This window comes from Malania oleifera, chromosome 1 (assembly GCF_029873635.1).
Source record: "Malania oleifera isolate guangnan ecotype guangnan chromosome 1, ASM2987363v1, whole genome shotgun sequence".
Classification (NCBI taxonomy): Eukaryota; Viridiplantae; Streptophyta; class Magnoliopsida; order Santalales; family Ximeniaceae; genus Malania; species Malania oleifera.
Genome location: NC_080417.1, coordinates 9,915,962 through 9,988,050, shown reverse-complemented (window position 1 = coordinate 9,988,050; position 72,089 = coordinate 9,915,962). Strand labels below are relative to the sequence as shown.

The 72,089-nt window shown below is 33.2% G+C and overlaps 1 protein-coding gene across 1 annotated transcript; it reads left to right on the top strand.

Annotated features, from left to right (window-relative positions):
* The first annotated feature begins 34,828 nt into the window (after positions 1–34,828).
* Positions 34,829–44,391, top strand: LOC131159891 (probable hexokinase-like 2 protein). Its single transcript, XM_058115108.1, has 9 exons — positions 34,829–35,196; positions 35,316–35,466; positions 35,695–35,874; positions 36,033–36,107; positions 42,557–42,712; positions 42,905–43,003; positions 43,096–43,226; positions 43,695–43,776; positions 43,904–44,391. The coding sequence occupies exons 1-9, from the start codon at positions 34,910–34,912 to the stop codon at positions 44,225–44,227; spliced, it is 1,485 nt and encodes a 494-aa protein (XP_057971091.1). The 5' UTR covers positions 34,829–34,909; the 3' UTR covers positions 44,228–44,391.
* The last annotated feature ends 27,698 nt before the right edge of the window (positions 44,392–72,089 follow it).

Sequence of the window (72,089 nt, the reverse complement as noted above, 5' to 3'; positions counted from 1 at the left end):
AATGCTTGCCCAAGAAAGCTAAAATTCAGATTTTTGGATAAATATGAATGGTAGACCTCAACCCGTTGTTTACGACAAACAAGAATTTTGGTATATACGACCTCAACTCGTTGTTTAGTGCGAAACACAAACCTTGGTATAAGGAAGACGCCACAAACGGTGGTGGAAAGCCGTTTGATAAGTCATTGTTGAACGCCACGAGAAATCCCGATAAGTTTGAAAAGTTCTTCAAAAGAACCAAGAAGAAAATAAAGCCTCAAAGCCTCACATTTTTATTTCCTTTATGAATCTTCTTACAATGGTGAGATATATATAGCTAGTATAGGAGACAAGGACATTAAACACTTAACAATTCCCACACAAACATGGGAGACAAGAATATTAAATACTTAGCAATTCCCATACAAACATGGGAGACAAGGACATTAAATATACCAACTTACTAGACACATTTAATGACTCTCACAACTTACTAAAATCCTATGCAAGCTAAGTTGCCTTGCAATACACCATTAAGTCAAATCCCATATTTGAATTAACACACAATTATTAATAAGGAGATTAAAGCCAATAAGCAAGATTAGCTCTATCACAAACTTGAATTAAGTTTAGTAAGTCTTCATCTTTCTTTGGGCCATGCTTGGAGTGCCCGATTTTTGAATAAGCCCAAATATCTTGAATCAGCCCGTGAAGTATTTCTTTGATTTTCTTGGATCTCGCTTTGATGATAGGCCCAACTGAAACATGTAATGGATCCTTCCATGGTGCTTATTGATTCTCATCATCTCTCATTCTGTTATTCCTTCTCTTTATTTATCTGTCTCATGGTGTACAGTTCCCTTGGTAAGAAAAGAGGACGAATTCCAAAAGTCCTTTTATCACCTCATCACCTTCATCTATTTTCTATACTGATCTTTCTTCTTCCAGTGCTCTCTTTTGTTTCAATTTGTTTCAGTTAATGTATCTTCCTGATCTTAAGTCTTGGATTCGAGTCTTTCACAATGTAATATTTGTTTTTAGACTAGTCTGGTAACTAGTTTTGGTTAATCCAGGTTGTCTAGATTTGAAATCATGGTCTAGAGGTCAAGATAAGAACTAGTCTCTTTACTTATATGTACTTAAATATTAAAGTTTAATTCCATTTGTAGTATTAAAATTATAGCCTTTAGATTTCACTCTTAACATTTAACTAAGGAATACATTTAACTTAGGAATCACTGAGTTTTACTAACTAATCCTTATAATTTGTTGGTACATAAGAATAGGATAAAATATAATGAAATTGGTCTTCATAATTTCATATATTTGTTAGAAAGTTTTTAATTTTATTTTCTTGTCACTTCATTCCATTCTAGTATATCAAATATTACATTAAGGTGCAAGAAAAGTTTCAATTTGCTATTAGAACTTGGGAATTTTGTCTTAGAGAACTTGAGCTTGAACATTATTAGATTACCACTTTACCTAAAAGCTTAAGCTGTTAGGTTATGGACCAATGATGTATATCAAGTTTTAACACTCCCTCACACGTGTAACTTAACAACACGTGAAGAGATAAACAAATGATAAATAATACCACTGAATAAAGGCAGGCGACAAGACTAGAACTCAGGACCTCTTGGTAACCAGCTCTGATATCATGTTAGATTACCACTTTACCTAAAAGCTTAAACTTTTAGGTAAAGTGGAAAATATAAAGAATGACACATGAAGGGGTATGGGATAAGATGAAATATATATATATCTTGTTAGGTAATCGAGGCTTATTGAGCTTCTAATGGTTTAAGGGGGAAAAAAAAACATTTAGGATTTCTTATTTGGAGAGTGTTCAAAAGATCAAATAGTATTGTTAGCCTTGGTGGCTACATATTCATGTTTAATGTATTTTGATGATATTTACCTATTTGTTGTTCCAAATATATTCCATTTTTGCAGATCATGTTTAATTCAGGTACAAGTGACAAATACATGAAGGTACCGGATCAAAGGTAAAGATCGAACTGAGTTGACGTCGAATAAGAAAGATCAAAAGGACACTCACTCGGAAGAACTCAAGCATCCAAAAAAAGCTAATGTAGAATTATACGTAATAGGGAGTGTTTGAGGTAGTCTTTTTTGTAACTCTTGCAATTTTGTATTACGCATGATTTCTGAGCAAAATGCATATGCATACTAGGACACAAGAGTATATAAGATATCACTTAAATGAAAAATAAGTTTTTCATTATTTCATAATTAAGATTTTTAAAAGGCAAAATCATGACTTATATGAAAATATCATATACTCAACTTTGATTAAAATGAGACAAGTGTTAAGTGGTCTTAGCATTGTGAACTTTAATATACTTGGTCTCGGTTAAGTCAAAACTATTTTTATGTACCTAAAGATTCAATTAAATCAAGTATATTTTGATAAGGACAAGTTTTAAATCATATTAGTGTTAGAATCTTTTACAATCTTGGTCCTAGTTGGGTTTAAAATCTCAATTATGCACCTATCAAATTTTCTAAACACCCTTCAATATTTGGAACATAACTTTTGTTAGAAAAGTCCAAAAATGACGATCTTGGTATTTATGGAAAGCTAAGAAAAAAAACCCACAACTATTATATTGATTTTTTTTTTGATTTGTGGTATTTGTCGATGATTCAAGGTAATTCGTCGACAATTTCAGACAGAATGTTAATAGTTGATGAATAAGGGCAATTAGTCGACGAATGGGGGCAAATAGTTGACGATTGCCATCGGGATTCACCCCAACAACCATTAAACGGCTAGTAACCCATTTTGCCTATAAATACAAGTCCAAAGACTTGTTTCACACATTGATTTAGTAGTTTATATATCATTCCCAAGGACACCACATTTTAGTTCATATTTCAAGTGTTCAAACTTCTCTCTTGCTCCTTAACATTGTTGTGAATCATTACTTTGAGAGAGTTGTGTGAGGTTTTGGTTGTATTAATTATCATCTCATTCAAGGAGCATTTGTTTTGTATTTCATCTTCAAGTTGTAAAAGGTTCTTGGTGGACCGTGGTTGAAGGTTCTTGGTGAACCGAAATGCAAGGATTCTTGGTGACTTGGTGAGCGAAAGGGATTTGTTCCCAATTGTAAAGGCTTCTTCGCCAATGAAGGAGTTTCATAGTGGATGGTGGAATCCTTGAGTTGGTATCAAGGCGTAAACGTAGGCTTAGTGCCAAACCACATTAAAATACCGGTGTTAAACTATTCTACTCTACTCTTTATTTTACATTTTGTGCATGATTTACATTTCATATATTGTGGTATAATTGCTTGTATCTTGCCAATAATTTTATTTTGTAAAGAAAGTAAAAAATACGCAAAAGAGTCCTAGGGACAATCCGTGACTAGACCACCGATCTTCAATGGCTCTAGCTTCTCAACATGGAAAAATTGGATGACTCTCTTCATCCAATCACATGATCTTCAAATGTGAAAAGTCATCACAAAGGGAGATTATATCTTCAAAAATAAAGATGGGGAACCAAAAGAAATTGAAGAGATGTCAAGCACGGAAATAAGGTTAGTAGAACTCAATTTTAAAGCAAACATTGTATTTTTTGTACTTTAAATGATATTTAATAAAAAGAAGTTCATGTCATACGATTTTTGTGTTAAAATTATTTATTATGCTATAAATTACCTGAGAAAATTTATAATATTTCTTAACATAATATACTTAGATATATTTAAATAAAAAGTGGGTATGATCAAATCCACATAGTTCAATTTAACTCAGATATATTTAAATAAAAATCTAATATGATCAAATTCACGTACTTTAATTTAACTCATGTATATTTAATAAAAACTAATATAATTAAATTTACATAATTAATTTAACTCAAGTATATTTATAAAAATCTAACATAATCAAGCCTACTTATATTGATATATTTATATATATATATATATATATATATATATAATATTATATTATATTATATTATTTATTTAATAATTAAATTTTTATTTTATTATTATTATTTATTTTATTAATTAATAATAATAATTTTTTACACTAGTCATGTATATATATTTTTGGGGTCATTACAGTTTATGTTATCAGTTTTCTATTTTTATTGTCGATTTCTATCTATAATAAAAAAAAATTGAAAATCATATTTTACGATTTTCAGTCATTTTGGCAATCTGTTATAAAAAATTTTAATATCAAGAAATATTTCTTTTCTATTAAATCATACAGTTTTCTATTTTTATTATCTATTTTTAGCTATTTATAATAAATAAATAAATAAATAAGAAAAATTATATTTTATGATTTTCGGTTATTTTGACAACCTGTTGTTAAAAATTTAAATATCAAGAGATATTTATTTTAAATTAAATCATTCATTTTTATTTTAAAAATAAAATTAAAATAAAATGATTGTGTGAATTTAAATATAGTTAAAATAAAAAATATACATAAATTTAAACAAATAACAATAAAGCCAATTACAAAATGTTTTTACTATTTTTCAAGTGTCATGTCCAATAAAATTTTTATTCTGAAGTAAATTCTAAAAATACAACAATTAAGTAAAATAATTATAATAAATTTTATTTTTATTATAGTATTTCTCAACGTGTATTATTTTTTAATATATTATTTTAATCATATTTTTTATAATATTACTTGATTTAAAGATGAAAATGAGCATTTTTAATTAAATTTTAATTTGTTTTGATATTAAAATAATTAACCAAATACATAGTTGATAAAGTACAACAATTAAGTAAAATAATTATAATAAATTTTACTTTTATTCTAGTATTTATCAACGCATATTATTTTATAATTTGTTATTTTAATCATATTTTTATAATATTATTTGACTTAAAGATGAAAATGAGCACTTTAATTAAATTTTAATTTTTTTTATAATTATTAACCAAATAGATAGCTAGTTTTTGATTTTTAGATTCTATTTCTAGTTTTTTTGTTTTCATTTCTATAATTTTTAACAATGACACTAAACGCCCTTTAGAATTTGTTTTGTTTTCTATTTCTAGATGTTTAGAAGACCATCTTATCTTTCATTTTTCTAGCATTTATATGGAAAAAGTTGGAAATGATTTTAAAATTGTTTTCTAGTTTTCAAGATATGTTAGAAAATTTAAAGAATAAAGTAAATTTTTGGTAATTTATTATAAAACTAAAAAAAAAATGCCTTCTAAAATAGAATAGATCCTTAAAAAAAAAAAACTCAACCACTATAGCATGAAAAAGTTTAATCAACGCTTACGTCCTATGGTTGTTGCATAGGCTAGGTAACTCATTTTTTTAAAAGTCTACCAAGACATAGGAGGCTAGGTTGACATTTATTCAACATATAAAACTCAATATTATACAATTTAGGATAAATCAAACTCGCCCAAACATTAAAAAAAAATAAATGTACACTTTATAATTAGTAACCAAATAGATAGCTGGTTTCTGATTTTTAGATTCAATTTCTGATTTTTTATTTTTATGTCTATAATTTTTTAACAATAATACTAAATAGTCCTTTAAAGTTTATTCAGTTGCGAAAGATAAGCTTGTTTTCCATTTCTAGTTGTTTTAAAATTAAAAAAGACCATCTTATCTTTCATTTTTCTAGCATTTATATAGAAAAAGTTGGAAATAATTTTAAAATTGTTTTCTAGTTTCAAGAAATATTATAAAATTTAAAAAAAAAAAGTAAATTTTGGGTAATTCATTATAAAATCAAAAAATAAAAAATTTATTTTCTAAAATAAAATAGATCCATAAAAAAAAAAAACCAACCACTGTTGCATAAGAAAGTTTAGTCAATACTTATGTCTTATCGCACACGCTAGGTAATTTAGTATTTTAAAAAGTTTGTCAAGGCATAGGATGCTAGATTATTACTGGGTTAAAACTAAATACTGCATCTAACTTGTCTCTGACTCAACATTTATTCAACATATAACACTCAGATTTTTTTATATTCAAAAAATTTTCAATGAGTGTTAACATGTTTGTCAAGCAAGGCTGCTATGCTTAGTAAATCACCCACTCATGTTCAATTAAACAAATTCTACTTTTTATTTTTCTATCGACGAATGATGGATGAGTCTTGTTTTCTAATGTCTGCAAAGATAAATCAATGGAGGGACATGGACAAGCTTGACAAATGGGGACCTTTTAGCAATAAAAAATTTGTCCTCTAATGCAAAAAGCTTTCTGCCACTTGTCACCTTGTGATTGTATCAATGGACCTTTTACCTGTAGGCCTCTCTCTGCAAAAAGAACCCTATGCTAGGAGTCCATAAAAAAGGCTAAGGAGAATTCATCGGTACTTCCATTTGCGTCCCATGCCGAGGAAAGCTAAAAGGGCAGAGACGGAGTGCGGAGTGGGTGATAGGACAATGGGCCAGGCCCACCACAGACTCAACTTGGGGGTTGGGGCTTACAGAATATAAAATTGGGCAAAACTTTTTTAATACAATAAAATGAAAAAATACAAGAAAATAAAAATACTGGGAAAATAAAGTTTGTGCATTGAAATTTTTTATAAAAAAAAATAAAAAAGGGAAAATAAAATTAAACAAAAACGATGGGCCGGCATCTTCGACCTTAACCTGCAAGCACAAAAGGAAATCTTACAATTAGACATGTGGAAATTTTGATTTAAAATATGCGAGTCGATTTGAAATAAATTTAATTAATCAAATTAGGTACTGATTAATGTAATTAGTGTTAAATTGAGTAATTCCTCATACCTATAAATAGTGGGCTTATAAGGGAAGGAGGGGACGCATAGACAGAGGCTAAGACAGTGATTGAGATACAGAGAGTAAGTTGCTCATTGAGAGTTTTGAGAGGGAATTGAAGAAGATAGAGGATTTAGAGGTTTTGAATTGTTGAAGGGGAAAAGAGCACGGGTAAAGAATTCAAGGGGGCTTGGGGAAAGGAAGAAGAAGCTACAAAGTTAGAATTTAGAATCAAAGGTAAGTGCTGGTTAGTTTGATATAAGTTCTATTTCCATATCTGGCAAATCCTAAATTTGAGTTCAGAATTTGATAATTAGAGCTTAAATCGACATTAATATTTTTCCTAGGGATTCGAGTCAAATTGACATGGGTCCAAGTCAACCGATCCAAATGTTAACCTAGATTCGAACACCCAGACTTGAATACCCTTAGATCTGACCTAAAGACTCAGGTCTGATTGACCCGATCCAAGTCAATTAACCTTTAATTCTGACCCAACCCAATTAGCCTACAACCCAATTTTAAAATCAGATCCAAATGGGCTTAGTCCAAACTTAAACCCAATCAGCTTGGAGCCCAACTTTAAAATCCAGTTCATACCCAAACTATTTTATCCAAGTCAATTTTGACCTAGGATAGCCTAGCCCAATTAACCCATTCCCCTTATCTAAGAGCCCAAGTCGACCTGATTTCAATTCAAACCATTTTAGAAGCCATTCCTCAATTAACCAATGACCCAATCCAAAATCCAAGCTCATCAAGCCTAGCCAACCCAATCCCAAGCCACCTAACTAAACCCTAACCCAAGCTCCCTAACCTAACCTAACCATTTAACCCGAGTTAAAAAACCTAAACCTTGCATTTGGCTCACGAGAAAATTACCAAGAAAGTTCAAGAAAACAACCCAAAAAAAATAAAATTGCAAAAAGAAAAGGAACATATAAAAAGACTTATATTTGAAGGCTTTGATCTGAAGGCATAGAGCCCAAAGCTCTCTCCTCATACTTTTCTGTTTCAGTCCATACCTACAAAGATTTAAAAATTATTACTAATAATTTAAAATTAATAAATTTTTTTTATTTCATTCATTAATTCTTATGAACACCTGTAATTACATTTTAGCATACTTAATATTAAACGAGAATTACAAAAAAAATTCATAAATTATTTAAAATTCAAATTCAAATTCAAATACAAAAATTCATTCTAAAAGCTTTTGGATTCTTAATCAAATGAGTGACAATGAACGGGAGCACACCCACATTTGCTGATTAAAAGAAATTAAATAAAAAAAAAAATTGATCTTGAGCTATAAATGCCAATAACAAGGGATTACATAGTTAATATTGTACAACTATATTTTGCATCATCCCTCAAGTACATTTGCTGATCAGCTGATCATTATGTAAAGCCTTTTGTTGGAGAGTTATTTAAAACTGCTCTTGATGTCTAGCTTAGTACAATTAAACTTTTAGGTGAATTAGAGTCTATGATCAAAAGGTCTAGATATCAAAGTTCACCATCCCCTTATTCTTTTAATTAAATTAAAATTACATGAAATGTATATTATGTTTTATCCACTTTTCAAACCCAGATACAACTAAAAAATGCAGACATTTATGATTCTATACAGAAAATGTTATGGGTTAAATTATAAGAAATTTGTTATTTCAAAATGAATATTTGTGAACAATATGCTTGAAATTTCAATTACAGAAGCATGTTAAAGAGTGATTAGAAACCTATAAGGATAGCACACACACGCACACACACACATGCACCACGCACGCACACACGCACACACGGACAAATCCACAGTTTGCAAAAGAAGAAGAAGAAAAAGAACCTGGCTTTGACCCACCGAGTTGGCAAAATAATCTCAGACAAGTGACGGCAGCGAGATGAAGAGTAGCTCAGGTGAGCGGTGGCGGAAACAGCATCGAGAAGCAACGACGGCAATGAGGATGGGCAGAGAGGACGCGCACGAGCCAGAAAGAAGAAAGGAGGGAGGAGGGAAGGAGGCGGGGAGATCAAGGCTGGAGATTGACAAAAAAAGGGAACTTTGGGAAATGAGGGAGGATCAAATGGAAATTAAGGAGGGAGATTGGGGAAATCCGCACAGAGAGGGGAATTTTAATAATTTAGACGATCAGTGACGGTTTTTAAGAGTATTAGTGACGGTTTTAATAACAGAGTATTAGTGATTGTTTTCATAAACCGTCACTAATATTTGACTATTAATGATAAATTTTCTAAACTGTCACTAATAATGTTAAATAAATTATTTATATATTTTTTTAATAAAAAAATTATTTGTGATGGTTTAGAAAATTTGTCACTAATAGTTAGTTATTAGTGATGGTTTAAATTCGTCACTAATAGTATTAAATAAGTTATTTTTATATTTTTTAAATAAAAATAACTATTAGTGACGGTTTAGAAAAATTGTCACTAATAACTAACTATTAGCGACAAATTTTTTAAATCGTCACTAATAATGTCAAATAAATTATTTTATATTTTTTAAATGAAAAAAAACCATTAGTGATGGTTTTCATAAACCGTCACTAATAACTAATTATTAGCGACGACTTTTATAAATTGTCACTAATAGTATTAAATAAATTTTTTTTATAATTTTTAAATAAAAAAACTATTAGTGATGGGTTATGAAAACCATCACTAATAACTGATTATTAGCGACAAATAGGGGTGGCAAATTGGGCGGGTAGGCCAAGTCCGAGCGGGTCACCAACGGGCCGGATCACAAACGAGTCAATGTTAAATGAGTTACACACATGCAACTCTAACCCACCCGTTTAATAAACGGGTGGGTCACAGGTTACCCATTTAAAAAAAATTAATTATTTTAAAATTTTAAAGCAAAAAATTAAATTATCAAAACATATCTCACATCTCACAGTTCTCAGTTCTCAATTCTCAGTTCTCAGTTCTCATCTATCATCTCTCAACTCTCAGCTCGTAGTTCTCAGCTATCGATTGAAGGGAGAGGAGGAGAAGAAGAGGAAGAATGAGCAAATTTTTAAAGCAAAAGAATTAAATTATCAAACACATCTCTCTTCTCTCAATCTCTCATCTCTTATCTCTCAGTTGAAGCCTAAAGGAGGAGGGCAAACCCAAATTTTCATCTCTTCCATTTTCAAATTTCTCAAACCCAAAATCAAGGAACACCGGAGACTTGGGAGTTGGAGACGAAGCCTTGAAAGAAGAAGAAGAAGAAGAAGTAGCAACAGCACAGCGAAGGCTTCTCGTACTCTACCTGCGTCGCGCACGAAGAAGATGAAGCAGCAGCACAAGACAACGTCAAACGAGTGCGAAACCAGTAGGAGCAGGGCCGGCTTTTCACAATATGGGGCCCTAGGCGAATGATTTAATCAAGGACCCTCAATCTTTTGTTTAATTTTTATTTTTATTTAAAATTAATTTTTTTAATTTTTTGAGATGTAAAATCACTAATTAAAGTTTTATATTCAAGATTTTCAAGTATTTCTTTTTCTATTGATAACATAGTCAATCCATTTAATCTTTCTTGTCACATAATTGATCACAAATAATTTTTTATAAGTTTAAGTTTTGAAAAACGTCTTTCTAGAGAAGCTACTCTCACATGTATCATTAATAAAATTCTATAAGTAATAAACACATTTGGAAAACAATCTATCTTTTTTATAAAGTTCAATGTTTCAATGGGTGTACTTGTTTCTTCCAAACTTTGTTTTAAAATTCTCAATTCTGAAAATAAATCATAACCACTAATATTTGAGTGTGTTCCACATTTTAAAATATTCTCAAGTGTCAAACATTTTTGTTTCAAATTATTCTCATCTAATAATTTTAATATTTTTAAATCATATAAAAAACCAAAAATATTCTCATATGTTTGAAATTGTTCAAATCTACTATCAAATGAAATAATAGTTTGATCTATTATGTATAAGAAAAAATTAATCCTAAAAGATTCTTTAGCTGAGTGTGTTGTATCATCATTAGCATTCTTATCAAATTGTTTTTCCTAGTAATTACATGTTTTTTTATGAAATATAGGTTCAATATTCATTTCAAGTGCAATCTCTTTTACTGAAATCATAGAAGATATAAATCCATCCTCCCTATAATTTTTTAGAAAAAGAATAAGACCTTTTAATTGATTAATGGCGACATCAATACGCATATCTTTTGATTGTAAATTTATACTAATACAATTAATAGCAAATAGTATGCCATGCCAAATAATCATTCCTAATAAGAATTCAAAATTTTTCATTTCATAAGTTGCTATACAATAAGATTCACTCTTTGTTTTGGATCATCACTAGTTTTTTCTAATTGAAGTAAAGCATCTCTAATTTAAGAAACTTGAAACCTTATTGCCTTAACACTCTCTATTCGACTTTCTCAACGTGTTTGTAATAATGATTTTACAGTTAAATTTGGTACATATTCGATTAAAATTTTCCTCGTTTCCTAAAAGAAGAAAATAATGTATATATTCGTTGTACTATTCCAAAAAAAGTTATAACTTTAGAACAACAATTAGTCATATCACAAAGTACTAGATTAAGACTATGACAACCACACGAAGTGTAAAATGCTCTAAGATTTATATCTAATAGTCTCTTTTATACACCTTGTTGTTTTCCTTTCATATTAGATCCATTATTATATCATTGCCCTCTTATATTCTCAATACCAAATTCAAATTTTTGTATGACATTTATTAATTCATTAAAAAGTCCTTCTCTTGACGTATCATTTACCTTTAGAAATTATATAAAATGTTATTCTATTTTAATTGGACTTGTAGAAAGATTCAAATATCGTATTATTAAAGATATTTGTTCTTGATGACTTACATCCGGAATGCAATCGAGTATGATTGAATAATATTTTGTTTCATTAATTTGCTTCATAATTTTTTTTAATATTAAGAGTTAACAAATTTATCAATTCATTTTGCATATTATGACCAAGATAATGATTATGAATTTCACCATATTAAAAATGTCGAATATGTTCTTTCATTATTGGATCAAATTATGCTATCATTTCAATTAAACTTAAAAAAATTTCATTATTCTCTTGATAAATTCGTTCATTTTTCCCACGAAATGTCAAATTATTTTTAGCAAGAGTTTTCACAACATAAATAATTCTCAATAAATACTTTTTTTCAATGTTTTTTTTCTTTGTTTATTTGTTCTTCTATATTTTTATCAATTGTTGTATTTTTTAACAATCTTAACTCTAAATCAGCCCATTTACTCATATTGAAAATATGTTGTTCAATAATTTCGTAACTTTTAAGCTTAGTACTAGATTTTTCCAATCTTTACACCCTTCATTAGCTAGTTGTTGGTTATTTAATTTTTGGCCAAATAACTTACAACAAAAACAAAATACACTATCTAAATCTTTAGAATATATAAGCCATTTTCTATCATGTTTCTCTCCATTTGATAATTTTCGAATATAATATATATTTGAAAAATGTCTTGAATTTCCATTTTTTGGAAAAATTAAATCATTATCCCTAATAGGACCTTTTTCAACTAGTAAATTTCATAATTTGGTATCTATATTTTTCCAATATTTTGGATCATAAATATTATCATCATTATTTATTTATTTTTCTTCTATATTGTTAAAATGTCTTTTAAAAGAAATATTATTATTGAACATTTCCTGTATATCAATGTTATCTTTATCACTATTATTATTATTATTATTATTATTATTAGATTCTAATTCCATCTCTGCAATTAAATGCTCGTTTCTTGGAGGATTTTCATCTTGCTCATTTATATTTTACTTAGAACTAAAAATAAATTTATCAAGAGCTCCCTTTTGAGATGACACTAATTCTTTTTTTTTTTTTCTTTTTTTTTCATATCTGGATTCATATTTTCTCGTTGACATAATTAAATTTCAAAATTAACACTAACTATAAATTGACAAATTATGTAAACAAATAAAAATATATTTAATAAATCTATATAAATAATAGATTGAAACAATATAACCTGATTATTATTATTATTGCAAATCGATCAACGAGCGAGACTTTAGAGATATCGGATTCTTACTGGATATAATGTTCTAATCTCAAAGCTTCCAAAATCTAAGAAAAAATAGAAAAAAAAAAATCAGAGTGAAAATAATAGAAAAATAATACACATACATTGAAATCAAAATTAGAGTCGATGAAAATTACAGAGAATCGAAGGCCCGAAGATGATAAACACAAGAGTCGGAGCAAAAATCATAGAGAGACCAAGAGATGAGAGTGTGAAAGATGAAAAAAAAATTTTAGAGAGACTAAGAGAGAGAGATGAGAGTAATAGATAATTAGAAATATAATAAAGTTGTTAGTTGGGAAGTATAAGACTTGAAAAAAAAAAAAGAATTAAATTGTATTTATTTTATATTTTAAAATATAATTTCATTTATTTGTTAGTTGGGAAGTCAATTATGGGAATAGAGCATAATAAATAATGTTAACATTATTTAATTAAAAAATATTTTGGGGCCCAAAAACTATATTATTATATTAAGAAAAAATTTAGGGGCCCTAGGCGGGTGCCTCAACTGCCTAAAGGCAGAGCCGGCCCTGAGTAAGAGGCCTTCATCTTGGAGTCTTCAAGCCTTTGAACCAGCAACAACTTTTTGTCTTTGAGTGTCCGAGCCTTCCGCCTGCAAGAGAGCTCACATTCTGATACGGAAATGGAAGGAGGACTGGAGGAGCAATAGGAGGTCACTGCAGCACAGGACCGAAAGAGAGAGTGAGAGCTTGAGAGGAGAGGGATTAAGGCTTTTTTGTGTAGGTGGACGAGACGACCGTGGGTTTAGGGTTAGTGTGTTCATAACATATATAAAAGATCCAATAAACGGGTCCCCCGTCGGGTGACCCGACCCAAACCCAGTTGACCCGTATATTAAACGAATTGACTTTTCTAAACGCGAACTCGATTTAAACGAATAAGTCACAAGTGACCTAATGGGTCATGACCCGTTTTGCCACCCCTAGTGACGAATAGTGTTAAATAAATTATTTTTATACTTTTTAAATAGAAAAAAAGTATTAGTGATGGTTTAGAAAAATCACCACTAATGAGTGCCTTTTAGTGACACTTTCTAAACCGTCACTAATAGTGTTAAATAATTATTTTTATATTTTTTAAATAAAAAAATTATTAGTGGCGGTTTAGAAAAACCGTCACGAATAAGTGTCTTTTAGTGATGCTTTCTAAACCGTCACTAATAGTGTTAAACAAAGTATTTTTATATTTTTAAATAAAAAAAACTATTAGTGACGGTATAGAAAAATCATCGCTAATAAGAGGTTATTAGTGACAAATTTTCTAAATCGTCACTAATAACTGACTATTAGCAACGAATTTCCTAAATCGTCACTAATAGAATTAAATAAATTAATTTTATATTTTTTAAATAAAAATACTATTAGTGACGATTTTTTTAATTAAACTGTCACTAATATTGTTAAATAAATTATTTTTATTTATTAATACAATACTAGTAGTGACGGTTACTTAACCATCACTAATAAGTGCCTTTTAGTGACGCCATGAATTCATCACTAAAACTCCAAGAAATGTCGCTAATATTTTTTATGGGATAATTTCTGCACGAAAAATGATTTCCCACGATAATTTAAGCGGGAAAACTGATTTTTAGTGACAAAAGTATTAGTGATGGTTTTAAAACCGTCACTAATACCCACTTTTAGTGACGAAATTGAAACCGTCACTAATGCTTTCGTCACTAAAAACTAGTTTTTTTTGTAGTGAGAAAAGAAAAAAAAAAAAGGAGAATTAAAAAAAAGAAAGATTAGAGGAAGAGAGAAAGAGAAAGTGAGAGATAGAGAGAGGATGTGTAGAGAGAAAAAAAAACGAGAGAGAAGAGAGAAAGTAGAGAGACAGAGAGAGAAAGAGATTCGTGTGAGAGAAACGGAGAGAGAGAGAGAGAGAGAGAGAGAGAGAGAGAGAGAGAGAGAAGAGAAGCGGAGAAAAGAAGGAAAGAAAAGAGAGAGAAAAAATGGGGTGTTTATATATATATATATATACAAGTGAAAAACGTGTCACCGTACGAACAGTGACACGTGAAAAGCTCAAGATCACATATTTGGGGAGCGACGTGCATGGTGTAATCTTGGACATCTAATCTATATTTTCTCTAGACGACCAAATTGCTACCATGTCAGTAATTTGTGTCAAATTCCATAAATGAACTACGTTAATCTGCCACATGAGGGGAGATGTCCCTATTGCAGGAAATTTTAAAAATATATAAAAATAAATAAATAAAAAATAGGGTCACGTGTCACCATTATTGGCTGACATGTGGCCGACCATTCCTTTCCAATCGAGTCAAACCGATTTGACCAACTTAGTTGTTGATCTAATTCAAATCGATTGAACCAGTCTGATTCGTTTGAACTACTGGTTCATTTTATTTGATTTAAAAATTAATTTTTTAATTTTAAAAAAATTAGAAAAATAAAAAATTAGAAAAAAAATTTAAAAATAAAAAAAAAAGTAAACAAAAAGTATTTGAGTTATTTTGACTTGGATAAAAAAATGAAAAATACAAATATAAAAAATGAAGCGAAAAACCTTTAAAAAATCCTAGACAGCAGCAAAAAAATGTTAAAACATTTTTCTAAAAATTCTAAAAACATTGAAAAAAAAATGGGAATGTTTAAGGACTCTTTTTTTTATCAAATTTGATGAATTTGTTTAACTATTTTATATATATATATATATATATATATATATATTGTGTGGATGCACTTCAATGATTAAACAAAGAAAAAAAAAGTATTTCAGACCTTATCTATATCAGTTTTGGGGGGGAGGGGGGGTATCTAATAAGATCCCCTCCTTTGGAGATCTTATTAGACATTCCTAAATCCTATCTCATTTTACATTTTCTTTGAAAATTTTAATATTTATTTTTAAAAAAATTTACATTTTTATTCTACTGTTTTAATATATATTTATTTTTTCAAAGAGTTAATTAAAGAACAAGATTCAATTTAGGATAATTCATAATTAATTAGGTATCATTTGTAGAATAAGTGTGTAAGGAGTGCTAGTACCTTCCCCTCGCATAACTGAACTCTCAATTTCAACTCTAGTAAATACAGACCAAGACTACTGGTTCATTGGCCTTAGGATTAGTCTAGAGACCAATTATTGAGTAGTAATTAGGTGAACTAACCGCACCTAAGATAATTACAAGTTTGTGGCGACTCCATCAAACTTTCAATATTATTATTTCTCCTCATTCTGGACCCTTCAAAGAAACAATATGGTTATAGGAAAAGTTATGGCTGCATGAAAGATTTCTTAACTGAGGAAAGATCTGTCAGAAGTTGAATTGAATGCTCAGTAGATAGGATATATCTTAGGAACCAGCACAAGAAAGAAATGTATCTGCAAGTCAAGGAGGACAATTTGATTATGAAACTGCATAAGGTACATCAAGAGTTAGGTTGACTTTGGCATTTTCATTATGTGACAAGGTTTTTTTAAGATTTTGGCAGAGTGGTTGTTTTAGGTTGCATTGTATAGACATTCATGCATTTCATGCATAGTCATGCATACATAGGCATTGTACATGGGTCCTTACTCACATTCCAATTGCTTGCAAAATTAATGTGTTAGAGTGGCAAAGCTGGAAATATAACAAAATATTAGGGTTCCACCACTCAGCAAAGCAAGGCAATATCCCTACGTCCTTATAACACTAGATGGAAGGTTAGAATCATGGGCGAGCATTTGGAAAATCGTATTAGGGTACTTGAGCAAAGTCACAAGAGGATCAGTCAGAATGTTAGTGAGATTAAGGATCAAATGAATAAGTTGATGGAGATGCTTACAACTATGAATGAGGGAAAATCTGTGCAATCTCCAGAACCTATGGTTAAAGAGGATCCTTTATTCCCACCAAGATTCACACCAGTCAGTGGACATCCTTCATCACAACCAGTAAACGTAGGCTCGAGACCAAGCTCATACCCATTCACTCCTACGACACCAATTTAGGGGTTCCAACCGAATGGGAATACACAAGCCCCACCAATCATAATTTCTGATACCGAAAAAAGAAGAATACACAAGGCATCAATTAAAGAACAGATTTGATCCCTAGCTTGGAGGCGAACCGAAGGTATGAAATATTGAAGGAGCGCTTGCGAGATGTGGAGGGTACAAACGTGTTCGAATCAATGGACGCATTTGACCTGTGTTTAGTGCCTAATGTCATTCTACCTCTAAAATTCAAAATCCCAAATTTTGAGAAGTTTAGTAGGTCAAAGTGTCTAGTAACTCATCTGAAGATGTATTGTCCGAAAATGGCTGTGTATTCTAATAATGCTAAGCTATTAATCCATTGTTTTTAGGATAACTTGACTGGGCAGCCATGAGATGGTATATCTAGCAAGACCATACGAAGATCCGAACCTGGAAGGATATAGCTCATGTCTTCATTACCTAATATAGGCATGTGATTGATATGGCTCATCATGATAGGTTGACTTTGCAAAATATAGAGAAAAAGACAAGTGAATTATTTAAAGAATATGCTTACCAATGGAGAGAAATGGTAGCACAGATTCATCTTCCTATTGAGGATAAGGAAACAATTTCTTTATTTGTTAACACCCTCTAAGATCCATATTTTGGTTATCTTATTAAAGTACTCCCCAAATTTTGGGGACTTGGTCACCAAAAAAAGAAGTGAAGGCATTTAAGATGGGAAGGATGAGCAACTTTAGTACTAGGCGTTGGGTTCTAAGGAAAGGAATGGATAAAAAGAAAATGAAGAGGTTCAAGCAGTATAAGATTACCTTTATAGAGGAAGTAATGTCAGATGCCAGCAGAATGTTCAAGCCACAAAAAGAAGATTTCTGAGGCAAACAAAGAGAATAGAAACGCAACTTATCCCAATTACTTACACAGAGTTGGTCATGCAGTTGATGAAAAGACAGCTGGTTGCCCCCAATACCAAGAGTGTCAGTACAATCCCCTTACCCAAAATGGTATGGACCCAATTACCTGAAAAGACATCAGTGAATACTAGTGTATGAATCCCACACGCATTCTCTGGTCTTCTATTACGTAGGCGGCTGAAGACCGTAGGGTAGCCCTCTGCTTCCACTTGTAGGATACCCTATAGGCTACAGTAGCCAATATAGGTATTGCCTTTTATTTTGAAAAATATTGGTTGTCCATGTGGTATAGCATAGTGAGCATTGGTGTATGGATTTGACACATCAGCACTGAATAGTGCCCTATCACATGGGCCTATGATGACACAAACCTGAATTTGATAACTACATTATTTACATCATATGAGATTTGACAAAAAAAAAAAAAAAAAATTTTGAATTTTTTGAAGTTTTTAAATATTTTCTTAAACTTTTTTTAAAAATTTTGACAAAAGATATAGTTACGTTTTGGAGTATAAATTTTGATTTTTAGATTTGATTTGGATTGGTTTGGAAAACAAAATTAATATAATTTGACATTACTTTTATCCAAATCTGCATAATTTCAAATTCAAGACATCTCCTAAACGTAAGTTTTTTTAGAAATTTACAAATGTTTGCAAACTTATTATGATATTTAGCTTTTTAGATACTCATACTTTTTTGTATTTGTTCTTTGGTCGAAATATATAAGTAAGTTTGCATTTTTCATCAAATTTTAGAAGGGTTTCGTAAAATTTTTAATTTTTAAAAGAGATTTCTGAAATTTTCAAAAATACAAAGTTCACATTTTTTTCCCCTCAAACTTTATGAAAGATCAATATATTTGTATCCTCTATTCTTTTTTTCATAGAATGGTCTGAGGTAAGGTGGTGTGACCGTGTGAACAACATATTTTCCATTGGGCCTATTTCTGAGTAGAGTGGGCCGACGAGGCCCGGCAGAACATCCCATGTCCAAAAGCAATACAACACGGCCCTTTTAGTGGGGGCTGCTGGGCCTTGGCTGCCAAATTAGAAACCACTAAAATAATGGCCCATGATCCTTTGCAAGGAAAGACAGGCAGTCAAAAAATGACCTATAGAAATTCTCCTTGGCTGAAGAGGGAGGATCTGTCCCTCCAGGTTGTTTGTGTGTTTATTTATTTTTTTAATAAATAGTTATCATTCAAAAGAGATTTTGAATTTGAAATTATATTAGATTTGAAAAAAATATAATATAAAATTATATTAATATTTATTCAAAATCACTCAAATCCAAATTCAAAGTTCGAAATTTATATTTCCAAATACTATCTAAGGATCCGTTCGGACCGAGAATTTTGATTGGAAAAAAGGAAACGAAAGGAAAGGAAAAGAAAGAGAGAATTTATTTTTCATTATATTTTCTCTATATACCAAACATTACTAAAAATAAATATTTTGTTCCTATATGGTCAAAAAGTAAATAAAAAAAATCAAACGTTAATACTGCATAAATTTAAATTTTTATTCATTGTTTGGAATTTTTTTTTTTTTATTTTCCTTCTCAATTTTCTTAATAACTAAACATAAAAAAATAAAAAATAAAAATAAAAGAGCTCATTCCTTCGTATTTTTCTTTCCTTCTTTCTCGTATTTTCCTTGATCCAAACAAAGGGCAAGAAACAAAACTCTTTTAGGATGAGTTATAAGATATTGTCTTTACATAATAAAAGTCCATAGGAAGGCTCCCTAATAATATTCATATTAGAAAATTTTGTACATTGAGCAAATATAATGAACCAAGTCAATAAATTCCTTTAGACATTACAAAACATGGTTTCTAATGCGTTAAAATCATCTAAAATGAATTTGGGTTTCCAATCACACACAACAACAGATTGTAAAGTCTTGACTAATTTTTATATGTTTGATATTAATGAATGTAGGACCAGTTTTTCACATGATTAACATTTAAAAAACAAACATGTACACTCATAAAAGAACAAAGTCCTTATATAACTTTTCCTAAAAAGGGCAGAAGTATTTTTGACCTGTAACATGAACTCAAAAACAAACAAACCACACTCTAGTCCTCGACATCTAAACTCCAGATGAAAGAGTGTCGTGTGAGTATACTCACGAGAGTGGATTGAGTTGGTTCCATCGGTGACAGCTCCATAGTGGGAGAAAGAAGAAAGCAAAAAAGCTCAGATGTTTCCAATAGCTGAAGAGAGGAGAAACTTAGTATTTGATTTACAAATAATATGAGATGGAGATGAAGTAATAATCATATGAGGGTTCATACTTTGTTAGAAAGATAGTTTAATTTTAATGTAAATTAATATGCTAAAATTAATTTATTTGAACCGACATAAAATATCATATGAGGATTAATACTTTATAAGAAATATGACTCAATTTTAACATCAATTAATATGCTAAAATTAATTTTATTGTAAATTAAATAAATTAGGGACAAAATGATCATATATTTTTTATATGAATATGATAATTAATGACGACAAAATTCACAATCAATGAGTGACTTTGAGAAATATTTACAACTCATCATTAATTAGAGCACATTATGAGAAATAACTTCCCCTTCAATATGCAACACCATGGATTTGTAATCTCTCCATAATGGTTGGCCCGACTCCATCAATACATGGCATCCCCCCCCCCCCTCTCTCCCTGAGAAAGTGTATTAGAAAAAGGTGAAGTAAGGCCATTTAAGTGAAAGGCAAACAATATAGAATATAAGTAACTAGTTTGGTTAATTGCTGGTGTTGTTTTTGGGAGGGCTTTAATTTCTTTTTCTATAACCTCTCAATGCTTGTCTTATAATCACAGTATTCATCCGCCAAAAGTGAGGGCATTAGACCAAGTGATTAAAGGTCTTACATTCCAACTATGTTTTGATGACAACAACTCATTAGCAGTTCTTTAAGGTTACTAACATTTTTCTCTAAGTCTTGTTCAGTTGCACAGAACGGCACCAAAGCAAGCAAGTTTCAAATCAGCCAAAAGCAACATGTGACATGACCAAAGCTCAGCCACTCAAACCAAAGCACTCATGGACTCTACATAGTATGCAAGTATTCTAAAGATTGAGTGTGAGAGTTAGAGAGATTGTTTTTGTAAATCACTTGTATATGGAGTGACTCAATAAAACAAACAAGAATTGGGCATATCACACACACATCACTTGAACAACAAGCATAGTCCCACACACACACAACAAGATAAGTAAAACTACGTAAGATGTCTAAAAACCATCAAAACATGTTTTACTAAATCTAAGACATCTTATAGTGAATCAAGGATCATTCCTTATAAATGAACAAGGGCCTTTTTACTTCGAACTTAAAAGGATTTTTAAAGTAGTAAGAGGAGTCTCGTCGACAAACATAGGGCTTCGTCGATGAGTACAACATAGACCCTCACCGACGTACATAGGGTTCTCATCGACGAGAATATACCGAGAGTACCTAAAAGTTCAGAGCATCCCTCGTCGACGAATCCCTGTATTCGTCGACGAGGTCTGTTCAAATTTCATCGACGAACACAGGGTTCTCGTCGAAGAAAAGAAACCGAGACTTGTCTGAATTCAGAACCAGCAACTCGTCGACGAACACAGGGCTTCGTCAACGAATTTACTGAAGAGCTCATGGACGAAGGCGAGACCTCGTCGATAAATGTCGAGCTGCAAACTTCATTAAATGCAACAGAACAACTAGTTTTGCTCTTGTCTTACATCAATAAATGCCCCACGGCTCTCCAACGCCCAGGCACGCCCATTTGGTGTTTAAATAGGAGTTTTGCATTAACTTCAAACTAAAGAAGCTCATTTAGTTATTGAAATCATTTATTGTGCATTCACTCTAGGTTTCTTTGTGCAAATCATTTGCCCTCTTGCTCTTGCTCCTATTGTACTCCATTGAAAAAGAGGATATAGTGTGAGGATTTTGTTGTGATACTCAACTCAAGAGGAGCATTTAATATTGTATATACCTCTCATCAACTACTTGTATAAAAATGCCCTTTGTGAGCCATTGTAGGGTATCTCTAAGTGAGTACCATTGTAAAAGCTCTTTGTTAGCAGCTGTGTGTATAGGCTTATCCGCCCGAAGGAGGATCGTATAGTGGATTTTGGGAATCCTTGAGTTGGTCTCAAGGCGTGGACGTAGGCGGGGTGCCGAACCACGTTAATATCGTCGTGTTAAGCTTCTCTTCTCTCTTTTATATTGCTCATTCATTGCCATTTGCTTCACTTTTATATTGTGATATAATACACTTGTTCTTGGTAAGATTTTTGTATTTATAGAAAATTTGCATATCCGCAAAAAACGTCTATTCACCCCCCCTCTAGACGCTCAACCGGGCCAATAGAGGGCATATCTATAAAGATTGTATTTTTTTTTTTAAATGTAATATATAGTATAGGCCATAACACAATAATTAAGACCATGCAGAATAAGCCATAAAATTTGCACCATGAGGTCATACTATAAGTAAATTTCATTTTTTAATTTATTTTTTAGATCGATTTAAGTGTTGGAGAAGACTCTCGAAGGTCATCAACTGATCTCTCAAGTTTTTTTTTTTTTATTTCTTATATATGCAGGCTATCATTATCGAATTGTACACGTGAAAATTGAAGATTTGATTTTTTTTATGCTAGTTTATAAAATAAAATATATTTTGTAATGTGTATTTATTTGTGTTGCAGCTGAAAATTGAATGAACTTCACAATCCCTGATTACAACCACCTAAAAAGAGATAAAAAAGCAAGGCTTAGAGGATCCGAGGTGGACTCCACGGGATCTCTCTGATGCCTAAGTTAGGCATTGGCTTGAGAAGTTTTTTATACAACAGTAAAGTAATGTTGAGAATGAGATACCTTAACCTCTTCTTCAAATCCCTATTTATACTAACGGAGGTTGACTCAAGGGTGTAATGTGACTTATTGGTGAGTTATAGTGCGGGCATGAATCGCTCCGGTTCTTACCTCGTTGGTGTGAATCGCTTTGCTTATTATAAGGTGGGCGTCAATTGCTCCAATCGGGCGGTTGACTTGGGTAGTAACTACCCTTATAATGTTGTGCTCTAGTCTCTTCTAGGTAGGTGATATATTTAGGGTATATCAGTTGTACCCCCCTTAGGTTCGAATTTTTGAAGTTGGCTTCCAAAGTTCGAAAGTAGTTGTTATTTTTTTTTGGTCGAGCAGCACTTCTTAAGGCATTTTGGGTTGCTTGTGGCTTAATGAGTCGTGCTCTTCTTTTTTTGCCATTTCTAGCCTAATGAGTTGTGCTCATATTTTGGGTCATGAGCGTTGCTCGTTAGTTGAGCCGATTCTTCTTTGCCTAATGAGTTGTACTCATTTTTTGGGCAGTCTTCTGGCCTCACGAGCGTTGCTCATCAGTTAGGCCGATTCTTCTTTGCCTAATGAGCTGTGCTCATTTTTGGGGCAGTCTTCTGACCTCACGAGCATTACTCGTTAGTTGGGCCGATTCTTCCTTGCCTGATGAGTTGTGCTCATTTTTTGGGTAGTCTTCTGGCCTCACGAGCGTTGCTCATTAGTTGGGCCGATTCATCTTTGCCTCATGAGTTGTGCTCACTTTTTGGGCAGTCTTCTGGCCTCACAAGCGTTGCTCGTGAGTTGAGTCGATTCTTCCTTACCTAATGAGTTGTGCTCATTTTTTTGGCAGTCTTCTGGCCTCACGAGCATTGCTCATCAGTTGGGCCGATTCTTCTTTGCCTAATGAGTTGTGCTTATCTTTTGGGTTATATCTTCAATAACATTTTGGTAATTTATGATGTCAGAATGGTTGTCCAATTCGATAGGTTCATGTAGTTTTGATTTCATTGGGGTTAAAAATGTGAGTTGTGATATTTTCAATATCAGTTAGGATTCGAAATCAGTTCGGGATGGATTTGTTTCAAAGGGTTTGAACGTGTATTTACCAAGTGTTCAATCATTTACAACAAAAGGAACTGCAGGTGAGTGTGCAGTGTTATAGATTTCATAGACTATTTTCGTGCCTTCTGTGTCATTTGTGGGGTCTATAAACTCAGATTATTCGATTGTATCCCAGTTGATCCGTAAGTCCCAGGTTGGATTTTTTGGACATGGGGTTGTGATTGTAGTGGTAGATTGAAGTTTGAGATTAAGATCTGCGAGATGTCTACCATTGACAACAGTGATTTTGTTACTGTTTGTTTTGATTATGGTGTGGATTGTTCAGCTGATTGGGCTCCAGGTGCTTGACAAAATGTCACTAAGGAGTTCGATTTTGCTGTTTGGGGGGTTTTTTTATTGCAGTTGCTACAATTGTGCAATTTCAGTGTGCGTTGCAATTTCAACTCAAATTTCTAATAGAAATTTCAAATTCACTGTTCGGAGCACTGTTTAACGCACATGAATATGCAATAGTCATTATTGCTGACCCCATGGTGCATTCAGTCAACTCATTGGAATTTCAAAGCTTGGCTTTGTTTATTTGACTGGCAGTGCAGTTGTCATGACCCCACTATGCATTTGGTGCATAGGTCATTATTCAATCAATTAAATAACTTGAACATTCTATTAATTATTAGCAGTCATTAAGAAGGAGCTCTTCAAGCATTGAAACTGTGGCATCTATTTTTTTTTTTTTTGAATTATTATTGTATGATGGAGAAAAAATCATACCTTGAGAATAGGCATGTTGGCTAAATAAATCTTATGCATAGAAACATCAATTGTATTTGGATTCGCATTAGATCCTAAATTTCCCAATATCGCAAGCTAGGTCACGGTTATTCGTCCGTCAATTTTCTTAATTAGCTTCTTAAATGCGAGCAAAGCGCCATTGACATGCTTGAACGTAATAAACCCGTACCCTTTACTTTTCTTTGGTGACCTTGCCAAGGATCACGACGGCTTCTTCGAGGTCACCGTTGGTGGAGAAGAGATTGCAGAGGTTCTTGATGGTAGTGTCCCATCCAAGGCCGCGAATGAAGAGTTTACGTTGGGTAGGGTCCCGATCTGTGATGGATCGGACGGTGTCGAGTACATCTAGGTGTCGGACGGTGGCATTTTGGACGATCTCAATTGAGCGAATGCATCGAACTTTAATTATTTGATGTAGTCATGATCAAGGATTGAAAGAGAAAACCTATTGACTCTATGAGTCTGATCTTGTTTTGATTATGACAAAACCAATGTTTCTCACCTGTGCACCAAGCTTCTTGAACAGGTCTATCCTTAGCATGCACTGTTGGTAGGAACCTCAGCAAGTTATACGGATTATGAAGATCAAGCTTCATTTATGGTGTCTGAAGAATCAAAAGAATGAAGACCTATTCTTTATTGTATTTTCATTTCTTTTTAATTGGTCTGTAATAATTTATATGATCTGTAATAATTCATCTGCATGCATGATAGGATTTAATGCTCAACAAGACCATAGGGACCAAACGACTTTAGGACACGCTTCGGTCGACCAACGCCAGGTTTTTGGGCGTACTTGAAAAAACCTTAGGTCCCAACACATATGCACTAATAAGTCCACATAACACTTATATAATCAGAGGAATTAATTGAAGTAAAAATTGGGCAAAATGGCATAGTATGAGAGAGGTCGGGCAACCGAACCTGTATTGACCCTATCGCCCTCGAGCAACGAACATATGTCAGGACACCTTTTCACCAACTCGGGCGCCCGAATCCCATGTACAAATATGCCCCGGGCAATCGAATTGGCAAGTTCGGGCTACAAACTTTGAACGGGCACCCGAATCGCGCGGCAAAGGCTACTAACTTTTAATCAGCCACCCGAGCATAATTTCAAGCGACCGAACTATTTTAAAATGAATTTTTAACTGTGTCAATTTGGGCACCCGAACTTCTGGCCAGGCACTCGAACCTCGTGGGTTAAAATATTTTTTACTGATTTTTAAAAGGGGTAAACTGGGTTAATTTTCTTAATGGCTTTTGAAATAATTTAAATTATACCCATTTAGTCCCCAACAGTCATAATTTTGCCCTTGCCTATATGTATCCTCTCATTTGCAAAATTAAGAGCTGATTAGCAAGATCATTAAGCAAAAATTCTCTCAAACTTTCAAAATCTCATTTTGCCCATACTACTTCCATACACTCTATTTTTCTATTTCCTTGATAGATCAAGTTCTCAAGAGTGTTATTGTGTGTTCTACATTGCTAAAACTCTCCTTGCTCGTTGATTGATTAATTTTCATTGAGAGTTCTTAGCTAGGGTTTTCCCCCCGATTTAAATAATAAATCTTTGAGTGGGAATACCTTTATAGCTAGTGAGTCTTTGCATCTTGATTGCAAGACTAATCAAGCTTGTGGATTTTGATTTGCAAAAATATTATTTTACACAAGCTTGCATATTATCCTTGATATTGTTTTTGCTAACTTCAATCCAAAATATCTATTGTGTTTTACATTTAGAATATTCTTGAGATATTTGATTTGGATTGTGTTAAACTTCCTTTGATCATTTGTGTGTTGAATAACTTATCTTGAATCAAAGGTTGAACTCTCACATATACATACACTCACACATCTTAGAGAGTTTACATATTGGATCTCACCTGAGCATTAAAATTATATCATCTGTGAGTGCATATTTGTTTGTGCTATATTTTGGCACATATCTGTTTTACATGAAAGCATAATCACTGTACTGATTTTATTGCGAACTTACTGTTGTATTTCCAGGCGTGGCCTGAGGGTGCGATAATCCAGCCCGGGAAGGATTGTGTAGGTTGAGGTCAACCCTGTGTTAATTGACCTGGTTGTAAAGGTTGAGGTCAGCCCTATGCTAATTGACCTGGTTGTTTAGGTGCCACTCCACTCGTTAAATGAGCCTATAGTGGTAATCCTTGTGCTTGTTATCCAAGGCGAGGACGTAGGCAATTTGGTCGAACCTTGATAACATATTGTGTGTACTGTTTACTTTTCGGCACTTTACTTTTATTGCACATGTATGTTTATTTGTTAATCGCATAGACTGACCTTAGGTTGTGTAATAATGTTATTAAACCAATTGACCAAGGTGATAATTTTTAAATACCCAATTCACCCCCCTTCTTGGGATTACACCAAAGCTAACAAAACCTCTCAAAAAGTTCCCTTAGACGGTGCCAACTGTTGCAGTCTAAAATTGAACGACCTTCACGATCCCTGATCATGACCACCTGAAAAGAGATAAATAAGTAAGGCTTGGAGGACCCAGGGTATGCTCCAGAGGATCTCTCCGATGCCTAAGTTAGGGATTGGCTTGAGAGGTTTTTTATGCAATAGTAAAGTAGAGTTTAGAATGAGATACTTTAGTCTCTTCTCCAAATCCTTATTTATAGTAACGGAGGTTGACCCAAGGGTGTAATGTGATTTATTGGTGAGGTATGGTGCAGGCATGAATCGCTCTGGTTCTTACCTCGTTGGCGTGAATCGCTCGGCTCATTATAAGGCGGGCGTCAATTGCTCCAGTCGGGTGGTTGACTTGGGCGGTAATTGCCATTATAATGTTGCGATCTAGTCTCTTCTAGGTAGGTGATATATTTGGGGTATATCAATTTGTTAAATTACAATATAGTCTTCAACGATACATGATTTAAAAAACGTAGTATGGAAACATAGTATAAAAAAAAAATTATATTGCTACTGTCAATATTTGTTAACTAATATCTTAAAAAGTAAAATAGTTAGTTAAGGCAAATATGTTGGAAGAAGTAGAGATTGAGGAGAAAAAAAGGAGAGATTAATGGTCCGTTCAGAACTTAGAAAATGTTAAGGAAAGGAAGAAAAATATAAAGGAATTTATTTATTTATTTTATATTTGGTTGTCAAAGAAAGTAAGAAGAAAAATGTATCAAATCAATGAATAAAAATTTAATTCTATATATTATAAACATTTGATTTTTCTTAATTTTTAATTATGTCATAGCAAATTTTCATATTTAGTAATATTTAGTATAGAGAGAAAATATAATGAAAAAATTAATTTTCTTCCTATTTTCCTTTCTTTCCTTTTCTCGTTAAAATATTTGTGTTAAGGATTCTGTTGAAACTATTTCCAAGGATCTCGGAACTGATCACAACAGCAAATTAAGTTCAAATAATGAAGATATCTCAACAACCTCTTAAATTCAAATAATGAAGATATCTCAACAATCTTTTGTATTTAAATATTTTGTTGTAATCTAATGTATCTACTCACAATCTCTTGTAACAAATTCCTCTGTTTACATTCTATATATAGTAATGTAAACTCCTGCAATAAGTGAGGAGATAATATACCAATATTTGTGTATTCAAACTTGGTATCAGAGCCACCAAGACTTACGTATCTCTTCTGTCCCAATGGACAACCCTGTATCCTCACCACCATCCTCTACTAAAACCCACCCACATCCATCCCCAAATTCCACCTCTGTTCCTATCGCTAGCCTCACCAATATTCATCATTTGCTCACCATCAAATTAACCCACAAAATTTCCCTCCTCTGGCGTGCTCAGGTCACTCCCTATCTACGAGGCCAACATGTCTATGGCTTTGTTGATGGCACTAATCCTCCTCCCCCTTCCACCATACCCAATCCAACATTTACCTCAACTTCCGCTGTCACCATTCCAAATCCAGCATTCCAGCTATGGAGCCAACAAGACCAGATCATTCTCAGTACCCTCATATCTTCCCTATCTGAAAATATTCTCTCGTATGTCATGGGCTGCACCACTTCCTATGATCTCTGGCTCTCTCTTGAAAGAATGTTTGTCTCTCAATCTCAAACCCGTATCACTCGAACTCATTTTCAACTTGCCACCATGAAAAAAGGATCCTCTACCATATCTGAGTACTTTCAAAAAATGAAAGTTCTCATTAATACTATTGATGCTGCCAGACAACCTTTAAATAATTATGAAACTATCTCCTATTTGCTTGTAGGTTTAGGGACCGAATATGATCCCTTTGTCACGTTAGTGACAACTCGTGTGGATCCTCTGCCTCTTGATGAATTGTATGGACATCTTCTATGCATGAATAGTGCATTGAGCATCATCAAATTCCCACCGATCTTGCCATGTCCTCTGCCAATATGCCTCTTACAATCATCCAAATCAAGGCAAGAATTAGTGACAAATCCATAACAACTCTGGTGGCTGACATAACTATGGTGGACGTGGTCAATGTGGTCACGATAGGGGTCGTCATTCCCCATCAACGGGTACCTTTTCCAATGGCCATCGCCCTATATGCCAGGTCTGCAACAAGATGGGTCACATTGCTCTTGACTATCACTATAGGTTTGATCATGTTGTACAACAAGCCCCATCTTAGTCTCATCAAGCATATTATACTTCTCAACCAAATGCACCTAATGAAAATTGGTACCCCGATACCGGCGCAACCCATCATCTGACCAGTGATCTCCCAATCTCAACCTGTCTGTAGAACCTTACAATGGCCTTGATCAGATGCATGTTGGTGATAGCTCAGGTTTGTCTATTGATCACATCGGTTCCTCTCTTCTTTGCACTTCTACTCGTTCCTTTGTTTTAAAACATCTCCTTCATGTTCCTCACATTACAAAAAATCTTCTTTCAGTCAGTAAATTTGCTCATGAAAATTCCGTATTTTTTGAATTTCTTGTGTCTCACTTTGTAATTAAGGATTGTAGCACAAAAAAAATAATCCTTCAAGGGCATCTTAAAAATGGTCTCTATCAGCTTCCTTCTAGTCCAATAAAACAAGCACTTGTCGGTGAACGCACAACAAATGTCAACTGGCATCGTCACTTGGGGCATCCCGCTTTTCAAATTGTATGGCGTGTCATCTCCAAGTTTCAGCTTCCGATCTCTTCCAATAAAACTGCTGCTCTATGCTCTACGTGTTTGCAAACTAAAAGCCATTAGTTACCATTTTCTTCTTCTACGCATGTCTCTTCATCTCCTTTAGAGTTAATATTTAGTGATGTCTGGGTTCAATCACCAGTTGTTTCACATCTTGGAAATAAATATTATGTTTCTTTTATTGATGCATTTTTTTGATTTACTTGGCTATATCCGATTCAATGCAAATCCGATGTTTATCTCACGTTTCTAACCTTCCAAGCACTTGTTGAAAGACAATTTGATACTAAAATAAAGTGCTTCCAGTACAACTAGGGTGGTGAGTATCGGTTCCTCCATACTCATCTCCAAACTCAAGGCCTTCATCACCATTTATCATGCCCACATACTCATGCCCAAAATGGACGTGCTGAGCGAAAACATAGACATGTCATTGAAACATCACTTGCTCTTCTCACCGACAACTCCTTACCACAAAAATTTTGGGATGAAGTTTGTCAAACCGGATGTTTTCTTATCAATCGCATGCCTACTATTGTGCTCAATAATTTATCACCTTATGAAAAATTATACAAGTGCAGTCCAGATTATAATCTTCTTAAAATTTTTGGGTGTGCATCTTCGACCTTACAACAGTAATAAATTGTAGCCTCATTCGTCTCCATGTGTATTTATCGGATATAGCATGCATCATAAGGGTTACAAATGTTTAAATCCTAACACCAATCGAATTTACATCTCTCGTGATGTTATCTTCGATGAATCCTCTTTTCCGTTTTCTTCTCCCATTTGTAGGTCCACATCTCAACCTTCATCACCAACTCATGCCATTTTGCCATTACCATTACTTCCTTCACCGACGGGCTCAGATGTGATTAATTTTACAAGTTGCTTCATCACCTACATCACCTCAGTCACCTACAACTTTGTCCCCTGCTCCTCCTATCACTGAGATACCTCCAGCACCAGAACCTACTCAAACTCACTCAATGGTAACTCAGTCTCAAGCCAACGTGTTCAGACCTTGGCAACATACAGATGACACAATTCAGTACCCCATTCCCCAAGTGTTACTTGCTAAAATGGTTGCAACAATTGAACTACTTCACTAATGTAGCCAAAATACCAGAGTGGCGAGCCACTGCAATGCAAGAAGAATTTAATGCTCTGCTTTGGAACAATACCTAGTCCCTTGTTCCATCTGATGCGGCTAAGAATGTAGTAGGATGCAAATGGGTGTTCAAACTAAAAAGACGATCTGATGGATCTCTTAAGCGCTACAAAGCGCAGTTAGTGACTAAAGGATTTCATCAATTAACTGGCTTGGATTATGGAGAAACATACAGTCCTGTAATTAAGCCAACCACTATACGAACTATTCTCTCACTAGCTTACTCCGTGGGTTGGGCCATGCGCCAAATTGATTTTCAAAATGCATTTCTCCATGGGACACTCTTTGAGGAGGTATATATGACTCAACCACCTAGTTTCTCGCTTCCATTATATCCATCTCATGTTTGTCGCCTCAAAAAATCAATTTATGGCCTCAAACAAGCCCTGAGGGCTTGGTTTTCACGATTGAGCTCTTGTTTAATTCAACTTGGCTTTCATGCATCCAAAGCCGACTCCTCCTTATTTATTTTTCATGCTGGATCGACGACCATTTTTATTCTCATTTATGTTGATGATATCATCATTACCTCTTTAGGTTCATATGCCATTGATGAACTTCTTGCACTGTTGAGGAAAGATTTTGCTATTAAAGATCTCGGTGATCTCAACTTTTTTTCTCGGTGTTAAGGTGCAACGACTACTAGAGGGCCATATTTTATCTCAACAACGGTATATCCTTGATTTACTAAAGGCCACGAAAATTCTTGAAGCTAAGACGATCTCATCCCCTATGGCATCGACTCACTCCCTATCGACACATGACAATGATCCCTTTCCTGATACAACTCTTTTTCAAAGCACTGTTGGGTCACTACGATATTTATCGCTCACTCGTCCCGACTTGGAATTTGCTGTTAACCTTGTGTGCCAATTTATGCATCGTCCAACTAAGCTACACTGGAAGGCCATGAAGCGCATACTCCGATATCTCAAGCATACATTATCTCATGGACTTCTTATCACTAAGTCATCCACTCAACACCTTGAAGCATTTTCTGATGTAGATTGGACAAGTTGCCCCGATGGTCTTCGTTCCACAGGTGCTATTGTATTTTTCTTAGCAAGAACTTAATTTCCTAGAGTTCTCGCAAACATCCAACAGTGTCTCGCTCAAACACCGAGGCAGAATACAAGGCTCTCACCAACAGTGCTGCCAAATTACAATGGATCTAGTACCTACTTTTCCACGTGCTCCAACTCTTTGGTGTGACAACATAGGCACAACTTACATGTCAGCCAATCCAATCTTTCATGCCCGCACCAAACATGTTGAGATAGATTTTCACTTTGTTCATGACAAAGTTGCTGCTAAAGATTTGATAGTCTCATTCATCTCCACCCAAGACCAGCTAGCCGATGTTCTAACCAAACCAATAGTATCCTCGCGATTTCAAATACTCTGTTCCAAACTCAATGTACATGCCTCCCCGTTGCACTTGAAGGGGGGTGTTAAGGATTCTGTTAAAACTATTTCCAAGGATCCCGAAATTGATCACAACAACAACTTAAGTTCAAATAATGAAGATATTTCTACAACCTCTTTAATTCAAATAATGAAGATATCACAACAATCTTTTGTATTTAAATATTCTAGTGTAATCTAGTGTATCTACTCTCAATCTCTTGTAACAAACTTCTCTTTTTACATTCTATATATAACAATGTAAACTCCTGCAATATGTGAGGAGATAATATACCAATATTTGTATATTCAAACTATTTGATTCAAATGGACCATGAGAGACAGGAAAATTAATTTTTTTTATACATACTCTTTGTAATTTTTTTGTTAAGTGCAAATAAAGTCAAGACTATGTAATGGGAGATGGTTGATGCTTCATCTAATAATCCTTCCTATTTATTAAGTTTCAAGCATGAGACACGCAAAAGTTATAAACTTTGATTATTGAGATGTCTCCTAATGATCAATAAAAATTGTTGAACAAGCACAATGCCCAAGTCACATGACCATGGCTACTTTTTGTGCTAATTTCCACTTATGAATGGTCCTAAATTTGTCACAAAGCCTTCCATGAGTGCAAAAAAAAAAGTAATTAATTAATAAATTATTCCTAAAAAGTTAAAGGGAAAAACTTGGCAGTCCTCCAAGTGATAATTCTTTTAATACTTATATTACCCTTCGAGTGCCATTTATTTAAAATCCAAATACCTATTATGTCTCAATTTGTGACATAATGCCTAGAATACGTTTCTAAATTTTTTTTATTCCACATGATTCCCCTTCTCAACTTTTTCTATTTTTCAACACTTTGCCTCCCCATTCTTTTCACCTTTCAATATTTCGCCTCCCCTTTTCTTTTCGTCTTTCTCCTGTGATCATATAAAAAACTCATACTTCTTTTGTCTTCTCAAGGCATGATCACCAACTCATCTTCTCAAATGCTTATAGATCTATATGGTAATTTGATTATAAGCTCACACTACACAAAGAAACATTAACAATACATGAGACGAGGTAAACTCTTAGTTAGCTTTCTCTAATTTTCCTTTTTCTTCTCTTTAATTACTAGATTGTATTCATTTGCATTGTGATTGTAGTAGATTAAACTCCTTTTCTCTCCTTCCTTTTCTTCTGTATGGATTTAAAAATAGCACATGGAACATTGAGAAAAAATTATAATTAGAAGAATTAAGACAGAATGGAGTCCATTAATTCTTACTTTAGTTTAAAGGAAAAATATCTATAATATTATTCCCAATTTGTTCAAAAAGTCTAGAAGTGTTTTGGTTCAGTACTTTATGATTCTAATATTTGAATTGCTCACAATCTTGACTCTATATAATAAAGGGATACTAATGACTTTAATGTTAATACAGGCTTTACTTTTGGTAGGCATCTTATGAAGAATCATACACTTCCAACTTCTGTTTCAGCAACCAACTTCAAGACAATGCTATGCAATAATTTTATGCAAAAATTTTGTACCTTTAGGGAAAAGTTCTACTTTGCATAGGAAATTGATGAAATGTGCAAACTAAGAATAAGATACCAAAGGTCTTTTTTTTTTTTCTTTCTTTATTATTGTGTTAATTATATGGGCAAAAAATACTTACTTCCCCTGAGGTTTGGTAAAAAAAAATCGAGACTTCTCTTAAGTTTCAAAAATGTCACAACCTACCCCGAGATTTCAAAAATACCACAAACCTTCCCTCATGTTTGCCAAAAAGATATAGCCTTCCCTAAACAAACTTTTTTTTTTTTTTTTTGCAAAATACAAGAGAAGACTTGTGTCTTTTTGAAAATCCTCAGGGGAGGTCGCTCTATTTTTTAAACTCAAAGGAGGTCTCTAGGATTTTTGAAATTTCAGGAGAAATCATTGTCTTTTTACCAAATTTCAATGAAAATTAGTGTCTTTTATCCTTATTATATATATATATATATATATATATATATATATATTTGTTAGGACTAAATTCTTGTTTGCAATTATAATATTGCTTTTTGGATATTAAGCATCTAATAGTGGCTAATAATTTGTTTAAGAATTAATATAATTATGTGTAAATCAATTCTAATTCAGAGAATTTTCGATAAGCTTGCAGAAATCTAAGTAATGATTAAAAATGGATATAATGATTAATCATACAAGATATAGAATTTCATTTTCATTGTATAGCTTAAATTATTCTGTTAGTAGTTGAAATTTGCATCTTATTGCGTTAACTACAATATTAAATAATTTATAAAGAGTTTCACTCTTTCTTAATAAAGAAAATACTAATTATTATTTATAATATATAAAAAACGTCTCACATCCATGCAATGCAAGTCCCCACAACTAGTTAAATAAAAATTTAAAAGGGCTCCAGTTTATAATCTAAAACAGTCGGGCAATTGGGCCATTTGGTTAAATCCAAAAACGGCAGTTTGGGCCTAAAGATGAACTTATGGGCCTGCACTCAAAACGGTAGGCTCTTACAGGCCTTGGGCTTGAGCCCAAACCATTTATTAAGTGGACTGTTCACTTTCCCCCATGTTACCCGTTCATCTCCGCTGCAATGTCGGGTTTCTGTTATCTGCGACTCGGATGTGAAGAACACACAGTTAACTGATTACGGAAAGAAATAATCTCCCTGCAGAGAGAGAGAGAGAGAGAGAGAGAGAGAGAGATGAGGAAGGATGTGGTGGTGGCGGCTGCGGTGGCGACAGCAGCGACAGTGGTGGTGGTGGCGGAGGTGGTGAGACGGAGGCAGCGGCGGAGGGAGCGGCAGTGGAAGAAAGCCCAAAACATTCTTCGCAAGTTTGCGAGGGAGTGCGCCACCCCCGTCCCCAATCTATGGCAGGTGGCCAATGCCTTGGTCTCCGATATGCAGGCCGCTCTTTCTTCAGCACCACCAGAAACTGGCGGTGCCGCCCTTACCATGCTCGTCTCCTACGTTGCTTCCCTTCCCACTGGGTTCTCTCTCTCTCTCTCTCTCTCACTCATGATTGATTGATCGATCGATGATGTTGTAAATTAAAATTGAAAAGTTGTGGGATTAATTAATTAATGAATTAATTAATTAAGTAATGCAGTGATGAAGAGGGAGTGTATTACGGAATAAATCTGAAGGGTACAAACTTCTTGATGATACGTGGGCAGCTTGAAGGGAAGAATCACAATATATCAGAACCCCTTAAGGAGGAGGTCGCCATCCCTTCTGCTCTCATGGCTGCCACTACCCAGGTAATTTAACGTTGCTTTTCCCTTTAAGATTGTTCGACAGTTTCAATGAACAACCTAGTCAAACTAATTAGCTTATTCTGCGATTCTCAGTATCCTTACGAACTGAAAATGGATGTGTGCCCTACTCCTGCGTCCTAATTGCTTATTTATTTCATCTATTCAACAAACAATTCCAATGATACTGAGAAAATGGTTTGCCATTGTTCAAAAAATTTATTTTCCCTTCAGGAATTATTCGATTATATTGCTGCGGAGCTAGCACAATTTGTATCGACAGATTCTGCCATTGTTAATGAGACGGCAGGGAGGGAAAAAATTCTGGGATTCACCTTATCACTTCCAGTGGAGCAGGATGCCGCCTCCTCTGCCACTGCCATTAGATGGAAGAGTTTATCCATTGATGACCCAGTTGAGTTTGCTTCCTCTTATTGATTTATTTTAGAGTCCTCCCCAAAGAACCTCGTTAAAATTCTAATTTCATGTTCCAAACTTGGAACTCGAGCGTTTACTTTGAATGTATGTGAATTTAGATGAAACTTAGTACAATTCGAATTGCAATGAATCAGGTTGAAAAAGAGTTGGTGAATGATATCAATCGTGCTCTGCAGAAACATGGTCTGGACATGCGCGTTTTCGCATTGGTAAGCTCTTTTAACTCCATAAAAACAAAATACTTAATCGAAAATTACAGGACTTTTTTGGGCCGGGAAACAAATGGGATCCATCTCATGGATGAATTATTTATAGACGCAATATTACTTAACAGCATTATCAATCAAATAGATCAAAAGAGCTATGATATTGGATAGTCATCTTGACAAGAAATTATTATAGGAAAATTATCACGAAATTTTCAAAAAAAACCTTTTGAGAAACAAAATAGAAAAAAAACACATGTTAGAGAAAAAGAAAATAATCATACGCACACGACAGTATTTACGTGGTTCGACAATTTGCCTACGTTCACAGAATTGTAGAGATTTCATTATTATCAGAAAAAAAAAAATACAGAGTTCGATAATACAGTTTTTCCTCTTACTCTAAAAATCTGTCCAAAAAAAACCCTAATCACCAAAATAACGATTTCTATATCCTGTGCACATGATTCACATGGACTAAGCCTCAGAAAAATCTCCCATTAAAAAATCACTCAACATTATTTTGGGTCGGGTCATCATCCGGATCAAACACAATTAGGCTCCACAGAGTCCAACAAATCTTCCACTTGAAGACTAGTTCAATCACCAACATCAACCACAATCCTCCAAAAGAATAATCTCTCATCCCTACAATTCATCCTCCTATCCTCAAGTTAGAAGGTCAATTGAAGCTGCACACAGTTTCAACTTCTCAATAGTGACACCCTTAGTCAATAAGTCTGTCGGGTTCTTAGATCCAAAGATTTTCTCAAGTATTACCAGCTTATTTTTAATAAGGTAATGAATAAAGTGGTATTTTGTCTATATATGCTTCGACTTTGAATGACAAGTCAAATTTTTAGTAAGAAAAATTGCACTATGACTGTCACTGTGTAGAATGTCCATCTCCTCCCAATTCATCTAAGAAGCCATGTAACCAAATCATCTCCTTTTCAGTTTTAGTTGCTGCAACATACTCAACTTCTATAGTAGACAAAGTAACAATCTTTTGTAGATTTGAAACCCAAGATTAGCTGTAGCACGCAAAGTAAATACAAACTCCGTAGTTTTTTCTTTACTATCAATATCACCAGCAAAATCAGCGTCTACATAATCCTGCAGTTTCAAACTTGCACCTATGAAGCAAAGACATGTATCTGATGAACCCTTCAGATATCTCAAAATCCACTTGACTGCCTCCCAATGCTGCTTTCATGGTCTACTTATGAATCTACTCACAACTACACTATAAAAAAAATTGGTTTTTAGTAACGAAAGTATTAGTAATGGTTTCAATTTTGTCACTAAAAGTGGGTATTAGTAACAGTTTTAAAACAGTCACTAATACTTTTGTCACTAAAAATTGGTTTTTCCGCTCAAACTATTGCGAGAAACCATTTTTCACACATAAATTATCCCGAAAAAATATTAACGATGTTTCTTGGGATATTAGTGATGAATTCAAGGCGTCACTAAAAGACACTTATTAGTGACCGTTAAGTAACCGTCACTACTAGTATTGTATTAATAAATAAAAATAATTTATTTAACAATATTAGTGACGGTTTAAAAAAATCGTTAGAAATAGTATTTTATTTAAAAAAATATAAAAATAATTTATTTAACTCTATTAGTGGCGGTTTAGGAAATTTGTGACTAATAGTTAGTTATTAGTGACGGTTCAAAAAATCCGTCACTAATAGTTTTTTTTATTTAAAAAATATAAAAATACTTTATTTAACACTATTTGTGATGGTTTAGAAAGCTTCACTAAAAGACACTTATTAGTGATGGTTTTTCTAAATTGTTACTAATAGTTTTTTTATTTAAAAAATATAAAAATAATTTATTTAATACTATTAGTGACGATTTAGAAAGTGTCACTAAAAAGCACTTATTAATGACAGTTTTTCTAAACTGTCACAAATAGTTTTTTTTATTTAAAAAATATAAAAATAATTTATTTAACACTATTAGTGACAGTTTAGAAAATTCGTCACTAGGGGTGGCAAAACGGGTCATGATCCATCGGGTCACTTGTGACTCGCACATTTAAAACGAGTTCAGGTTTAGAAAAGTCAATCCGTTTAATAAACAGGTCAACTAGGTTTAGCCCGTTTATTGAATCCTTTATATATGTTATGAACCCACTAACCCTAAACCCACGGTCGTCCCATCCACCCAGCTCCCACTGCATGTGCAATGTCTGGCCTTATACGCACCATAGCATACATCAAGTTGTCAATAACTAAGGCATAGGGCACCTTACTTATATGGTCCCTTTCTTCTTCTACCTTCGATGACTGTTCTTTGCTTAATTTGAAATGACAAACAAAGGGTGTGCTCATTGGTTTAGCTTCATTCATGTTGAACCTGTTGAGAATTTTCTTCACATACTCTGACTATAAAAGCTTCAATGTACCATTAGTCTTGTCTCTAATGAATCTCATACCAAGGATTTGCTTTGCAACTCTCAAATCCTTCATTGCAAACTATTTTGACAATTGCTTCTTTAGATTATTAATCTCTTCAATGCTAGACCCTGTAATGAGCATATCATCTATATACAACAATAAAATGATGTAAGAATTTCCAAAGAACTTAACATAGCAACAGTGATCAACTTCACATCTCTTGAACCCAATTCTATACATAAAGCTGTCAAATTTCTTGTACTACTGTCTTGGAGTTTGTTTTAGGTCATACAAGCTTTTTCTCAATTTGCAGACTAGATTCTATTGTCCCTGAACAATGAACCATTCTGACTGAATCATGTAAATGTGTTCCTACAAGTCACCATGAAGGAATGTCGTCTTCACATCTAATTGCTTAAGATGTAGGTTTTCTACAACCACCATTCACAATACCAGTCTAATTGTTGACATCTTCATAATTGGAAAAAATATTTCTGAGCAATCAATGCCCTTCTTCTGCTAGAACCCTTTGACAACTAATCTAGCCTTATAACGCTTGCTACCATCATGCTCATTATTTATTCTGTATACCCACTTGTTGTGCAAAGCCTTCTTCCCTACTGGAAATTCAGTCAGTTCCCATGTCTAATTCCCCAATAAGGAATCCATCTCATCCTTCATGGCTAACTCCCACTTGCTTGAATTTTCATCATGCAACGCTTCATCATAACACTTTGGCTCAACACTATCAGTCAACAGGAGATAATTTAGAGTGGGTGAATAATGTTGTCGAGGTCTAATAGTCTTGGAAGATCTACAGACTTTAGCTACAGGTTTACTCTAATCTACCTGTGATTCAACATTCTCCTTATCCTCTTCACCCCTTTTCTAGACAGTACTTTCAGTCAATTCATATAAGTTGACAAACTTATATTTCTTATAATCTATCTCTGTGACATCTGACACTACATTTGACTTGTCCTTCTACATAACATGTTCATTAAATATTACATTTCTGCTTCTAATGATATTTTTATTTTGTTCATCCCAAAACCAATAACCAAATTTCTCATCACCATAGCCAATGAAAAAACATATTTTAGACTTTGCATCAAGTTTACTACGAGCATCAGAATCAATATGAACATAAGAAACATAACCAAAAACTTTTAAATGAGAAAACTTTACTGCTTTATTGCTCCAAATCTCTTTAGGAAGTCTGAACTTCACGAGAACTGAAGGTCGTTGATTTATCAGGTAAGCTGTAATACTAACAGCATCAACCTAGAAAGTTTTTGGTAGTCCAACATGCAACCTCATACTCCTAGCATGCTCATTGAGAATTCTGTTCATGCGCTCAACCACACCATTTTGATATGGTGTCCAAGGAATGGTCTTCTCCATCTTGATTCCATATGCAGCATAATACTTACTGAACCCTCCATTTATGTACTCTCCTCCATTGTCTGATCTCAAATATTTTACTTTCAAACTTGTTTTTGTTTCAACCATAGCCCTCCATTTCTTAAAAGTCTCAAATACATCAAATTTATTTTTTTAGAAAATAAACACATACTTTTCTGCTTGAGTCATCAATGAAAGTGATGTAATACCTTGAACCTCCAAGGGATGCAAAGAAGGCCCTCATAAATCAGTGTGTACTAACTCCAATGTTTCAACCTTCGGTGTCCTGCCAGTTTTCAAGAAGCTCACCTTTTTCTGCTTTCTTAAGATGTAGCTTTCACACATGTCAAAATCAACGAACTTCAATTCTGGTAGTTTCCTTTTTGACAGCAGCATTTTCATCTCTTTCTTACTCATGTGACTAAGTCTACGGTGCCATAAGCTTGTATTAGTACTTGCTTCAGCAACTGCAATTGTGTCTCTTGGACTTGAGGTCATATATAGAGTACCAGTCTTCTTTCCACGAGCCAATACTCTGTCTCCCTTTGTAACCTTCCAAGTACTACCAACAAACAACATTGCATTCCCTTCATCATCAAATTGTCCAACAGAAATCAGATTCCTCCTCAGGTCGGGAATACGTCGAACCTTCTCTAGTAACCAAGTAGACCCATTGGGCAACAACATTCAAACATTTGTCATACCCACAACATCCAAGGTTGTACCATCAGCCAAATAAACCTTACCAAAATCACCTGCAACATAGTTCTGTATGATTTCTTGGTGTGGAGTGGTATGAAACGAAGCTCCTGAGTCCAAAACCCAATCATCAAGTGAACTGTCTACTGCAAGAAGTAATGCATCTTGTACCTCTTCTGTTACAGCATTAGAAGAATCATCTTCATTCTTCTTCTTAAGACTTTTGCATTGCCTCCTAAAGTGACCCGTTTTCCCACAGTTTTAGCATTGTAATTGTTGGCCTGGTCTAGATTTACTTCTGTTCCGATTAGAATTTCTAGATTTTGATCTGCCCCAATTTGAATTTCTATCATTACCTCTGCCTCTTGTCTCAAGGTTTAGGGTAGAACCAAATCCTGAGGTTTCACGTACATCTTTTCTGCGAATCTCCTTAACCAAAATTAAATATCGTATATCATTGTACTTCAGTTTTTTCTTTTCCTGTAGAATTGCTTGCTATCATCCTCATTGCCTCCCAACTGTTTGGCAAGGAAGCCAAAACAATTAGTGCATGGATCTCATCATCAAAATCAATTTCTATAGACGACAATTGATTTGTGATAGTGTTAATCTTGTTCAGATGTTGTGCTGTTAGGACCGGAAGAGCCCATGGGTGGGCTTGATACACATAAGTGAACACCAAGTTGACCCAAAAGCTTAAGCCTATTGGGTCTTAGGCTCAACCATGTATATAAGCACCCATCATCCACTCAAATTTTCCAATGTGGGACAAGTTCACAAATGGAATTCTCAACATGTGCTACTGATGCATTCTTTGTTATCTTCAAATTTAACAGTTTTTTCATCAGATGCATCTTGTTATTTGCTGACGGCTTTTCATATATACCAGACAAAGCCTTCATCAGATCTGTTGTGGTCTTCTTCTTTACAATATTGTGTGCAATAGACCTAGACAAAGTTAACCCGATAACTCCTAGTACTTGTCTGTTAAGAAGAGTCCATTCATCATCCTTCATAGTCACAAGTTTTTTCCCATAGAAGCAGCACATGCATCATCTGATAAAGATAATCCTTGGATTTGCATCCTCTAGAATCCAAAATCTGCGTCATTGAACTTTTCTATTTCAAGTGCCTTTCCTGCTTCCTCTGCCATTGCTCCCACTCAAGCCTCACCCTAAACTCTAATACCAATTGTAGGGAAATTATCACGAAATTCCCAAAAAAAACTTTTGAGAAAAAAATAGAGACAAAACACATGCCAAAGAAAAAGAAAATAATCGCACGCACAAGATAGTATTTACGTGGTTCGGCAATTTGCCTACGTCCACAGAGTTGTAGGGATTTCAATATTATTAGGGAAAAAATACAGAGCACAACAATACAATTTTTCTTCCCTCTCTCAAAAATTGCTTCCAAAAAAACCCTAATCACCAAAACAACGGTTTCTATATCCTGTGCACAGGATTCATAATGGGCTACAAAATAGGCCATTAAAAAACCACGCAATATTATTTCTGGTCGAATCATCATCCGGATCAAACACAATTAGACTCCACAAAGCCCAACAATTATCTACCTGATAAAAGGCATATCACAAGTAGTAGAGGACTATAGATAAGGCGTCTGAGATCTTTAGAACTCTCTAACTTTAATCTACCGAGGTAACGGTTCAGGTCCATCCTTTACTTAAATATTTAGGTTTTATATTGAAAAATTGTCGTCTCAACACTCAACCTCTAACTAAAAAAATACTTAAATTACATTTGGGTGTATGCATCTCATTTTATGTGGATTAAACAAATTTTGTATTAAGTTTCTTTTAAATTCATACACCAAACCCAATACCCGAAACTTATGATCCAAAATAATACCCTAGAATCTAAAGTTGGTAGCTTAGTTACTAAGAAAATGCAAATTCTGAAACACCAATTGCAGGTTGATGATACCATAGGACGCTTGGCCGGAGGGAGATATTACAGTCGGGACAGTGTGGCTGCAGTAACTCTTGGAATGGGCACAAATGCTGCATATGTTGAACCAGCACACGCAGTTCCCAAATGGAGTGGCCCATCGCCCAACTCAGGCGAGATGGTCAGTGACTCGATGGTTAATTAATCATCACAGTTTTTGGTTCTAAGCAACTCAAGTATGTGTCAATGGGCTAGTAGTAATGTTTTCGTTTCTCTGTTTAGTGTCACCTGAATGAGTCCGAAAGGTTTGCCGAGGTAGGAGTCACGGGTCATAGAGAAAAATACAATTTAAATATATTACCCTAATTTGCAGGTTCTTAACATGGAATGGGCCAATTTCAGTTCATCCCATCTTCCAGTCACAGAGTTTGATATTAGTTTGGACGCAGAGAGCTCCAATCCTGGCACCCAGGTATCACAAATTGGCTCTGGGCATTTTTTGTGTCTCCCCGGTTTAAGGAATGGTGCAGCTTGCAGTAGGTTCTGATCTTTTTCTTTTCTCAGACATTTGAAAAGCTTATTTCAGGAATGTATTTGGGAGAAATAGTGAGAAGAGTTCTTCTTAAGATGGCTCAACAAACAGCTCTGTTTGGCGATATTGTGCCCCCAATGCTCATGGTCCCATACCAATTAAGGTGTTCACATTTTCATAAACGTAATGCATCATCCTTTTTTTTTTTTTAATTTCTTTGTAGTCGATTTTGGTCCCGAGCTACCGGCTACACTGCTACATAAGGGGTAGTCTCAAGTTTGAACTTTTAACCATGGAAATGTTTTCCTTCGAGACATTGAATAGTTAATATGGAACGTGGTGGCTCCAGTGCCAAATACAAGTGTCAACCAACGCAAGTGAAGTCATATTCTATCTTGCATCCCTCAGTTTTGTCTTATAAAAAATGTGTCATGAATACTAATTCCTTTTTACATTATCAAAATCCATTTATTGAAAATACATGCCCAATGTGAGATGGCTAGTTAAGGTTAAGGGGGCAAAGAAGTTTGAAATGGTATATATATATATATATATATATATATATAACTTCAATTGGAAGAGGTATAGAGATTTCGTATTGATGATACCAAATTTGTTCACTCAAAAACAGGTCACCTGACATGGCTGCAATGCATCAAGATACATCGGAGGATAGAGAAGCCGTGGGTGAGAAACTAAAGGAAATTTTTGGGGTAAATTCCATTGCAGTAGCCATTCTTCTCTTCATGCTTCTCTTCTTCTTCATATATAGCCATTCTCTCTCATTCTCATATTAAGCATGGTATGTATATAAGCTAGAGATGGGAAATGTGGATGCAGGTGGAGGATTGCAGTCCAATGGTGAGAGAAGTGGTAGCGGAGGTGTGTGACGTCGTGGCGGAGCGCGGGGCTCGTCTGGTGGGAGCTGGCATGGTAGGGATAGTGAAGAAGCTGGGGAGGATAAAGGGGAAGAGAAGCGTAATAACAGTGGAAGGAGGGCTGTATGAGCATTACCGATTGTTTAGAAACTATATGCACAGCAGTGTATGGGAGATGCTGGGAAATGAGCTTGCAGACAATGTGGTTATTGATCATTCTCATGGCGGCTCGGGTGCTGGTGCTCTGTTTCTCGCTGCTTCCCAAACCCTCAACCATGATTCCTGATGCACAAACACACACACACACACACACACTCTTCAATCTTCAGGATGCTTTTCTGTTTGTTTCTTTCTTCTTCTTCTTTTCTCCTCTTGTTGAACACTTTAAGCCTCGTTTCAAACTCAACAAATATTTTTAAAAACAAAAATAAAATCAAGAAATTTACTTTTGGTTATTAAGAAAAGTAAAGAATATATATATATATATATATATATATATATATATATATTAAATCCATGGACAAAATTTTGATTGTACAAATCATTAATATTTGATTTTTCTTAATTTTTAATCATATTAAAATAAATTTTTATTTTTAATAATATTTCAAAGAATAAAAATATAATGAAAAATAAGTTACCCTTATTTTACTTTTCTTTTTCCAGACAAAATCCTTGATCAAAACGGACTCTTATTATACAAGAAAAATTTTTTCCCCGTCAGCATTTATTGTGAAAAAAAAAATACCATTAGTGTCTACTCTATTAAAATAATGTCATGCAAAATTGTGTAGTGTCACATTAAACACAATTTTAGTGGAACGAGAAGGGCATCCTTCCTATTTTTTGAATGCAACTCACCAATATTTTAGTATCAACACTTAGATTAACACAAGTGAGAAGTATGGAAAGAATTCTTATGAGAAATGGTTTCTAGGTATAGGACTTAAAATTGACCGTTAATCACAAGATGTTATATTAGTACTTTGAGACTCACTACTGTGTTATGTAGATCCATATCACTACAACCCAAATCTAATAAAATCTCACTTGTACTGATGCAAATGTTACCAAGACATTCTGCAATTGTTAGGTATTTTGTATAGCAACTATGCTTCCAAGTCTTTTTCGAGAAAAGTACAAGTGCATGGGAGTCGCACCTCAGCCATTTAAACTTTGCCTTGTATGCTTATATAGGATCCAATTGTTGATACGATATAATTTTAGTATATGGTGCATGGCACTCCCATGATATGCAAGACTTTCTCCTTGCCCACACGACTTTTGTACATTTGAATATTAATTTGTCATCCTAAGTTGAGTTACAAATTCTCTTTGTAAGTACCTATTTTTGAAGTTTAAAATTTAAATGTGTTTTTAAACCTGTTCTTAATTTGTATGAAATTATAAAATAAAATAAAAATAGAGGCCCAAACATAATTGAAGGTCGCTCATATTCTATCCTATAACCCATCCTATCCTCTTTAAAAATTAGAATTTATAATATTTAAGTCGTAAAAATACTATTACAATGTATTTCTAGGGTAATATTCTATCTTTTCTTTCCCTTCCCCCCAAATAGTAAGATTTAGTTTACCAATGAAATTTTTTTTTATATAGGTGTCAAAAAATATGGGCCCTACTTTAAAAAAAATAAAAATAAATAAATAAATAAATAATAATAATAATAATAATAATAATAATAATAATAATATATACATTGAAAACTCACTTACATAAAAAAAAATAAAAGCGTAAAAGATACTAACATCCGCTAAGGTTTGGTAAAAAAATAAATTTTACCTTTTCATCAAATTTTAAGAAAGGGCGATATCTTTTACCCAAAATAAAAACTAGGGAACAACAAAAATTGTACTACAATATAGATTTCATGTTTTTTTTATTACGTCTAGGCGTACAAATTAGAAATGGGTTGTGTATGGAATACCCATTTACCCATTTTTGATCCATTAAATAAGTTTGGTCCCTTTGAATCAAACTATTACAAATTGGAGAAGAGTATCTGAAAAGGACTTGAGCTAAGGTAACAACTCAAATTTGTTAAAATGTTGTCTTGTGCTTTGTCTCCTAGTCTCCGTCAAGCTCTGTCTACTGTATACAAACACAAGAAAGGGTTCAATACAGAAGCACCCAATTAATGAAATGGCAGAGACAAAAAAACGGAGACACATTGAGATGAGACCTGAAATGATTACCCCAGAAATGGACACCAATTCCTCTGTTATGCACCTTTTAATGCTTCCAAATCCAACTGGGCTTTCCTTGGCTATATATAGAAAGCGCTGCAAGCCCATTTTCAGGCTCAGGCCCACTACTATCTGGACCACCTTACCTGTTAATGGACCACCATTGTGGGAACTACTGGCAGGCTGCTCTGGGCTTTCTGCCAGGATTTCTTTTAAGTGGGTGAGTACGTAATGGGATCTTTTTACCCTTTTGTGTCCTGTTTTATTTTTCTTTTTGAATATATATATAGGACCGGCTCTTTACAATATGGGACCGTACGCGAATGATTTAATTAGGAGACCTTAATATTTTGTTTAATTTTTATTTTTATTTAAAATTAATTTTTCTAATTTTTTTACATACAAAATCACTAATTAAAGTTTTATATTCAAGATTACATTGAGACTTTAAAAAGAAAGAATTAAATTACATTTACTTTACTTTTCAAAATACAATTTCATTTACTTTTGAGATAAGTAAATGTATGAGAAGAAATGACATCATAAATAATGTTAACATTAAAAAAAAAAAATTGAGAGCCTCAACTTTTGAGATAGTGAGAAAATCAATGTATGGAAAGAAATGACATCATAAATAATGTTAACATTAAAAAAAATTGGAGGCCCAAACTTTTAAAATAGTAGTAAAATTAATGTATAGGAAGAGATGACATCATAAATAATGTTAATATTAAAAAAAATTGACGGCCCCAAAATTAGGCAAAGTGTTCAATGGTCTTATGGCCAAGCCGACATTGTATATATATATATATATTTCAGTAACAATAAAAAAGAAATTAATTGTAATATAAAAAAGATTATTTACCCAATGATTAATTCATAAAAAATTATATTTAAAACATAACTAATTCATAATTGTTTATATTGTTTCTCAGATTTGTACTTTTAAAATATAAGATACTACAAGTTATCCTAGAATTTAAATTATAAAATAAATAAGATAAAAAAATTCAATTAATTCTACGAACAAATTAGTATAATATATATATTATATAATAGTTTATATTTTGCAGTGAATATTGAACTGTACAAGATATGTTATATATTAATTATTAAATTAAATTATACATTTTATTTATAACATGGAGAATGTTACTCTGCACTTTATAAATGACGTCAAAGTAAGGGTATTTATCCGCAAAAAATGAGGATATATTAATAAATAATTGGATGTGCCGCCCTCTTTTAGTTTTTTTTTTTTTTTTAAATGGCGTCAAAGGCATTGAACTGATGCCCCTACTGTCTGTAAGTCCGAAACATCTCCCATCATCATACAATGCTATTGAAAGTGACCAAAAACCAAACTCAAATCTATAGTTTGATACTAGTCAACAAAAGCCATTTTTTTTTTTTTTTTTGCATCATATATGACTGGGACATATATATATGTTTAAACTAGTATCCCACGAAAAAAAAAAAAGTTCCCGCATATTTAAAAAAAATTAAATCATAACCAGTGGCATAAATTTCTTTAAGTTACATATATCCATGGAATTGAAAGATATTAGTGAGGAAAGATAGTTTTGACAAGATACCGAAATGTTTTGACAAGATACTGAAATTGTGCATATTGTTTGTCCTAGTTTGGTTGGTTTGTTTTAACTCGTAACCACGATTTTTCTCCACCAAAAGTGAAGGTATATTAATAAATAAATGAAGGTGCTGCCCTCTTTTACTAAAAAAAAAAAAAAAAAGCTTATATAAATTTTATAGTTGAGATATCAGATTATAATAACAACCAGCATAATATACAGGATATATACCAATTAAATACAAAGTTTGAAAATCAAATAGCTTGATTTGTAGGAAACATGGGATCCTTGATATCATATTACAATAACAGCCAGCATAATATGCGAGATGTACACCAATAGAATATAAAACTTGAAAATCAAATAGTTTAATTTGTAGGAAGTACGGGATTGATATCCTTGGTATCCTTAATAGGAATTTAAGTTAGAATTAAATTTAAAAATAAAAAATTAGAGAATTACACAAAAATCTGAACTTACGTAGCGTCTTTCTTTTTGTAAATAAAAAAAAAATTTGATATCTTCTTTTTTTTTTTTTTTTCAATTTGAGTATGCATTTCTCGAATTATAAAAGCTATCATTCATGAGAAAAATAAAATCAAAGGCTAATTCCTATAGTAAATGCTTGCATTTTCGTTAAAGATTGTTGAATTGAAATGTGACTAATTTGGAGCCTAATAGGTATCAGATAAGGTGGGCCTAAATCGAAGTTAAAATAATGTGACATTTAATTTCTATTTAATACAAGTCCTTTTATTGACTAATATTGTCAAATGGAAAAATGTTTAAATTAGTATAATATTAAATCAACTATTATCCCACAAACATAATATGTAGAAAGTTAAGCACCTATAGTTAAAAATAAAACACGATCATTGACAGAAATTTCTTTCAGATTCATACGCACTTGAAATTTAACTTAGAATTAAATTCAAAAAAATAAAAATTGATACATACAAATCTAAACTTACTTGACATCTCTATCTACCGCAATAAAAAAAATTGATATCTTATCTCAACTTAAATATGCGTTCTCGGATTACAGGAGTTGAAGAAGATTAATTTACGGTTGTGAATGCTTGAAATTCAGTGAAAGATGGTTGAACTGAATTTTGAAGAATTAGAAAGCCCAACATACAGGAAAGTAGGGGTGAGCATTCGGTCGGTTCGGTTAAAAAAATTCATTAACTGAACCGATTCAAGTTTCATATTTAACCGAACTCAAAACCGATTGAACTGAATTTCGATTAAATCGGTTAATCGATTTTAACTGATTTAATGTTTTAATAAATATAAAAAATAGATTTTTTAATATATATAAAATATAAATAATATTTGTGATATATATATATAAATAATATAAAAAACAAATAAAAATTCAATATATATAAAATATAAAATATTTATATATATAATTATTTATTATTAATTTATACTATTTGGTTAATTCGGAACCCAAAAACCAAACTGAAATTGAAAATCAAAATTCAACAAAAATAAAAAACGAACCGAACCGAATAATTTTTTAATCGAACCGAATCGACCAAATTTACTCTATTAATTTGGTTTTAACCGAATTATGCTCACCCTTACAAGAAAGAAGGAGTCTCCATTGAATTAAAATTTAAATTTTGAGACATGTGACATTTCTATTTAACAATAAAAAAAAATGAACATTACATATTTTGTTGCTTTGAGTACTATTAAAATTTATTTTTTACTTCTTTAAAAATAATATAATAAAGCTTTCAACAATTAGTATTTGATTTAGGAGTGTTGGGTGGCTAGTTTCCGCTTTCCAATGTCAAAGCAAGGACCAGTTTTGGGCCATTTCAAAAGTAGCACATGGGCTTTGGACTATAAATTGTCTTAGTGGGCCAGCCATAGAATCAACTATTCAGAATCTATCATTTGAATATCATATATATATATATATATATATATATATATATATATTCATATATTCATTGTATCATGTTTGAATTTTTAAGATATCCTAATTAGAACACAAGACTTTATGTTAAAAATTTATCCACTAATCCTTTGAAAGAAATAAAAAATTAATTGGGCAAAAGACAATTACTCTTTTGAGATTTGACAAAATGATAAAAACTTTTCTTAAAACTTTAAAAATATCATAAATTTCTCCTAAAATTTGTTAAAATGGCATAAATTTCTCCTTAAAAAACTTATTATTTTATAAAATATAATAGTAGATCTTTCTCTTTTCGGCAAACTTTATGGGAGGTTTTTGAAATTTTTGAAATCTTGGAGGAGATTGGTGTCTTTTTCGCAAATTTCAGGAGAGGAAAATGTCTTTTGCCCAAACTAATAATATGAAAAGAATGTGAATTGGATAAAATAAATAAATCGTATATAAAATAATAAGGTTGATTTTCGTTTAGTTGCTAAGAATCCTGTTTGAATTAAAGATTTCACTTGGAAAAAAAAAAAAGAAAGGAAAATAAAAAACAAACTCATTTTCCCTTTCAATTTCCTTCTCTATTAAAAATTATCAAAAATAAAAATTTGTTTTAATACAATTACAAACTAAATATTAATAATATGTAAAATCAAAATTTTGTGTATGGATTTGCTTAATAACCAAACATAAAAAAGTGCATTCCTTAATATTTTTTTTCTTTTTTCTAATATTTTTTAAGTTCCAAACAGAGCCAGCGAGTGACTTACAACCATAACTGAAATTAATTAATATTAGTGAATTCTTTGAATAAATTTTTATTTTTTATTAGAGAAATATCATATATATATATATATATATATATAAAATTAATTAACCTTTTATGGTTTTTTAGGATAATGTTTTCTCTTAAGAACATTGTCTCCACAAAGACCAAAAAGTTACCAGAAGTCTTTTGATGTTGACCCTTATATATATGTATAAAATTTAAAGTACAATTAATATATATTTGAGTAATAAAATGTCGCTTGTATATACGTAACTTCTGTTTTAATCACGAGCGGCTCTTCATAATATGGGGTCAGAGGTGAATGATTTAATTAGTAATAAAATGTCGCTTATATATATGTAATTTATGTTTTAATCACGAGCGGCTCTTCATAATATGAGATCATAGGCGAATGATTTAATTAGGGACCCTTAATATTTTATTTTATTTTTATTTTTATTTAAAATTAATTTTTCTCTATACATCAAATAATTTTAACTGCATTGCATGTGCATTCCATCCACCAAATACATAAATTCCACAAATAATGTTAACATTATTATTTGAAAAAAAAAAATTTAGTAGGCAAGCACCTCAGTGGCCTTAATGAAGAACCGGCCCTGGTTTTAATTTTAGGTGATTATACATATTTAATTAAAAGTGAAATAGTAATGATAGAATAAATGAGTAATTTTAATATGCTTTATAAATTCAAGAAAAATTACATTAATACAACAAATAATTAATATAAATATTTGTAATGGGGAAAATAATCGTGCTAAAATTCATGATGATACAGATCCATATGATAAGGCATCAGCGAGTGCCGTGGTGTAGATTAGGGTGAGCATAATTTGATTAAAATTGAATTAACTGAATTAACCGAGTAAATTCAACGGTTCATTCAGTTAAAAATTTATTCGATTTGTTCGATTTTCATTTTCGTTGAATTTCGATTTTCGATTTTCGGTTCGATTTTTGGGTTCAGTTAATTCGGTTGACCGAATAGTATAAATTAATAATAAATAATTACATATATTATATATTAAAATATTTTATATATTATATATATACTATAATTTTATTGATTTTGTAAGTATTATATATATTAAGATTATTTATATTATATATATATATATATTAAAATAAATCGGTTAACCGATTTAATCGAAATTGGGTTCAATCGGTTTTGAGTTCAATTAAATATGAAATTTCGACCGATTCGATTAATGAGATTTTTGATCGAAATTTTTTTATTAATACGATTGATTAACCGAATTGACTGAATCGACCAAATGTTCACCACTATAGACGAACTCATGTCACTCAGTATTTTTTAGGAGAAATAATACATTCAGAGACATCACTTTTATATGTTTCTTTATAATTATTTTTTCTTAATTAAATTGAATAAAGAAACTTTTTAGAGGGTATATAACTCAATTATAACTCAATATTACTTTTTTTTTTTTTTAAAGGGCTTGCATATAATTAAAAAATGAGGCATTTAATTATTCATTTTTTTGGATGAGTAACATGCAATTCATTCTTGAAAATGACATGAAAGCCAGCCTGATTATTAAATATAGATTTTGATGTTTTTAAACAAAATTTAATATAAATTTATATTAAATTTTAATTTAATTATATTGAAAATATGAATTTCAAACTCTTAAACACATGATGAAAATTTTATTTAAATATTTTTTAAATTTATATTTATTTAATCCTTATAAATTCACATGAAATTAATAAGGTCTTTAGTTAATTTAATCATGTCCTTATAAAAAACAAAACCGAATTATTAACACACCTATCAATTCCTAATTGGCCCGCCCATACTTCGGATACCGAATCGATCAATGAAAAGGTCTAAACGTTCAGACATAGATTAATTTATATTCTTTCTCTAACTTCCTTTCTTAATAAACATTAATTAAAGTGAAAATGACGTCGAATTAATGGTCATGATGGAACGAAGGAGACTATTAATTGAAAGAGACGAAAAATTTGACTCATAACTTAAATAAAAAAAATACACATATATTACATTAATTATTGTACTAGTGTTAATTAATTAATTATTAATTAATTAAATGGCATGGCTAATCGCATAAATTAAGTTAATTTAGAATGATATATTAAATATGCTATGAATAAGAGGGACAAACGGAATGCGCAGTGCAGGCTACGTTTAATTACTGCCAATTAATTGTACGTAGTAATACCCCACGTTTAATTAATTAATTAGTTAACTAATGCATATACCATATGGATGACCGCATTCAATCAATTCTCCTGTAGCCATATGTTCATATGCATGTAAATATAGTTGCAACTGGTAAGCCAACTGCCCCCAAATCAAATCATCAAATTAGAGATCGAACCCATTTAAGCTGCAGAAATAAGATCATCGTATTGAAGAATCCATGCATGAACTGCCCGCTGGCTGTTCTAAAAGATGTACATGCATGCATGCATCAATTCATATTTTTTTTATTTTTAAAAATGATGGTGTTTGAGTTTCTTCGTGTTGGGAAAGTAATAAGACAACTAGGACGGCGGACAAATCTTTCCCAAAATTAAATATGTGATGAGCAAAATAACCAATCAACAATAATAATAAATTACACTCATAATAAGAACACTACGATTTTTAACGTGAAAACCTCTTCAATATAAAGGTTAAAAATCATGGGCCTATAAGACCCAATAAAATTTTCACTATAATAGGGACAAAAATTATAACAGTACAATCACTAAAAATGTTTACAAACTTATAGTAAAAAAGATTCCCAAAAGAATCATAAAAAAATAAGAATGAATGAAAAGAAGTTACCCTAACACAGTTACTATCAGTACTACAAAATCAAGTCCTCCAAAACTCTGAAACAGATCTCTACTGTACAGATCGAAGGTCGACAAATCTCAAACATACCCTCCAAATTTTAGCAAAATCAGACCACCAAAGACCTTTCGATTGTCAAGTTGGTAAAGACTGCACAACACACTATTGCTGTACACACACCTTTTTTTTTTTCTCTGTGTTTCCCTATTGCGGCGCTCCTCCACGTTGCCACAATCCTTTAATTTTCCCTAATGGGCTTCAAGCACATGAGCTTCCTTTTTTTTTTTTTTTTATTTGGGTTGGACCCAACAAATCTCTTCCTCTAGCCTATAAGAGTAAGGAGGCATTCATTAAGATTATCAAACAATTTTGATACCAGCTGCCTCGGCACATAACTCAAGTTTTGTACGAGGCACCACTTTTGTCATCATACCAGCAGCGTTCTTATTAGTGTGGATCTTCTCAAGTTCAAGCAATTTAGAATTCAAAGTGTAATGCCCTAGAAAAATTATATGCGTGGAAGTGTATAATAATAATAATAATAATAATAATAATAATAATAATAATAATAATAATAAGTAAATAAATAAATAAATAAATGAATATGGTATTAATGATAATAAAAATTTATTAGAATAAAGAAGTGAATTTCAGAGCCTCCTGCACCAACTTTTAATTCTCTCTCTCTCTCTCTCTCTCCTCCGTCCTCCTCCTCTCTTACCTCAATTTCCCGACGGATATTCGGCCGATTGGGAAATGGAAGGTACCGTTGGATTCCTAATTCCGCCACCGAAATTTTTACGAGAGTGGATTTGTCATAAGAACGGCATAGGCACCACTCCTAGGGAAAGGTAAACCCTCACTTTTTATTCAATTTCTCCTTAGATGTTCAACTAAATCGATGATCGGACACCACCACGGGGTCCTAATCTCAATCGTCGTCATTTTGGCCGAAACAAATTTTTAATTTGGGGGTCTTAGGCATCACTCCAAAGCGAGAGTGAGATTTAGGGAAATAAGAAAATTAGTTATTTTGGGAGTTTAATTATTTATTTGGAATTTATGGGTATAGGAAATGTTAAAATAGTATTTTATTTAGGATTGATTTGATTAAATTAGGGTTATTGAATTCAGGATTCATGTGAGCGCCGCAGGTATAATTTTGAGATCCCTGTAGATGTAGTTCAGGAAACCAGGTAAGGGAAATATGCTATGTTAGAAATTTCAGAAATATTATGAGTAATGTATGTGTGTTTTTGGGATATACTTTATGGGGTATAAATTATCTTTATTATTAGAAAATACAGATTTCAGTACAAGGAGTTTTTATTTAATTGTGTGACATGAGTTAATATCAGGACATTTCAGAATTTATGCAGTTTTCAAAATACTATGATTTACAGCATTTTTTGCACAGAAATATGTTGTTCCAGATTTTACAAATTTATAAATTACAGCATATATATAGACATATATTTTATAGATATTTAGCAGCATTTACAGAATTCCATGATTTCCAAAACCATAACACTCAAACATTACCGATTATTCAGTTAGATATTACAGATTATTCAGTTAGATATTTTAGTCAGATATTACAATTATTTCAGTGAGATATTTTAGCATTTCAGATCAGATTTATAATGTCATGGTTATTTTGGAATCATGATGAAATAGCAAGATAATTATATATATTAGTATTATACAGTATCAGATCCCTGATGAATTATTTCAAACAGATTTAGTTAGCAGAGCATGATATTGTTGCTATTTTCATATCAGAGTGCAACCACATATCTCAGATAGTGTGTGGATTCCGTCAACCGTGCCTATAAAGGGATTGCAGTCTCCTTAGTATTCTAGGTTAAGGAGGTCGGTTTGACGAGGTAGACACTAATACTATGCCTTTGGAGAGATTGCAGTAAAAGATGGACTGAGGAGTGGTAGAGTATTCGGCTGACTTATCCTAGTAGGCCAACAAGAGTTAAGTCCAGCCTACGGGCTGCACAACCTTGTCATGAGCGATTAAATCATGACATACAGATTTTCATTTCTGAGTTATTTATATACATATATATATATATATATATACATATATATATATATATATATATATATACATATTTACAGAAGAACAACAGATATATTATATTCTTATCAGTATGGATAAATAGAAAACTAAGATAATACAATTGTGTTTTAAGCCATGTAGGTGTGAGTTGCACAGTATTTACATGATATCTCAGTTCAGTTTATTTATTAGTAAATTATTTATGTAAATTCAATTGCCACACACTAGTAATAGCATATTTTTTCTTACTGAACGTTGTCTCATCCCAGTAAATTAACATTTTTCAGGTGATCTAACTAGATGAGCGGATCGGGCTCGCAGGTAGAGAGGTCGTTTACACTATCCTATCTGAAGGGAAAGTGTTATCAGGGGATTATATTTTTGAGTAGTATTCAGGAGTGTTGGCTAGAAGGTGCTAGGATGATGTATAATTATGTATGTATGCTTTGCGTTAATACTGGATTCTGGTATTGTAATTATGGATGTATGACTTTATGCTTCCCGCTGTACAGGTGATTTCAGGGGTATTAAAGTAAAATGATTATCAGTATATTTTATATATTATTTGGAAGAAAAAAAAAGTGGTATGGAATTTCAGGTTATTACATTTTAGTATCGGAGCCTAGGTTGATAGGTTCTGCAGACTTTAGTAAACAGCGGAATACAATACCAGAGTATAGAAATGGATTGTGAGGAGAATTGGAGATGGATAAATTGAGATATGAATCAATTGTAGTTAGAGGAAGAGATTGGGATTTAGGGTTCTGTCTTGTAGCCTAGAGGCAGGAAATCCCGTGATTGTTTTTGTTGTTTTCCTGGGGTGACAATCTCAGGAAAAATATAGCAAACTATCGTTGGGTCTTATTTCTGAGTGGTAGGACTGAATCCTAAATTGGGATTAAGGATGATAAAATGAATGGTTATAGAAGATTATTTTTGGATCCTAGTGTGTTAAGTGTATTAGTGGTATTACGTAGCGTCACCCACTAGGTGATGGCAGAAATGACTAGGAGTTTGGGGAACGGAGTTGCACGATTGAGCAGTTCACGCGTATGAAGCCCCGTCATTTTTCGAAGGGGTCGACTCATTAGTGGCTGAGAATTGGGTTCAGGATATTGAGGACATGTAAGCAGTGCTCCCTTGTATTGAGGGGTAGAAAGTTTCCTTTGTTGCATTCAAGTCGACTGGGGAAGTAAATGTTGGTGGAGATCAGCGAGACTAGTAGAGGAATAGAGACCTGAGCCTGTAATGGTGATATGGAGCCGCTTTAGGGAGTTGTTCTTCGAGCGATACTTCCACGCTACCTTAGGAAATGCAAAAGTGGCAAAATTTTGCATTTGATGTAGGGGCATATGACGGCACAGAAGTATGCAGGTGGATTTATCAAGCTATTCCGGTTTGCCTTAGAGCCAGGTAAGGAAAGAAAGCAAGGAAGTTTGGGGAGGGCCCGAGTTAGGGATTTTATGAGCAGATTGTAGGCTTCCGGGCCCAAAATTTTCAAAGATAGTTGATAGAGTCATAGTGATTAAGAGTGGCCTATAGAGAGGTGCTGTGGCATAAAGTTAGAGGAAGAGACCCGCGCCTCTAGATTTTCAGACAGGGTCCAATCGGGGGTCGTGGAGGAGGTAGGATAGCAGAGGAGGTCAGAGACAGGGGATGGGAGATCGAGCGGTACAAGATAAACTAATGCCCCCTCTTTGTTCCATATGGTACAGGAGACACCCAGAACAGTGTCGGGTAAGAGAGATGGCATGTTATCAATGCGTCAACCTGGCCACATAAGAGATTGCTGAGCACCGCTAAGTTTGAGCCTGCTCCTAGACCATACAAAGGAGGTCACCAGGCACCAAAGGTAGACAATATAGGAATACCACCCCAGCGCGAGTCTATGCGCTGACATCGGGAGATGTTGATGCGGCAAAAGATGTCGTGATAGGAACTGTCCAGTTTGAATTTAGGGGACATCTTTACCAGCTGATTTGGTAATTTTAGATACATATGAGTTCGAGGTAATTCTGGGGGGATGGATAGGCTAGCTGTTAACTACGCCAATACGGACTATTATCAAAGAGAGGTAGTATTCAGACCTCCAGGAGGACAGGAGTATAGATTTGTGGGATCACGTATGCACACCCCACCACAATTATTACCCGCCATTCAGGCGAGGGTGTTGTTGCTAGAGGATTGCCAGGGATATTTGGATTGTGTGATGACGGTATCAGAAGGAGAGTTGAGGATAGAGGATATCCCAATAGTGAGAGATTTTCATGATGTGTTCCCCGAGGATTTGTCGAGACTACCTCCTGAACGTGAGGTAAAATTTGCTATTGATCTAATTCCAAGGATAGCACCGAATTCTAAAGCGACGTATAGAATGACACTGGAAGAACTAAACGAGTTGAAGAAATAGTTGCAGGAATTATTGGATAAGAGGTTTATCAGGCCCAGTGTGTCACCTTGGGGGGTGTCGGAATTGTTTGGGGAAGAGAAAAATGGGTCTATGAGAATGTGCATCGGCTACATATTTTCATATTTCCATAAGTCGGCCAAAATAGTGGAGACAGTTTAATCTTAAAATTAAGATGCCCATAAGAATGTAAGATACTAAGTGGGCAACAATTGGACTCCTATGTTTTGAGGAAATTCTTTATTCCCTGGGAAGTGATGTTATTTTCGTAACCTTAAAAAAAAAACATGAGAATAAGATGTCATGGGCATCACATTGCCAAGTAATCCGAAGGATCCTGTGAACCAAATAACACATAACAGAATCATCTTTAATAACTTACTTAGAAGAAAAAAAATCATAATGATACTTGAACCTTTAGCAATTAGCTATCCAAAAGGAAAACCATACATGCTAGGACTTGAAGCTTTACCTTTTCGCTCTATTCTATGTTAATCCTACTTGGCAACGGGGCACCAATTTAACTGCTTAGGCATTGGCTCAGTTGGGGATTTGATTTGTATACAGCTTAATATGAAATCTTCTATGGTTGTTCGCAATTGATTGTGGCTTTTGAAGCCATCTCTAGAATCTAATCCTTCTACCATTAGCAACTCTCTTGTACAAATAAATGTCACCCTTTCCTTCCTAGTCCATTTTACATAAGATTTATGCTACTAGAAAATGTCCGATCACTGATCATAGTTGACTAAACAACTTTAGTAGTATTGTATTTCGTACCAAAAACCAAGATACATGTGTATTGCATATTTTTCCAGCCACTGAAGCAAGATTAGGGTTGTCTTGAGTCAATATAGCAGGACTTAGACTTGCCATAATTGCAGTCCATGTTTTTTATTGAGGATATTTTCCAACTATATTTTAATATTCAACGTTTACCCACATAGGCTAGAAGTGGAATCTTAAAACCATTGGAATCAAGAAAAAAAAAATAAAAAATCTAGGAAACAATTTGGTAGGAAAATGATACATTATCTTGATATAAAAGTGAAAGCTTGTGCTTAGTTTGATATTGAAAAGAAATAGGGTGGTTAGAATTCTAGGGAATGTTTGGAAGTTCATATAATTTTTACTCAAACAAATCACAAATTATGATGAGAGTGTGAAGTGTCTTTTATACAATTGAACTAACGGCTAAATGATTACATATCCTAGTTTGAGATGTCCTAACAAGTATGGTTTTTGATGAGTATGAGTCATTATTACAAGTTTTCTGTTTAAAAATGAGGCTAACCATTGGTGGTTATCTATTGATCATTCACCTAGTTATTTGTTTTTTAAAAGAAAATAACATTCAGAAATCCAAATGGAGTGAGAGTTTTCTTTCCAACTAACATGCTCTCATATTTAACATCTTGAGTGTTTGTGAAAAGATAGAATTTAGGCACATGTGTGGGGTTTGTAGCAGCAATGAAAGAAATATACAAGTTAACGAATTCCAAACTTCTTTACCCATAGATGATGAATTTTTAGATAATCTTCCTAGATGATTTATCGGGGCTACCTCCAAGAGGAGATTGAATTTAATATTGATTTGGTGCTAGAGACGGAGCCTATGTCGACTGCTTTATATAGAATGACATTAATTGGACTAAAGCAACTTAGGGTGCAACTGGAAAATTTCCTCGACAAGGAATTTGTTCAATCTAGTACATCATCATAGGTTGCACTTACACTATTCACTAAAAAAAAAAACATAATGGGGCCTTGAGGTTATGTCTGTGTTAGATCTTTGGAAGACTAGAGATGAAAATTGAAGTTGTTGAGTGTTAGTGCTGAAGTAAGGTGCATTAGAACAGGATGTATAATCCATCAATTTATGTTATGTTGACCTCATAAGTCATACCCAGTTTTGATAATGATAAATACTCAAGTATTTGATGGCTATCTAGTTTGTGTGCAGGTTTTATTCACAGATACTTTGATGGCACATGAAGTAGAGCATGAAGACCTTGAAGATCATTTTATATTGTAATTCATTATTATTCAATTTGGGCCTGTAATAGTAATTAGGGAAAAAGGTCTGTAATAAATCACTGCATATCTTGCATGTAGGACTATAAGTTCAAGACCTTAGGAATTGATCAATCGACGACGGATTTTTTCGGTGTCCTTATAGACCTCAGAAAGACCTTAGGTCCTAACACTTACACGTAAAATAGTCCCCAAGATCACATACAATATCAGGGGAATAAATTGATTAAAATAAAACAGAAAGGGCAAAAATTGTGAGAGGTCGGACGACCAAACCCTTGGTGTTCAAAACACCTCAGGCACCCAAACAGCTGAGAAGTTAGCGGTTTGACCTGGTTTCGGGCGATCAAACCTAAAATGAACATATCTCCTTCGGGCGACCGAACCTATGTCAAGATACTTTTCACCAACCCAAGCGACTGAAGTTTACAGTTCAAAATGACCTTGGGCGACCGAACTTGTGATTTCGGTTAAGACCAGGCACCCGAACCACGGACAGTAAGAAAATTGCCTCAGTTCAGCAGACCAAACAATTCCTCAAGCACCCGAACATGAAAAATTTACTTTTTCTCATGTGTCTATTCGGACGACTGAACATATGGCTCAGTCGACCGACAGTCTCAGGTTGCTTATTTTTAACTGCAGTAATTAGGTAAATTGGGTTAAAACACAATTAAACTCATTTAAAATATTTTTAATAATGCCCATTGAGTCCCTAACGGTCATAATTTTGCTCATGCCTATATACACAAGCTCATTTGCAAAATTAAAAAATGATTAGCACCTAGATTATCTTAAAAATCCTCTAAAAATTTGAGTGCGCATATTTCATATACCAAGCCAAATACACTCTTTCGTTGTGATTCCCTTGACAAACCTTGTTTGCAAAGAGTGCTAGGGTGTGATCTTGATTAGCTATTCTTGCTCAAAACTCTTATTGAATATAGATTGATTGTTGATTTCATTGGAGAGTTTTAGCTAAGTTTTTTTCCCCGGTTTAACTAATATTCTTTATGTGGGAAAACCTTGTAGCTAGTGGGTCTTTGCATCACCATTGCAAGACTCACTTGGCTTGTGTTTTTGATTGTGCAAATATATTTTTCACAAGCAAACTTTTCAAATATCTCTTGAGCTATATTTTTGAGAAAATCATTTGTGATATATTTTGAACACTCTTGTTACAAATCTTTGAAACCCTTGTTATGATTGATCAATATTGATACTTGGTTTTAAAGATAGATTTATTGTACACTCTTTGTGGTTATTGCATATTGACATGTGTTAGAGTGTAGTTGAACAGAATGCGCACAGAGCTTACAGTACCTATATTATTGATGTGCATTGATTGATTTGTATTCGTACATATCTGCTTATCAGAGAAGCATTATATTGTACACGGTTTGTATTGTAATTCAGTTGTATTTTAGGCGCGGCTTGAGGGGGCGGTGATCTAGCCCATAAGGATCGGTAGGGCATTCTCCGCCCCGCAAGGAGAATTTGTAAAGGTTGAGATCAGCCCTGTGCTAATTGAACTAGTTGTATTTAGGTGCCGCTCCACCCGTGAAGTGAGCCTTTAGTGGAATCTTTGTGCTTGTGAGCCAAGGCGGGGACGTAGGCACAGTTGGCTGAACCCCAATAACATTTATGAGTGTCATCTTTATTTATAACTTTCTTGTGCATGCTTGGTTAATCTAATTGTGCAATTTAATTTTTGATGTATATTTAAATGGATTTAATTTATCTGCACTAGATTGGCCTTAGGGTTGTGTAATACTGTTGTTAGGGGATTGACCTAGGGCATTAATTTTAAATACCCAATTCACCCCCCTCTTGGGAATACGGCAAGGCTAGCAATTGGTATCAGAGCCTCGTTGCACTAGGCTTAACAGCTTTCGTAAAAGATCGCAATGACTCACATTGGTGTATCCCCATTTGGCGAGGGACAGTCACCTTCTAGACCTCCTGTATTTTGTGCTATCGATCACGCCACCTGGAAAATTAGAATGAGCGTATTTATAAAATCAATGAATTGGATGGTCTAGCAGGTGATTGTTAATGAGATTCGTATGCCCTTGAATGAAAATGATATTAGGTTAATGTATGTGAATTCATATGTTATGGACATGTTATATCTTGCGTTAGATTCTGATTTTTTTGTTGAGTTTGTGGCATGTCGAACTACAAAGGATATCTGGGATGAACTTGAAAGGAAATATAGAGAGACCCAGGAGAATGAGACCACCACTCAGGAAGTGGTAAATAATAAGGCAATCGCATTAACAGACAGAGTGGTGTATGTTCCTATCTCAGCTTCTGTAGATGATTATGTTGTTGAAGGCTATGATATGTCAAATGATGAATCATCTGGTGAATTTTATAATAATTCTGTCAATAATGCATGTGATGATTCTTTTATTGAAGCCTGTGATATATCATATGTTGAATCATTAGTTGCCTCTAATGATTGGTTTGATGGTAATGCATTTACTGATGATTCTTGTGCTGAATGTCGTATTGTATCATTTTTTTGAATCTTGTGATGATATTGTTAATGCCACATGCAATGATTCATGTGAAAACTATTGTATTAATTCTTATGATGAATCATGTGCTGAATTGAATAATAAAATCATATAGTCGTTTGAAAAACTAGAAAAGGCTTTATTGAGAATGCACAAGTTTCTAGTTAGGGCATCTAAGCATAAAATATTTTTGAAGAATGAGAACAAAAGAATAGCAAAACAATTAAAGGGGTTAGAAAACTATCATGCTATTCTTGAAAAGAAAAAGATTGAGAAAATTTTGAAAATTGTCTGCTTAGATAAAGAAATAGATGATTATTTTAAAGTTGCTCTCAAAATTAAAAATGAAAAGAATAATCATAATAAACCCTTAGGAATTAAAAAGAAAATTCTATTCAATAAGGGTTCAGGCTTAATTCATATATCCCATAGTCTTGCCTCATCAAGCAAAAAGAATTTAAATAAGCATAATGTTTCACATATATACAAAATATGCTTATTTCATGAAAGAAAATGGCACATGTGGTTTAACTGTCTATTTAGAAGTGCTAGAGGCTTGAGTAAAGAGATGATATGGGTTGTCATGATAACAAACCCAGTAGGAGATGAGGAAGGATGGTTTCAATAGAAATTACTTAAGTATTTAATGCTTCCTTAGATCCTAGGATTAAGTATAGGGGGTTATGATGATTGCAAGCTTGGGAAGTGGTATAGGTTCAAAATGCAGAAGCTTAGTATATACATCCACTTCCAATTGGACATGGCAGCTTTGCTAGGTAATTAATGCTAAATGCTTAACCCATGCTTAAATATAGATCTTTAAGTTAAGTATACTCTGTCTATTGCACAAGTTTGAGTTTTAGGAAATGAATCCTTCTAGTCAAACATCTTGTCCTAAACTCATCTTGAAAGCCTAAATGCCTAATAAAATGTTTAATCATCACTCTAGGCTTAGAGCACTATTGATCATAAATGACTAATACATATTAAATGCTCATCATTAGACATCCATTCTACTCACCAACTGTATCCTTGCTTCATAATTATAATTATATCTAAAGGATATATACCATTGTCCAAAGAGTTGTATTCAAAAATTCATACACTCCTAAACGCTCTTTGCTCATACTTGGACATGATTACTAAGTAACAAAAATATTTTGGAAAATGTCCACTCATTCTAAATACTCTTATGAAATAAATGATAATTTAATTGTTAAGAGTATTTACTCTCTTTCACTTCATAAGCTCTCGAACATTGAATCAAATCTATTAGAGCTTCATATGCTAGAGATAAGATGAATGGATAATATGATAGCCTTGGTCTCAATCTAGAAGAAGAAACATATTTTAAAAGAAACCAATGTACGAACCTTAAAGATTAATGCCATTTGCACTTGTGCCTCTCACACGTATTGAGATTCATAAGAAAAGAGGCAAGATAGGCTTAGCTCACAGAAAAGATATTATTATGACATTTTGGTCTATTAAGCTTGAAATCTAAGGTGTAGTCCCAAGAGGGGGGGGGTGAATTGGGTTATTTAAAATTCCTTAGAGTCTTTTTATGAGTTCTTACCTTTTTACAATATTTTAAAGACTTCTTATATTCTTGTTGCTTAGGCAATCCACACAAACACTTACTTTCTCTATTCAATCCACAACCACAACATACACAACCAATTGATTAACTATTCAAGCCAAACAAATACCATACAAGTAATTAATATTAACTTTGCAATATTCAGCAGCCATGTATGTGAATGTTAGTTGGCCTTTGAACTAAAGATTAAAATAACATCCAATCACTTTTTCAAAATCAGAATTTAAATAAACCTTCAACTAATAGGTTTTGTGTTGTTAACCAATCAACATACTTCCTTACAGTTTCCACAAAAAAAAATTGATTAACCAACGTACTCCCTTTCGGTTTTCGCAAGCCCAAGAACAAATTAGGCTTTGGTTTATTTAATTTCTAATATATGTTGTTTTTATAATTGAAAGAATTACAACATCCACACAGTATAGATTTTTTCTAGAATTAAAAAAAAAAAAGCAAGGGAAAGAGAGTGACACCGCAGCTTTTACGAGGTTCGACTTACCCCAACCTATGTCCTCGCCTTAGGTTAACCACCTAAGGATTTCACTATACCTTGTTCTTTCCGGGTGGAACAAAAAAATTTTCAATAACCAACCTCTTTTTTAGGAAGAGAAACCTCTCCAAGCAACAACCTATTCTTGGTCCAACAATTCAACAATACATTGAACCGTCAAAGATCGAGTAGAAAGGAATGGATATCTGCGTACAAAAACACTTTCAAACACAGACCAAGTTGCACAAGTTAAATCTCAAATCTTACTTCAAAACCAAAACTAGATAGAAAATGTGAAGCTTAAGGTTTAGAAGTCACCAAAGGCTATTTCTTATTTATATAAGGATTTTAGATGCAAATCAAAACCCAAGCTTTTCAATCAACTAGAAATTCCGTAGAGTTTTCCCTCAGTAAGAGTGTGAGCAAGAATAAGTTCTAAGAGAACTTTAGCGTAAAAAGCGTGTATTGCTTGAGTGTGTTTTTTCATTGAGCAAGAGAGGTATTTATTGACTTCTTAAGGAAAATTTTCCTCATTTAGCATAGAGTATTTAGGTAACTTTTCAAAAGATATTAAATCATATAATCAATTTTGAAAATTTTCCCGTAAGTTTGAAATTTAAAAATTCTCCATAGAGTCAGTCGACTGACCCACTCAACTGGGTCACTTTTTGTACTAGTCAGTCGCCTGGACAGACGGCTAACACCATTCTCTCTATCAAAAAATAATTCTAATAAATTGTCAGTCGGCTGACTGAACCACGTTCAAAATAGTCAGTTGACTGGACACTGTTAGTCGGCTAAGCATTTTCAGTTCATTGAGTTAGTCGGCTGGACAGTTAACTTTGTTGAAGGTTTCCTATCAGTCGGCTGACTGAACCACGTTCAAGAATGGTCAGTCGGCTGGGTACTGTCAGTCGACTGGGTACTTTTAGTTCATCGAGTCAGTCGGCTGGGTAGTCCTCTCTTTTCAAATATTCTCTATTTTTGATTTCTTTAAAATTTAGTTTACTTGAAAAACTTAATTATAACTTTGTCAAAAACTTTTTCAAGGGTTTTTCAAGTGCTGGTCTCTAAGTATTTGTATCTTAAGGAGCTTCACATATCTAAATAGCAATGACTTGAAGTACTTACAAATATCCTTCTGAGCATGATCTCCTTAATCATTAAGTCTTGCAGCCTTTTGAGGTTCACTTTTTACTTCAAGCTCTACTTGACCTTTAAGCTCTTCATTTGTCGTTCATTTCTTCAATATACTAAGAAGCTTTCACTTGATTTTCTTTGATTTACAGCTTGCTTCCCTGATTAACCATGAGTGTCCCTTGGCTTGGTCTTGAAATAAAACTACTCAACAACACATGTTAAACCATCCTTCATTTTGTTATCATCAAAACAAGATTGAAAAGCTCAATTAGGCCAATAATCTCTCCATTTTTTATGATAATAAATGAGGAGCAAAAATTTGAGTAAGCCTTAAAAAGACTCCCCCTTACAATAAGCATCATCTTAACAATATTTGTAGTTTCAAGACCAATTTCAATATCATACAATATCATGCTCATTACATGATTAAAGTTCAAGATTCAATATCAAATACTTCTCCCCCTTCCTTCTTATACATATATCATATTCGAATTTTTCAATATCGTGCTCAACTTTTGCTCAATACTTCTCTCCCTTTTGACATCAATCAAAAAGAGTAAGATATCAAAAAGATTAAGTTCAAATGAACATATGAACACACACTTCTCAATATATTTCATATTTTTCATTCATATTGCATATGTGTTGTGACATTTTTAAATTTACAATCAGGCATATGTTGTCCAACATTCATATTTTCTAAAAATACTTCGAAAAGTCATATTTGTCCTTCATAATTCATCATTTTTTCCTTATTTTGATATTAATTCATGAAGATTAGGGAAAACTCATACTACAAGCAATGAGTCACCCCCTGAATTTAATACATTCAGATTTGATACCAATTATGCTTTTTATCATCCCATGCTGCAAATATTGGTTCATGTCATGTATGTGCTCATGGATACTAATATCAAATACTAATATCATGCCAATATTATCAATATCATTACATGCTCATAATTATGCTATATTGCTCAAATACCAGTTGATATATTCATGAATACCAATATACTTCTTTAGATACTAATGTTGATGTCATATCATGCACTACTCATAGATGCCAATTTTTCATTTATCCATGTGATCCATCATAAGCATACATGGTCAAGAATTAATTAGGTCATGTCAAAATTCATGTTTCTAAATCATGCTTAATAACTTTAAGCTCGGATTTTCAAAATATAGTGAGCCATAAATCATTAATATTTTCATGGTCTTTAAAAAGTTCAAGATACCAATTTCAAGATATACACATGTAGCATATTGCATATTACATAAGCATGAAGTCTATCATTATCATGTGCATTGTACTATACTTTTGTTTGGATTGTTGTTATGTTGCTAAAAAATTTTACCATAAAAAAAAAAAAACAAAGGAAAAGAAACAAGCAAAGCAATCAAGCTAAGTGTTGTGTCATACAACATATCAAAGTACAAACCAAAAAAAAATATTTAGAGCACACAAAGAGACAAACCCTAGGTTAGTTGATTGAACACTCAAATGGCTCGAATTTTATAAATGAGCCTAGGGTTTATCTGTCAGTCAGTTGGCTGACCTCAGGGTCAGTTGACTGATTGCTCTTTGGTCTAGGAAGACTACTTCAGTCAATTGGCTGACCTCAGGGTCAGTTGGCTAACTGGCCTCTGTTCCAGGAAAAACGGCTTCAGTCAGTTGGCTGACCTCAGAGTTAGTTAGCTGACTGTAGATTTTTCTTTAAGCTTGTCCTTTCAGTTAGTTTCTCTACTATGTAGCAAACCAAGCTCTCTTCTAGTGGTTATGAATCTATCTTTTAAGAGGTTTAGTGAAAATATCAGCCCATTGATCATTTGTATTAATGAATTCTAGAATGATGTCTTCTTTTTGAACATGATCTCGTAGGAAGTGATGTCTTATGTCAATGTGCTTAGTTATTGAGTGTGAAAAAGGATTTTTAGATATGTTTATCGCACTTATGTTATCACACTTAATTGGTATAATTGTGAATTTCAAATTGAAATCACTTAATTGTTGTTTCATGTATAGTGTTTGCGCACAACAACTCCACGGAGTTTGGTTTCTTAGAGAACCAAGAGACTAAAGATCTTCCTAAGAAGTGGCATGTGCCACTTGTACTTTTTCTATCTATTTTACACCCTGCATAGTTCGCATCTGAATAACTAATCATTTCAAAGTCGGCGTCCTTAGGATACCATAGTCCTAAGTTCATGGTGCCTATTAAGTGTCTTTGGATTCTCTTAATAGCTATTAGGTGTGATTCCCTTGGTGCTGATTGAAAACGTGCAAACATACATACACTAAACATTATGTCGGGTCTACTGACAGTTAGATATAGAAGACTTCCAATCATACCTCTATAATACTTTGTGTCTACGGGTTTTCTCTTTTCATCTTTATCTAGGCTGATGGAGGTACTCATAGGTGTTCCTATGGGTTTACTGTTTTCCATACCGAATTTTTGTATCATTTCTTTTATGTATTTTGATTGACTTATAAAAGTCTCATTCTTTGCTTGTTTGATTTAAAGTTCAATAAAATAGTTTAATTCTCCCATCATGCTCATTTCAAATTCTTCTTGCATACATTTCGCAAATTTTTTACATAGATGTTCATTAGTGGCACCAAATATTATATCATCAACGTAGATTTGAATTAAAAGTACATCATCTTTCTTAGTTTTAATAAACAATGCACTATCTATTTTTCCTCTTGAAAAACCCTTCTCAATGAGAAATCCACTAAGTATTTCATACCATGCCTTAGGGGCCTATTTTAATCCATACAAAGCCTTAGTTAGTCTAAATACATGATTAGGATTTTCTATATTTTCAAAACCAGGGGGTTGTTCAACATATACCTCTTCATTAATATACCAATTCAAGAATGCACTTTTGATATCCATTTGGTATAACTTAAATTCTTTGTAGGAAGCATAAACTAATAGCATTCTTATAGCTTCCATTCTAACTACAGGGGCAAAGGTTTCATCATAGTTTATCCCTTCTTCTTGGTTATACCCCTTCCCTACAAGTCTAGCTTTGTTTCTAATAATTGTACCATTCTCATCCTTTTTATTTCTAAATACCCATTTAGTTCCTATGATCGAGTGATTTTCAGGTTTGGGTACTAATTGTCATACTTTGCTTCTTTCAAATTGGTTTTATTCTTCTTATATAACAATTATCCAAGAGTCATCTTTAAGGGCCTCTTCAATATCTTTAGGTTCATTTTGAGAAAGGAATGCATAGTGATTGCATAGAATCTTTAGAGAAAATTTAGTAGTTACACCTCTAGATGGTTCACCTATAATTTGATCTTGAGGGTGATCTTTTTTATACTTCCATTCTTTTGGTAATTCTGGATTTTCTATAGGTTCATTTTTTGGGTTTTCTTCATTTATTTCCTTTTCTTCCTTGATTTCTATCTCATCATCTTTTTTGAAAATATCATCCTTTTCTTCATTTTTGACTTCTCTTGAAAAAGGATTTGATTCATCAAAGTCTACATGAATTGATTCAATTATGGTGAGTGTTCTTTTGTTATAGATCCTATAGGCCTTACTATTTGTAGAGTATCCTAGGAAAATTCTTTCATCCAATTTAGCATCAAATTTTCCTAAGTTATCTTTGTTATTGAGTACAAAACACTTACACCTAAAAACATGAAAGTAAGTTAGGTTAGGTCTTCTTCCTTTCCATAATTCATAAGGTGTCTTGTTTATACTTGATCTAATAGAAACCCTATTAATTACATAGCAAGCTGTATTTATAGCTTTGGCCCAAAAATACTTGGGTAAGTTTTTTTCATTAAGCATAGTTCTTGCCATTTATTGAAGGGTTTTTTTTTTTCTTTCTACAACTCCATTTTGTTGTGGGGTTCTAGGTGCTGAAAAGTTGGGTCTTATGCCATGATCATTGCAAAATTTTTCAACGTCTCGATTATTAAATTCTCTTCCTTGGCCACTTCTTAAATTTGAGACATTGTACCCTTTCTCATTTTGAAGCTTCTTGTATAGAGTGATTAACGAATTACAAGCTTCCTCTTTGTTAGCTAAAAACAATACCCATATATATCTAGAGTAATCATCAACAATTACGAAGGCGTATTGTTTTCCTCCTAAGCTTTGAGTTCTCGTAGGACCAAACAAGTCTAAGTGTATGAGTTCTAGGGGCCTACTAGTTGATATATGTTTCTTCTTTTTGAAGCTTTTCTTGATTTGTTTTCCTTGTTGACAAGCATCGCGCACTTTATCTTTGATAAACTTGGTGTTAGACAAGCCTTTAACTAAATTCTTTTTGGAGAGTTTAGATATGAGATCCATGCTAGCATGTCCTAATCTTCTATGCCAAAGCCAACTATTTTCACTCATGGTAGCTAAGCAAGTTATGTCTTTAGAGATCAAGCTATCAAGGTTTATGCAATACACATTGTTCATTCTATGTGCAGTGAATAGTGTATTATGATCCTTAGAATTCTGAATTATGCATCTGTCTTTCTTAAACATTATTTCAAAATCTTTGTCACTAAGTTGACTAATACTTAATAGATTATGCTTTAGACCATCAACTAACAAGACATCATCTATAGTGAGCGAAGAGTCTTTACCTATTTTACCAATTCCAATGATCTTGCCTTTTGCATTGTCACTAAAGGTTACATATCCTCCATCCTTTTGAGTGAGAGAAGTGAACTTAGATTTATCTCCTGTCATATGTCTCGAACATCTACTGTCCAAATACCATTTATCTTTAGACGGAGTGGTCCTAAAGCAAACCTACAAGAAAGGATTTATGTTGTTAGTTTTGGAACCCAAACTTTCTTAACTTTCTTTAAATCTTGTCTAGTTTTGGCGTTTATCTTCCATTCATTTTTCACTTTAATGTACTTTTTCTTCAGTGGACAATTAAACATTATGTGTCCTTTATTTTTACACATGTAGCAAGTAGTATGCTCATAAATGTTTGTCAATGAAGTACTTGCATAGTGTTTAGATTGATTTACAAAATATCCCATAAACAAGTTTTTCTTTCTTTTGTTTGGTGTTCCATTGTAACCAATACCTTCTTTATTGTTGGTCATCCTTTGTTGTCCTACCATTTTTCCAAGGTTATCTTTACCTTTGGTAAAGTTGTAAATAACCTTCTCCCTATCTTGAATTTGGTTTTTAAGATCAATTATTTCTAGCACTCTCTTGCTATCTTCATTCACTTGAGACTTAGCTAATTTTTGAGACATGATACCTACTTTCCTCTCAAGCTTTTCAATCTTTAAGTCTTTTTCTTTTTCAACAAATTTTGAAGATTCAAGCTGATTTTTAAGTGTTTCGTTTTGTTGTTTCAAGCTTATGTTCCTTTTTGAGACCTTAATGAACTTATTATGAAGAGAGAATAATTCAGCTTGAAGTTCTTTATAAGAAGGCATGCTTTCACATCAATTACTACATGATTCATCACACGAATCTTCAAAGAGAGAGTTGTAAGAGTTTACCTCTTTGTTGTGTGCCATGAAGCACATGTTTGCTACTTCTTGATCGCTCGACTCGCTTTCCGATTCACTCGAACTTGTGTCATCCCAAGTTGCCTTCATTGCAGGCTTCTTTTTCCTCTTTTCCTTCTTGAGTTGCAGACAGTCCGACTTGATGTGTCTGGCCTTTTTACAGTGATAGCAAGTGGGAGGTTCATTTTTGATTTTTTATTCCTTTTTAATACTTTCACCTTTTTCAGCTTTTGATCCGTTGAATTTTCTAGTGAATTTCTTTCTTTTTTTTTTTTTGAAGAAGAATTTTCCTACTCTTTTAGTTAGGAAGGCTAAGTCTTCATCTTCTAATTCACTAGATTCCTTATCTTCTTCACTTCAATGTACTTTTGAGGCTTTTAGAGCTATAGATTTCTTATTTTTATTTTCAGTGCTTCTTTCTTTCAAAACCATTTCATAGGTTAGAAGTGATCCTATGAGTTCACCTAATGAAGTTATTTTAAGGTTTCTACCTTCCATTATGGCTGTGGCTTTCGATTCCCAAACAGGTGGAAGTATTCTTAGAATTTTGCAAATCATCTCATGGGTGGAATATATTTTTCCTAAGGCACTTAGTGAGTTTATGATATGTGTGAACCTAGTGTACATGTTTGTTATAGTTTCATCGGAATTTATCCTAAAAGCTTTGTATTCACTAGTTAATATATCAATTCTACTGTCCATAACATCTACTATGCCTTCATAGGTTACTTCTAATTTATCCCAAATTTTTTTAGCTGTTTTACACGCCATTACTCTATTAAATTCATTTGCATCAAGTGCACAATATAGGACGTTTATTGCACTTGAGTTAATTTGCAACATTTTGTAATCTGATTTGATTAGTTCTTTATCTTCTTTAGGTACTTCTTTTCCATCTACTAGTTTAGTAGGGATCAAATTTCCATTTCTGACAACATTTCATGCCTTCCAGTCCTTTGTTTGAAGGTAGATTCTCATTTGTTATTTCCAAAAGGTGTAATTAAGTTCAATAAAATGGGTGGTCTAGTTGAGGATTGACCCTCCAAAGGG

What these genes read in the sequence shown, in the direction of transcription:
- LOC131159891 (XM_058115108.1), top strand. Translation starts at nt 34,910, where the DNA reads ATGAGGAAGGATGTGGTGGTGGCGGCTGCGGTGGCGACAGCAGCGACA. An exon ending in TCATGGCTGCCACTACCCAG is followed by an intron (nt 35,467 to 35,694) that starts GTAATTTAACGT and finishes TTTTCCCTTCAG; the next exon opens with GAATTATTCGATTATATTGC. An exon ending in ATGGTCCCATACCAATTAAG is followed by an intron (nt 43,227 to 43,694) that starts GTGTTCACATTT and finishes ACTCAAAAACAG; the next exon opens with GTCACCTGACATGGCTGCAA.